General features: G+C 35.3%; 3 protein-coding genes across 3 annotated transcripts; 1 reads left to right on the top strand and 2 right to left on the bottom strand.

Moving 5' to 3' along the window:
* Positions 1-14,562: 14,562 nt before the first annotated feature.
* Positions 14,563-16,956, bottom strand: LOC110724301 (exocyst complex component EXO70B1-like). Its single transcript, XM_021903723.1, has one exon. It carries the CDS (start codon positions 16,803-16,805, stop codon positions 14,835-14,837), a length of 1,971 nt encoding a protein of 656 aa, XP_021759415.1. The 5' UTR covers positions 16,806-16,956; the 3' UTR covers positions 14,563-14,834.
* A 20,418-nt stretch (positions 16,957-37,374) lies between these two features.
* On the top strand, positions 37,375-38,278 carry LOC110724111. Its single transcript, XM_021903507.1, has 3 exons — positions 37,375-37,419; positions 37,508-37,930; positions 38,021-38,278. Exons 1-3 carry the CDS (start codon positions 37,375-37,377, stop codon positions 38,276-38,278), a joined length of 726 nt encoding a protein of 241 aa, XP_021759199.1.
* A 7,212-nt stretch (positions 38,279-45,490) lies between these two features.
* On the bottom strand, positions 45,491-45,883 carry LOC110724112. Its single transcript, XM_021903508.1, has one exon. The coding sequence runs from the start codon at positions 45,881-45,883 to the stop codon at positions 45,491-45,493; it is 393 nt and encodes a 130-aa protein (XP_021759200.1).
* Between the last annotated feature and the right edge of the window lie 26,206 nt (positions 45,884-72,089).

A 72,089-nucleotide genomic window follows, 5' to 3' on the forward strand; every position in this document is an offset into this window, starting at 1 on the left:
AGAGATGGTGTATATCACAGAAGTGTGAGGATATTAAAAGGAAAATCATGGAGGAGTGCCATAATACACCATATTCAGTTCACCCTGGGGGTGATAAGTTGTATAAGGATTTGAAGGAGTTCTATTGGTGGCCGAATATGAAGAGCAAAGTGGCTGAGTTTGTATCCAAATGTCTGATGTGCCAGAAAGTGAAGATAGACCACAAAAGACCCATGGGAAAGGTACAACCATTAGAAATACCAGGTTGGAAGTGGGATTCCATATCCATGGACTTTGTGACAGGCTTACCAAAGACTCGTACTGGAAATGACACGATTTGGGTGATTGTAGACAGACTTACTAAGTCAACGATGTTCATTCCTATCAAAGAAACCTGGAAAAAGAAGCAGCTAGCAAGCGTCTATGTGAAGAATGTAGTTCGGTTGCACGGAGTTCCCGAGGACATAGTGTTAGATAGAGACTCGTGGTTTCTATCAAAGTTTTGGAAAAAAGTGCAAGAGAACCTTGGGACAGCATTGAAGATGAATACTGCCTTTCACCCTGCAACAGATGGTCAGACTGAGAGAACAAACCAAACCATGGAGGACATGTTGCGAGCTTGTGCTTTAGATTTCCAAGGAAATTGGGAGGATCACCTACCTTTAATCGAATTCTCCTACAATAACAGTTACCATGCAAGCATCAAGATGGCACCTTTTGAAGCATTGTATTGGAAGGAAGTGCAGAAGCCCAGTTTGCTGGAATGATTACAGTGAACGGGTTACTTTGGGTACAGATTTCATTGAGGATATGGTGGGAAAGGTGAGACTAATCCAGTCGCGTATCAAGGCAGCACAAGATAGACAGAAGAGTTATGTGATAAGTGTCATTTATGTCGCTATTTTTAGGAGTTTTGTAGTTAGTTTTTCATAGTTTTTCTATCTTTTTACTTGGTTTTAATAGCGTTTTACTACATTTGTCATGTTTGTGTGTGAAATGTCGTTATTGCTTAAATTTTGGCTTTTCTTGCATATTTTGGTTGCTTATGGCATTAGATTAAACTTTATTGTTTTATTCTTATGTTTGGGAACACTTGGATAAGTTCATTGCTCAAGATTGAAGAAATATAAAACATAAAAGAACAAGTAATGAAGAAATGTGCACTTGATTTGCAATGATCGAACTTCAAACGCCTATATCTTTTGATCTACAAAACACTTTGGGGCAATTCCAATTGGAGATGAAAGCTTATCTTGAGAGCTTTCCAAAGACAGGTCATATGCCCAATTCCGTTGTAAAACGTGGGAGATATGCTCATTTGAAGCTGAGCGGTTTGCCCAGTCCGATAGGAGCGGGCGCGCATCCTATGAGGAGCGCCCGCTCCAAACTTTCTGGAACGATTCTGCCATATTTTGCTGCAGCTAGGAGCGCCCGTGCACGAAATTGGAGCGCCCGCTCCTCTGCGCGCTGCTCGACTTTTTGCGGAGCTTCCTAGGCAATTTAGTAAGGGCTATAAATAGATTTTTTTTTTGCTCATTTTAGAGTGTGAATTCATATTTTCAGTAGTTTTAGGTTAGTTTTAGGTTTTTAGAGAGAGAAACTCTCAAATTTTGGAGAGAGAAAGTGAGAGAAACAATGGTTTTCATGGATTTTGGATAATCAAAGGAGGAATTTGATGATTTGAAGATCTCCATTTTATATCAATGAGCATTTCTTAGTCTCCTCTCTTTATGCTTTATTAATTGCTTTGTTAATAATGTTTGAGTAGATTTCCTTCTACTAGGTGTTGAGTGAAGCTTTGTTATGGTTAATTGAGTTATTTGAGATAAATTTGATGATAATTGTGTGATTAAATTGATTGAATTGATGGTGGCATGTTGTTTGTTATAGATTGGATTGATCTCCCAAGATAGCAAACTTAATTGCATGTTAGTTCTAGTTTGACAAGGGATTGTGAATTAGAATTTATATATTTGATTGCATTTTGGGTAAATTTCTTCTATGCACCTAGTGAATGAGGGATCTAGACTAGGAATTTGAGAGATTGCTCTTAATGGTAATTAATTCCCATTTTAATTCTTTCTTTGCATGATTGATTATCAAATCGATTCCCATTAACTTGTTAATTGTTCAAAGCGGATTTTTGCCCCTAGTAGACTTTGTAATATCTTGATCTTTATATGTGTGTTAGTGTAGTTGTAGTGTCCACTATCCATAAACCGACTTCGGCGTAGCTTAAGCATTAGATCGAGAACAATCCAACATTACCGTTCCTTGTGGTTTGACTCCGAACTTACCACTAGACTTGTTTAGGGGTTAGTTTAGAATTATAATAAATTTTGTTTGGCCGTGAGGAGGTTAGTCAACGACATAATTTCCCCGCGCTCATTATGCTGACTTGAAGAGGAGAGATGATGAGTTTAATGTTGGAAACAAAGTATTTCTAAAGGTTTCTCCAACAAAAGGTGTGATGCGATTCGGCAAGAAAGGGAAGCTTAGTGCAAAATATGTGGGTCCATATGAAATTCTCCAACGTGTGGGGAAAGTGGCTTACAAATTGGTCTTGCCAATGGAGTTCGAGAAAATGCATGATGTATTCTACATTTCCCAACTGAAAAAGTATGTGCCTAGTGAAACCCATGTTTTGCAGCCGGAGACTATTCAACTAGATGAGTCTCTAACTTATGAAGAAAGACCAGTCAAGATACTAGATCACAAGGTGCGTAGTACTAGAAACAAAGATGTGAAGATAGTGAAAGTCCTTTAGTCAAACCAAGAGTACGAAGAGGCTACTTGGGAGGTCGAGGAAGAGATTAAAAACAAATATCCCGAGTTGTTTGACCAGGTGAGTTACGAGGGCGTAACTCTTTTCTTTTTAGGGGGGAATAATGCGATGTAATTTCGCGCTTTTACCTCAATTATACCATTTATTGCTTGATTTTGCACGTTTTTGCATGTTTTGGTTATCATTATGCATCATTATTGCGTTTACATACAATAAAAGTATGTAAACTTTGGCCAAATATGAGTTCATTGAGTATAAATCGTTAAGAAGCAAGCAATTTACAGCAATACAAAACGCATAAGTTTGAATACTTTTGAGGAACTATGGATTTTGGTTAAAGTTTCGAGGGCGAAACTTCTTTTAAGAGGGGTAGATTGTAATCCCCCATATTTTTAACTTAATTATAATTTATTTATATATTATTCTTACAAATATTTTTATGTCAGTTTCATTAAATAAATTATTTTTTATGAAAAGATTTAAGTAAACTAACATATTTTTACTAATTTACAAACTATTTTAACATTATAGCCCAAAACCCAAATATTACTCCTAATCTAATTAGGAAACCCAAAAGCCCAAATAAAACCCTCAAAAACCCTTACCCTTCTCCTCCTTCTCACGTAAAAAAAAAAAAAAAAAAAAAAAAAAAAAAAAAAAAAAAAGAGAACAGCTTTCATTCTTCTCCTCCTTTCCCCTGCTCTCACGTACAACACCACAAAAAAAAAAAAAAAAACCCGAAACTGCTGCTGCCGCCGCGCCCGTCTGACCGTCGCGCCGCCCAACACAGCCGACCACTGCAGTTCGCCTCTCCTCTCTTCTCCTTCCTCTTATTTCTCTTTTCTTTATTTCTTGTTATTTTGATTAAAGATTCAATTTTTATTTGATTTCAATTATAAAATTATTGTTATTAGGCTTTAATAGTATGTATAAATTACAAAATATTATAAATTATGGGTTTTGTATGTCTAAACTATTAAATAAAATTACAGATTTGGTATATGTATGAATTTAGGGTTTAAAGTATTGATTTTTCATGTTTTAGGGCTTGATAACGTGTTAATCAAGTCATCTAATCATACTATGTTTAAATTACATTAAAGTATAATTATCTTAATCATAAATAAATTTTCAGATTTATTAAAGTTTCAATTTTTATGAACAAGTAGTGTTAATTTCATGTTTTATGCTTCTAAACCTATAAAATAATTATTGTGAGTATTTTGTGATTGAAAAAGCTTTGAACTTTATATTCTAACTTAAAAAATAATTTTCAGATTTCATACCTTTTATTTTGAAGCCTCTAATTGCATTGAATTGTTATATTCTTGGGTTTTTAACACACTAACTTGCTATATAATGACTATTTCAAGTAATTATGATTATGGGGTTATTTTATATACTTAAAACAAATTTCCAGATTTATTTACTCACTTTAAAGTTGCTGTAATTTGATATAAAACACTATATTTTTATAATTCTAACATATAAACTTAAAGTTGGGATGTTATATTTATAACTTTGATCTTTGGGGACAATTTAAAGGCTTTATTTTGATGATTTAAGAGGTTTCAAAGTAGTTTAGTATTGCTGTAATTTTAATTGCTTTGGTATTGATTTATTTCTAATTGTTTGGTTTAGGAGAGGACTTTGTAGAAGGCGACTTCTAGTTTTAAAGTGGCCAACCGGATTGTTTACACAAGGTACGTACAAGTTACGAAACCTTGCTTGCAGGTGCATGTTTAAGGACGGATCGAGAACTTAGTATCATGTATAGGATTGACTGGGTTAAATTGTCTGGTTATACATTGTGAATTTCAAATGATGTGCACTAATTTATAATGCAAGTATTATTTGTGCTTTAATTATGCAAGGTGCGCTTAAAGGCAAAGGTATGTGATTGGTGTAAAGATCAAATTATTACTCGTTCATGATTATGTAAACAAGATGAGTAAAGGAGAAATTCAAGTCTTGTAAGACGAGGTTAAGGTTTTGGGGTGCCTTATGCACTCAAGGTGTTTATACACCGAGGTAGTATTGGAATAATTAATAAATGTTGTTTGTCACTAATAAATCAAGAATCTAAATTGAGAATTTTCCATGTTTGATTGAATTGCTTTTGTGATGTTTGTATTGATATGTATATGCGTCATCACCAAGTCTAAACCTGTAAATCACGTAAAGTGCAAGATGGATGAGCAATAAAACTCTGGAATGGTGCACATCTGGAGTAATGACAATCAGGGGTTGACAAGGGGTATTAGCCGTGTACTTTTATCGAGGCCGTCTGATCTACGAGTCTCCTATTTCAAATATTATTTTTCTAAAACTAGGAATTAGGTGAGATCTCATACTAACTACGGTCACGGAGTCGCGCCCGTGGTCGTTGGATATTTATTGATGTTTCCGAAAGGAGGCATGGGGTTTTTCTTTATTGATGTTCCAAATGGGACATGGGTTGGACAACCTTGTCTATTGCTAAATCCAATGAAATAAATAAATGAGTCAGTTAATATTAATTAGTGAGGTCTTAATAAATTTGATAATCGAGTCATGAATTGAGTCTGTATTTAATGATGCTTGTGCTTGATTATTAGTACCATGTTAGGTATTTTCTTAATTTATTTAGTAGTTTGTATGTACTCAGCTTTGCTGACTGCGTGCTTTTGTGTGTGTCTTTCTTTGGTCATGGCCTTCGCCTTTCAATGACCCTGTGACGATCCAATTTTTACACTTGTAATATTGGGGAGCAGAATAACCACAGGTTCTTACACATGCAGCATTCATCAGGGTTGTGGGATCTTGAGTAGAGAGTTGGTTGTTTGCATATTATTTCTTTTGCAAGTTTGAATTTATTTTAATTTGATTTTAGTTGACACTAATTCTTTTGGGTTTGAATTTATTTGAGCACTGAATTTAATCACTTACTACTTTTTTTTTGGGTTTTGAATAAGGGTCTTAATGGTTCCAACTTGTAATACTTATTTTGATTTAATTCCTTTGTTTTGAGGTTTATTCAAAACTGTTTTGGTTTTCCGCTGCTAATTTCTAAGATAGTCTTAACGTTTGAACACGTGTCGGTAGCACACCAGTAATTCTCTTGAAATTGTTCAAGTTATATACAGGTTTCTCACAGGTTTTTAAGAGAGAAATATTGGGGTGTTACATCTGTTACCCGTCCCAACTTTCCACGCAAAGCCTTTCCTGAAGCTCGAAGCTGCTTTGAGTAAGCCTCTTTTACCCCACGAAATAGCACCAGTGCCTAAAAGTCTTGGTTCGAATAAATTTGAAAAGTCTGTGCCTTATGCTTTGTAGATTTTTGCAAGTACCAGCTGCAGGTTTACTGAATTCTGATGGCTTGTTTAAAAAGTAGTGTGGTGTTTAGATCATCGGCTCCTTTAATTCCTAACCCCCCCTCTAAACGCGGTGCTTGAACAGTTGATCTCTTAACCCAGTGCATTCCTCTGTCTTCACCATTCCCTCACCAAAACCTTGTTATGATGGAGTCAATTTTGTTGGTGATAGAAATGGGGAGCTTAAGACATCTCATCACATGAGTTGCTATGCTCAGTAGAACAGTATTTATAAGCACAAGCTTTGCTCCTTGGGTCAGTTTCAAAGCATTCCAAGATTTTACTTTCTTACAGATAGTATACCTAGGTAAGAAAAAATCATACATTTCCTTCCCTGCATGTCTACGGGCACTCCCAAGTGCTTGTCAAAACTGTGTCCCCGAGACTGTTAAAATGTTCTTCACATTATCCGCAATATCGTTTCTTATATGCGGTGAGAGCTTGACAAAAGATTTTTGCAGATTTAACTGCTTGCCTGAGGCTTCTCCGAATCTCTCTAGTATGTCCTTGACTGACTTAGTTGAAAGTTCAGAGGCTTCAAAGAAAATCATTGCATCATCCGCAAAAAAGAGATGAGTGATTGAAGGTTCTCTTCTTGATACCTTAATGCCCTTAAGGCAGTTTATGTCTTGATTGAGCTAGAGTGAGCATACGAGAAAGGATATCCATACAAAAAAGAAAAAGGTAGGGAGATAAGGGATCTCCTTGCCTAAGGCCACAATGTGGGTTGAAAACCTCTGTTGTTTGTCCATTTACCAGAGCTTTATAAGAAACTGTGGTAACACACTGTGAGATCAACTGTAACCACTTTGCAGTAAAACCATATGCCTCAAGTACCTTTAAGAGAAAAGTCCAATCCACCCTGTCGTACGCCTTTGACATATCTATCTTTGGAGCTGCTAGCTTTGAAGTGTGTCTAGTATTGATGGTGTGTAAGAGCTCATGGTTGAGAAGGATATTGTCTTCCATATGCCTCCCCGGGATGAAAGCATTATGAAAATCCGAAATTAAGTTGGGAAGTAGGCCCTTCATTCTATTCACTAGACACTTCGAGATACACTTGTACATTGTGTTACACAAGCTTATAGGCCGGAATTGATTGGCATATTCTGGAGCTGCAGTCTTTGGGATCATGACTAACAAGGATTGGTTCCATTTTTTGTGTAGGAAGCCCAAGTTAAAGAAGTCCTTGGTGCTTCTTACCACTTCATCTCCCACCAGTTGCCAATTTACTTGAAAGAACTCTGCAATTATACCATCTGGTGATTTAGCTGCATGAAGGGAGAACATGGCTGACTTTATTTATTCAGAAGACAGTGGTGCGTCAAGCTCCTGTTTCTCAGTTGCTGACAAGGTGGGAAGTGCTAATTGGTTTAAAATAGCTTCTACCTTACTGCCCCTTAGCTCAGAGTGGGTAGGCTGCAAAATTTCTTTCAAAGAAAGAATAATTTGCTCAGAAACCTTTTCATGTCCCTCCACCCAAACATTTTCATTATTATTGATCATAGTTATCTCATTTTTCTTCTGCCTTTGTTTAACCTTGTTGTACATCAATTTAGTAGGGCAGTCACCAAATTTGATCCAATTTTGCTTCATTCGTTGTTGCCAATAGCCAAATTGTAGTTCACAATCCGTTATGGCTCCCTTTAGTCTATCCATGTAAACATTCCCATCTTCACTAGTAATCACAGACGCCCCTAAAACCTGCAGCTTGTTTGTGATTTTCTTCCAGTTTATTCCCCAAACTTTCTTGTGTAAAAGACACCATTTCTGCAGTCTTGTTCTTACCAGCCTTAGTTTATAAGAAAGGATGTAATTTGTAAAGCCTTGTATAGTTTGTTCCCAGCATTGTTCAATAATCTCAACTATTTCTGGAATTTGAAGGCACCATTTCTTGATTTGGTATGGTCTATTTGAGACTTTAAAATCTGCCATAGTGTTGTGAGTAATGGCAGCATGGTCAGAAATTGTTAATGGTTCATTTGTAACTCTTCCTTCTAGGAAGCTGTCAAACCATTACATATGCTCGATCCAATCTTTCCATTACTAGCTCATTGCCATCTCTTTTATTACTCCAAGTGACTCTGGGTCCGGAGAAGGGAACTTGTAACACATTTCCCTGTAATCTCCAATCCAAGAACTCATCAGCTCCTCTTATACAGGAGCTACCTCCCAACTTATCATCTAAGTTTTCTACTTGGTTATAATCACCAATAATCAAGTGATTTGGAAAACTAAGTTGTAAGTGGAGTAAAGTGTTCCAAACTTCTACTCTATTCTCAATTCTAGGCTCCCCGTAAAAGAAAAAGACATACTTCATATCATCATTTAATTCAACAATTTTACAAACAATGATATTTTTTCAGGAAAAGACACAGGTAACACTAGCACTAACCCAACGTAGCACTAGTAGGCCCCCTCTAGCCCCATCTGCATCTACTCCGCAACAAAAGGAGGGGTTACAAGATCTTAATTTAGAGAAAAGATCGTTCCTACACATCTTAGTTTCTGAAAGAAAAAGAAAAGAAGGAAATTTATTCTTAATTAACCACACTAGATAGGGGATTTTCGGGGCGTGTGGATCGTTTAAACCACGAGAATTCCAGGAAATAACTTCGTTTGGGTTTTGGGAGCTGATCTGGTTCATCTACCACATCTTTTTTTCCATCTGAGATTGAGTTTAGAATACCAGTTTGGACGTCCCAATCCATATCAACCATAGCTTCCAGCATTGCCGAGTTGATTTCCTCACTCTTAAGTCTTTTGTTGTCACGAGTTTCTGAGTTGGTCTGCTTCTCCTCTCGTTTTGATTATATCTTCACCCACACAAACACCCCAATTTCTTGCCATATCAACATCAGAGATTGCCTTCGACTTAAATCTTTTTGCTCCATTCTTATCTTTGTACCATAAGCTGAAACCCCCTTTCTCAGCCCAGCCATTCAAGGTCTTCAATCTTTTGCAGCCCATCCAAGTAGCGTCTGAACCTGTTTCTCTTATATTGCACTCGTTTTCAGAGCGTGTTTTCCTTCCAGTGCTACTTCTCTTCTTCTTATGCCCCCATTGTTGCACATTTGAGTTTGAAAAGTCTTGCAGGTCAATTGATCCCAACGGTGTGATTGGTGAATTTGGTAGTGCGCACTCAGTGAGTGCGAAATTTCTTAGTTCCAGATCGAATAGGTTTGGTACAAACCCTATTAAATCTGGTCTTCTTTGGGTATCCTGACTAGGATCACCTAGTGATGCTTTGAATTCCCTTAAGAGGGCAACAGATCTCACCATTCTTCTATGAGCTTCCATTGTATATCTGTCTGTAGGCTGCATATCACTATCCAAGCGATGCACACTTAGATCAGTTGTTGAAGAAAACAGAGCATCTCCCCTGTCTTGGTGTTTACCCCATAGATTAACTGCTTGATTGGTTACATCTTGCAACTGGCCAGACCCTACTTGATTCACATCCATTAGTTCTTGGAATGGTGTGGCTGCCCATTCAACAATACCTAGTGACTCAAATAGAGTAGTTGGTGTTTCTCTTGCTCCTCGAGAGGATTCACCAACTTCATAGGATGAGTTTTGTACAATGAGCCCCAGCGATATAGTAGTTCTATCAGTACTCATATGGGTGAAACGATGACTAGAGATAATGTTGCCTGTTTCTCTAGTCATTGTTCCTGTTCTAGCACCCAGCATGCAGCCAATAACCCCAAATCAATCCCTGCCAGCAGGATTAAAACTTAAATTATGCGGGTTTGGTTGCATACCTTGATTGTTTAATACAGCATTATTAACCCCCGAGATTGGATTTGTATTCATTGGTTGGGTTACTTCTTCCATCTCCTCATCCATTGGGCTTTTTGATCTTCTCCTTCTTGGTGGGTAAAACTCATCATATAGATCTCCTTGTAGTCCCAACCATCTTCCAGGAGACAGCCTGAGAACTGGAACATAATTGCTAATGTGGGTTTGTTCCTCACTCATTCCACTAACATCTTCATCCATGAGTTCCTCTGATCCTGAGACGAATTGCTCAGAGTCACTTTCACTCTCAAATGACATAACATAGCCTCTGTCTCTTTCCCACATCTGTCTCTGCTCCCACAGTGGTATGTCCTCCGGTTCTTCATCCTTAGATTCACTGCCGAGTTCATGTACCTATATCTGTCAGGTAGCCCTTCTATAAAGGCAAGCCAAAAACCCTAACCCACAGTCTTGTAGTATTAAAACAAATCTGGTAGGGAATGTACGACACATGGTATCTTCTAAAATTAATGATTTGGCCATTAAAGAAAGCAGTTTATTGAAGATATAGAAACCCCAATTGAAAAGAGAAGAATTTGAGGTACAAAAATAGAGGATTTGGTTAAATAGATCTTTAAAAGGCTAATTCAATTGACCAACCAGATAATAAAGGTAGTAGATGAAGCTGCTTCGTTTAAGCAAGAGTGTTCGGTGTTTCGGGGAGGGGCCGAGTGGGGAAAATCGGCGACACTGGCGGTGCTGGATGGGCAGCCAACTGGTGTTAAGGTGAGATGGTGGGGAAAGGGGAGGGGGGCGAGTGTTTTTATTTTTGGGTTTTGTTATTATTATTATTTTTTTTTTTTTTTGGATCAATCAGGTCTTAACACTTTTTAAATAACCTGATATAATAGGTCATTAACTTTTGGATAATTTGTCAATTACTACCGCAATTTAATACCACTTTGTAAATTACTACCGCAAATTAAAAAAGTTGTGAATTACTACCACAAAATTTTTTAAGATGTTGCGATTACTACCAAACTCTCATTAAACCCAGCTATGACGTCATTATATCCCTTTAACCCGTGTTTGACCATGGTTAAGGGCTTTAACCAGCCCCCCAAAAAAAAGAAAATGGGTTATGGATATAATGACGTCATGGTTAAGGGCTTTAACCAGCCCCCCAAAAAAAAGAAAATGGGTTATGGATATAATGACGTCATGGTTAAGGGCTTTAACCCATGTTTGACCATGGTTAAGAGTTTTAAACATGGGTTAAAGTGATATAATGGCGTCATAGTTGGGTTTAATGGGATTTTGGTAGTAATCGCAACATCTTAAAAAAATTTGCGGTATTAATTCAAAACTTTTTTAATTTGCGGTAGTAATTTACAAAGTAGTATTAACTTGTGGTAGTAATTGGCAAATTTTCCTTAACTTTTATTGATCGGTTTGGGATTGAAGAAAGTAAACAACTCTCAAAATTGAGATTATTAAAATAAATGGGGTAAAGTTGGGATTATAAATATCAATTTTTTCCATTAAATTAAAACTACCCGATTTAAATTCAACTCGACTTATTACTATATCACTATTTGTGATCGCGATTTAAATTCAATTCAACTAGACCAAAATTCAATTGTCTTGTCACTTACCCAACCATATTCAACTTAAGTCAAATTCAACCTAGACAACCTTGAGATATTGTGCAATCACATGCTCTTCTCTAAATTTTTTCTATGTAGTATTTAAAATAAATTTTACTGTTCTAATCTCCAAACAACATTACAAAGCCATAACAAATTTTACCATTACTAGATAGCTTAATAAGAATTGGAAATTTTGTGTAAAACTGCCCTGAAGATAGGCTAATTTATGCACAACTACCCGTTTTTTTTTTTTTTTTAATTTGATTAGAATTACCCGTAAGTTAACAAACGTTTGTATATCACTGCCCAATAATGTTTTCCATCCAATTAGATGTTAATGGGGCCCACCTTTTCTCTTTCCCACCCAATTAAGAATTATCCGTAAGTTAGCAACTTATTTCAGCGAGAGGAGGTGAATTTTCAGTCTCTAGAACAATTATGTAGTCTTCCATCAACTTAACACACGTGAATTCACCTCCTTCGATGAAATAATTGGCTAAAAATTTTCATTTAAGGCACGCGTCGCACCTAACACCATACTTGGTGGAGTTTTTTAGTTACAGCGTTTAATTTTTTATTTTTTTTTATTTTTTTTTTGAAAGAAAAATGATGCAAAATATTTTAAAAAATGATGCAAAATGTCGTGAAGATGATTTTAGCTTAGAAGGGTATTTATGGTATTTAGGAGGGGTGTATAGTAGTAACTAGAGGTTGCGTTTAGCAATCATGATTTTAAATAGCATGCATGCCCATATGAAAAAATATATACTACCTCTGTTACATTTTATGTGCAATGATTAGACATTGTCTCTCTGCTTTATGTCAAATCGTTACACATAACATGTAACCAAGGTAGTAATTATTGTTAAAATAACATATTTACATAATGATATAATAAGTCACATCAAAATAACATATGTACATAACCTGGAGTTATGGTACTCCATGAGTCCCAAAGAAATTGCGGACAAAGACATGACGCTAATAGCTACTCCGTAATTCTCTCATGATTTAAAGCAGCATCAATAGCTAGATGTGTACAGCATAAAACAATGCCAGCCTATGTCAGAAGTCAAAATGTAACACCTTAACTTATACCCAAGTGTTAAAGAAGGCAGGCTGTTTTTTATTAACCCCTCTTAAAGTATTGTTATTTATGATACTAGTCCGTACTTTACTAAATAAAGCAGCAAAGTCAATAAGCAGATTACACATCAGAAGAACCATCAAACTGGAGAGTGTAAGCAAGCCAACCCTACATCATCACAATACAAACGTACCAACACCTAAGCGGCTAAGCTGCGTCGACAGAGTTAATCTTACACACTAGGAGCTTCAAAAAGAAATATTACACCTGCGTCAAATCGTTACAGATAACATGTAACGGAGTTAATCTAGTAATATTACACCTACTTTACCGTGTAATCAAGCATATATCTAGATTCTAATGCTCCAAACGTTAACAACAAGCAACAGCCTCTGAGATTTGAATTCAGCATATACCACAGATAAGTTCCAGACTTCAGCAACATGATTTCTCTAGCCTGAAGAGTGAAGAATTTTTCCTAAAGCGATAGCTAAATTTAATTTACTCCAGCACTCTCCCTAGTCGAAGTGAAAGATTATGTCCCAAACAAAGATGGAACGGACTTCCAGTTGATTAGTTCAATTCCAGCAAACGCAGATCTAAAGCACAGAATTTTGTAATAATTAAATTACAGATAAGGTTATTTAAAACACGGGTAGATTGTTAGTTTATTACCAAAAAATCATGCATAAGTTTTCAAATATAGTAACGTGTTTACTAGACCAACAACACAAGGTTTTTGGGTGCCTATCATCACTGAATACATCGAAAATACACATCTTTAGATGAATAGCAACCAAAAATAGGGTTAATACAGAATGTCAAGAAAATCCAAACAGGTATCAATTACAGAAGTTCAATTCAGCTTTAATTCAGAAAAAGGGGCAAGCGAAATACAACCACAGAGAAGGGTTAGACATTCCCAGGAGTAAAACTTGGCTCAATTTAAAACATTTCTGAAGAAAATTGGCAAGAATTGTCCAGTGCAAGAAAAAAGTACTAAGCCAAACCAACAAGTAAATGGATTCCAAGGCATAAATTCCTCTCCCACATATATAAGAAAGCATGTTACTTATGATTGTTGACAATTTTCTCAACTAACCAGGCAAGAAACAAGGGTTCTAACCTAACACTGCATTGCAACGCGTTCCAAAACTTCAAAATCTCAGGAAAACAGTGACAATACATTAATCTCATACCAAGCTCTGTATTTTGGTCACTACCACTAATTCCACCATGTTTACACACACGTAATAAATCCTCAAAATCACAAGAAAATCACTTGTATTATAACCTTAGTGAACAGAACAAATCTAAATTTTGACTTGATTTCTAAAGACTTGAACACTTTGTTTGGATAGCAATCTTAGTGGGAAGGGAGGGGGAGGAAGGAAAGGGAAGGGGGAGGAAATGAAGGGTAGGAAAACGTGAGCTTGCAATTTCCTTCCAAATCGTTCAAATGTATTGGTAAGATTTGGTATATTAAAAGAAGAAAAGTGGATTCCTCAAGTCCATTCCTTTTCCCCTCCCCAAATCATATCCAAACAAGAAAGGATGCACCCCTCACTTTCTCTCCCTTCCCATTCCCTCCAAATAACTCTATCTAAGCTCACTAATAAAGTTAAAACCCGACAGATTCTCAGCACTTCAAATTCAAGTACATAGTCCAAGTTTCTGCAGCCACTAGGTATTGTTGTTTTGACAAAATAAGCAAGACAGTGTAAATACAGAGCCAAATAAGCACAGAATAATCAGCAAGACCAACAGCAAGAAACAATTACAGCTAAAAACTCAAAAGCTTTCTACCAAGAGCTTAGCAAAAACTACAAAAGAAACTAAATAACTTCTGATAAACAGCAGCTGCTATTCAAGTTACGCTACACATTTAGCCTAGGACAAGATATAAAATAACAGAACGCTAACCTTAAACTTAGGGTGTTTGAGCATTTTAGTGATGAAAACATGAAGTATGACAAAGCAAACATGAGAATTATATATGTAATTTACAATATGATTACATTATGTCGTGCAACAGCCATATTTCACTGGAAAAAACCTGTGATCATAGTTTTTTTTTTTTTTAACATTAACAGATACAGCAAAAAGGCAAAAAAAAGTAAAGAAAAAGAAAAGAAAAAAAAAAAAAGCATGGTATCAAGCCTGACCCAACAGGTACAAAGGGGATCGAACAAGCCCTTTTGTGAGAGAAAAGGGCATTACCTACTATACAGGTGAGAGCTCTATGAACTTTTGCGTCTCATATGGTTGAGAACACCAGGTGTTCCTTCAAACAAATCAGACAAATAGCCATCTAAATCCTCAGCTGTGTATTTAATGTACTTCCAAGCATGTCTTGTATTCTCTAATTGGGGACCAAACCTCCCCAAAAACGAACGGTATGCAGGTATAACCTTCTCGGAAATAGATATTCGAAGCTCAGTCCTAAGTTGGGGATCAGGGACCTTCCAAGCAGTCTGAGTCCTATATATATCTTCAAAACAAGCATTGAAGTTTTTAAACCTTTCCTTTAAAGCCATTTTGAAGGCACTGCTTGATCCACTCCCGATTCCTTCATCCCTCAAACAAGCCAAGACCTTGCTCCAAGAAGCTCTAAGGTAATTAGTAGCATATTTTCGAATGATCCCACGACGCCTCTTCACCCAATCGTCTCCTAAAAGCTTGCCAAGCTCAGAGTCTTTCACCTTCTGTAATATGTAGAGTTTATTATTCAAAAGAAATATATACTGCATCGCACTATCATCATAAAACTTTGCCTTCTCCTCAAGGTTCGATTCCAATGAACTTATCAACGATGTCAAACGATGCCCAAGAGGCGACATTTCCCTAACTTCATCCCCATCGGACCTATTCTGTGATTGACTTGCTTCTTCCTCATTTACATCATGTTCCAAAAGCTTATTCAAGGTAGCACTATAATCAACAAGCAATTTAACATAATTCATTACATATCGAGCAAGCGGATGAATCTCACCTCCCTGAACAAGCTTCCTCGAAACTTCACCCTTAACAGCACTCTCAAACTCAATAAACGTTCCCCTAGCTGCCTCACCCAACCCATCCAAAACCCCTCTAGCCTCGGCGCAAACAAACTCCCCGGATTCATCACAAAACAACGCCCTCAAGTAACGCAATGTATCATCCAAAGCTTCATACATATCGAGAATTCGAAACAACTTCTCAGGGGATCTCTTCCCAATCGCAACAGCCTCCCCAAAATTCAACAACTGCAACACACACCCTTTCGCAGTCTCAACAAAACAAACCTCCTTAATCAAATCCGAATCGGCCCCGTCGAATATCAACTCACAAAGATGCTTCTCCCCAGTAAGAAGAACCCTAACAAAGATCTTAACAGATTGAACCCATTTCTTCATCTTCTCATCCAAAGCACTCCACTCAATCCTCTGAACTTCTTCAATACTCAATCTCTCAACCCCTAAAACCCCTAAATGTTCTTCTAATGCATCCCTTCTTACACTGCTATAAACCTGATAACATTCCTTCTCATACCCTGCTCGAATCATACGATCAGCGATCTCACGAAGGTCCGAAATCACGTCTGGATGAATCAAATCGACCGAAACATCACCCGCCAAACTACCCCCTCTTTCATGAAAAGGGTGATTGAAATTACCAAATTCCTCGTCGATTATATCGCCGTCGTGCGAAGCGAACGACAGCGTAACCCGACGATGAATCGAACCGTATAGCCTATCAGCATCCAAAGGAACCGCGCTCCTCGATAGAACCCTCCGAAGCTCGTCTTCAAGCTTCGACATCGCCGATTGAACTGCCGATTCAGCGCGATCCATGAAATTAGGGTTTTCCTGAACCGTAAGATCTGCAAACAAATCCAATACTTCGTCAACAGCAGCGAGAAATTCGCAGCAATCATCTGGGGAATCGTTGAAGGGGTTTTCATGGCGAAGAATGACTTTTTCAGCGCAATCAAGGCGAGAGATCTCGGGTGAGATGGAATTGGAATTCACGGCTGAAGAACTTCCGGCGGCACCACCACCATCTCCGCAGCCGCCGCCGCCGATGAGGTCGGAGATGTTGGAGAGACGATTGTCGAAGGTGGAGAGGATGAGAAGCATATCGTCAGTGACATCTTTGGAGGTTCGAAGACTCTTGACTATGTGTTGAGCTGTTGCAAGAACCCTATCTTCTCCCTCAACCGTCGTCGCCATTGTTAGGGTTTTCAAATGAATTGGTGTTTTTGTTCAGACAAGGAGGAAAATTGGGGGAATTTTGGGGAGGAGAGAGAAAAAATGGGGATTTTTAAATGAGATGTTTTAGAGTAAAAGAGATGATGTAAGAAAATGGTAATAAGGGTTTGTTGGTTGTGTTCTTACATTGTTTTGTCCTATAGAGTGTGTATGATACTCAATTTGGTAATCAACAACTAAATTAAGTTGGATTATTTAGGTTTGAAAATTAGGGTGATTAATCAAAATTCACCCTTACATTTCAAAGTTTCAAATTCAACTTGGGACTATATTCACACCATTCCATCTATACTCCTTGTATATATTATTATAAAGGGTTGTTTAATGGGGTATTCACCAAATGTTGTTATATATATATATATATATATATATATATATATATATATATATATATATATATATATATATATATATATATACTAGTTGTTGGTGCGCGCGTTGCCCCCCCCCCCAACGTCATGCTATGAATGATGGTGCATGTGTCCGAATGTTGTTAACCTGCGGAGTGGTGATATCGATAAGGGTTGTGGAGAGAGCAATATATTGTAGTTTGGTGATATCTTTATGGAGTTCGAAGGAGGGCAAAGTAGCTACCATTTTGATTTTAAAAATGTAGTAGTATATCCTAGTCGTGTTGAACATAAGGGTTGTGGAGAGAGCAATATAATGTAGTTCGGTGATATCTTTATGGAGTCCGAAGGAGGGCAAAGTAGTTACCAATCAATTTGATTTTTTAAATGCAGTAGTATATCCTAGTCGTGTTGAACAGTTGTACCTATTTTAAAGTATAGTGATATGATTCATGTGTGTACAAGATTACATTGGGTATAGCAATCATCGACATGACATGATGATATAGAGATTATTCAATTTATAGATATGTTTCAGTTTGGAAGATTTCAAAGTATACAAGGATTACATTATTGGTAAGCGCAAAGATTCTACTGGGAATTGTCTTATATTACTCCAAATCAATGTTGAAGATGGATATTAATGTTATTTTATGTTGAAAAGTGGGGAAAAGAATCGTAAATATGTAACACATGTATTGTAATATGAGCCAGCTCTTACAGGATAGGTGTTAATGTGTGCGTTTACTATTGGGGGTGTACGGTTACTCATTTAATGCTATTATATACTTAGTCTTTTCGTATTTTATGGTGGATATATAACATGTTCATTGTGAATGCAATACGTTTTCTCCAAAACCATCGTATGCGTTTGTGGTTACCTGATCCGATATCTATTCAATTGTTATGGCTATGTCTGCATTAACATTTACCATCCGATTTAAAGACAAAAATAAGGATAAACTGGTAAGCCTTTTTAAAAAATTATTTGAAGCGTAGGATCATATTTTTCATTTGAATTTTAACTATTGCAATTTGTACTGCTTTGCAGATTCTTTATAATATAAGAAATTTTGACAATTTGAATTGGGTTGGTTTAAAAATGGTTTTATGTTCTGTTTCGATACAAGTTGGTATATAAAAGAGATTTCAGATGACTGTTATTGATCTCATTAAATATAGAATTGGCATAAACCGTGTTCTTACTGTTCCTTAGGGTATGTTATTTGGTGATGAGAATAGGATCTGATTGCTTTGTAAGAGGTTTGTTGGGATTTATTACAATGCATAGATTTCTAATGTTGTTGCATGTATATTTGTAATTTGTGCACTTGTTTTAATCTGAGACTGTTTATGTGTGTATATGTCACAGCGTGTCCCTGACCGTTTGGAAGAAGTGTTAGCAGATGGATTTCTAAATGTTGAATTGTTGCTAGATGGTAGTGATGATTCCTGGTTTGTTACTTTGCTGCATGAAGAATCTGACAGTGGTTGGAAGATGTGTCTTGATTTTGGGTGGTCAGATTTTGTGGATGATAATTCATTGAACATTGGTGATATTCTAATGTTTGGTTACAAAGGTTCTAATTTGTTCAATGTGAGGATTTTTTACTGCACTGGATGTCCACAGGGTATTGGATTAGGACAATTAAATCACGATAGAGAACTTGGCAAGAAGCGTGGTCGTAAGCCAATTCTTGAAGGCGGCTTAGATAAAATGGTTGTAAAAAATGCTATGCTTGATCAAATTGCAGATGCCTGTGGTAAGGCGTGTTTCAAGGCTCCTTTTACTAAGAAGTATTTTGATCAAGCGGTTATTGTAAGTATTGTGATCAACTACTTGCTGTTTTATTTATATTTTTTGTGATTTTATTTGTTGGAGCTATGTTGCTCATAATGCTTTGTTTATGTGTTTGGCAGAACGTTCCTTTGTCATTTGCAAAATAACACTTTGTGGGGTTTCCTCCAACAGATGTAATCCTGCAGTGTTTTAATTCACAGTTTCCTATTCAGTTGAAGATTGTGGCAAAGAAGAACATAATCATTCAATGTGCTTTGAAGAATGGAGCTAGGAAATTCATTGAACATTATAATGTTCAAGCTAAGTGGATGATGCTGGGCTTTTCAAGTATAGAGAAGGTCATCCTATAATATTTGATGTGAATTTAGTTTGATTGGGACATGTTTTTGAATAAATGTATTCAATTGAACTATGTCATTGCAAGGTTAATTATGTTTATCAGTCTTAGTAACTTAGTTTCTGAGTATGTACTGCTTCTACATTGTAATTGTAGTAGCTTTAAAAATGGGGTTTTGTTATGTGCTCGTAGCAGCAGTAGAGTAAAATACTATGTAGTTATGTGCTTTTGGAGCTCTTGATATGTAGATACCTAATTTATGCTAGTAGTACCTAATTGAAGTAGCAGTTTTTATGTGAAAGTAGCTATTTCCATTGTTCGTTCTAGTTATAAAAGAATAAAAGGGATTTTAAGATCAAATAATTAAGAATGATACTATACATATTAATCTAGAAAAAATATATTTTCAATTATTAAATTAAGTAAATATGTATTGCCTTATATAATTTGGTTGATCTAATAATACCAAAAAAGTAGTTAGATTTGCTAGGTAGTTTTATAAGTCTGCAAATTAGTAACTGGGAGAGTTTCAAAGGATTCTAAACAAACTTAAGAAAAGAATTACTAAAACTTAGTTATATTATATATAAAATAAATATCCTGATTTAAGGATACTGGTACATAGATTAGACTTACATCATAAGCAAAATACACAGGCATTACTTTTTACAATGCATGCTTACTAAAGTATGCTAAGTGCCTTCTTTGCTCCAAAATACTAATATTATCATTTAAGCCTAGCATAGTGTTCCTAGATACCTTATTGTACTTCTATTTACATTACTGGTGTTTATAGGGAATAGTTTCTGCTGCATCTGTTCCTTTTAAACACCCAAAAGATTTATGCCTTCTTATAACTAAGGCAGACTATGTTGTAGCATTCAAGTAACACTTGGTTTAATCTAAGTAACACCATTGGCATAAGCAAAAGAAGGTGACTACATATCATACTATCTAAATAGATTTATGTCTTGTCAAGTGGATTCATAGGGGAGTCAGATTCAGAAGTAGTTTCCTTCTCATGCATGTCTTGAAAAAGAGTTGTTTTCACCTTCTTCTTAGCAGGGGTGTCATTAGCAGTGTTGTCTGGTTGAATAGCAAACGCAATGGCTTCCTTGCTCTTTGGTGGGTTTCGTTTGCGAGAAAGCTGAAACCAAGTTGGAAGTGCTTCCTTTGGAGGAGTATGTAACTCAGGAAGCTTGAGAGGTTCCACAGGTGGCTCAGACATCAGAAACATGTCAGTGTCAAATCCTGGGAGGCTAACTCCATTTCATGCAATTGAGTTAGTTTAACCAATTTTGCATCATTGTTTGTTGCAGGAATTTTAGATTCAGCAGAGACTTTGTCAAACTCAATGACCAAAGGCTTCTTACCATGTGCTATTTTTTCAAGCATTAGCTCTTTTTGCATTTTCCTTTGTTGTTCAGATGAGTGAGGTTCTATTAGATCTGTAACCATTTCAGATGGCGATGATACGACAGTGGTCTATGGTGCTTCATCTTCAACCTCAACAGATTTCAGAGTCCATATGAGGACATTGTTCATTGACAACTCTTTTGTGGGTCCCACCTTGATCAAGAATGGCTTGGTGGAAAGTATCTCCTGTATAGCTGCAAATGCTTCAAGATTCACCTGGAACATATATACGATACATATTTAATATGAGTGTAAGACTGATTCAAACCACATTATGTACATATCATGGAAATTAATAATTAGAATTGTATAAAGAAGTTATTTGCATGTAATGTGCATTATAGCAGGTTTGGTAATGCTTACGATAACAAATTGTACATTACACTAACTTAAAGGATTGTAATGGAAGTTATTCAAAAAATAAATGAACATAAAAAGGGCATTTAGGCTAAGAATAAAGGTTGAAACAAGTAATATGCATCATGGGATGTTATACTTAGTTAATAATTTCTTACAGTATTATTATGTTACATATTTCATATGTATTAAGAATTGCATACATAATTTAAGTGCAAGTAATGATGTATTGTGATAGGGTTAGACATGCATACAATAACAGAATCTACTTTACATTAATTCAGAGGATTGAAATTGAAGCCATCTTAAAAATGAGTGAATATGAAAAGGGTGTTTCGAAACAGAACAAAGATCAAAACAAGCAATATTCACCATAGAATGTAACACTAAGTTAAGGATCTCTTACAGTATTCTTGATGCTACAGATCTCAGCTGCTGATTTTCTGAAAAGTTTCTCTGTGTCGTCATTGAATGTGGTAAATGACATAGTACCAGTGTTATCCACTACTTCGAACTTGAATGTGATTCTGTTAAACATGAATCCTATTTAATTATTACTGCTTGTAAGTATATATGTTTAAGACTATGGCTAGGTGTATGTGTGAATTACTTGTGAGCAGAGGTAGTGTCTCCATTTTTTGCAAGTTGTGCATCGAAAGCGAGCTCCCACAGGAAGTTTTGTGCGCTTTGAGCATTCAATGCAGCCAACATATGCATAAATCTTGCTTAGCTCGGCATTTGGTATTGTGACTTGTATCCATGCTATTTCTTCCTGTATGGTATTAGATGGCTAAATGTACACCAAAAGCATTGTATTAGTAATAATTGTAAGATAGCTAGATATTAAATGCTGAGCAAGACTCGTAGATATGTTATGCATGGCAATACCTTTTCGTTCCTAAGATCTGCAATTGTGTAGATCCTCTTTTCTTCAGTAGGGTATCTGACAGTAAGCAATCTTGCTTGTCGATCGAGTAAAACCTATGGGTATACCCTTGCCCTGTAATATTAATGTACTGATGGTTAGTTTACAGGTCAAGAGTGAATGTATATTGATAACTGGTTAGGAAGTGATTGTACCATTCACAGAGCACAACTGCTCTATCTCCTTGAGGATCATGAATGATTCGAGTGGACATGGTAGTACTTAGAATAAATCCTGTACATGCAACATATTATTAAAATTTAATATGTTCCTGGTTATTCATTATTGTATAGTATGTTTAGAAAGTGAGTAACCTCTTGCGGTACTCTGAGCTCTCAAAGCAGTAATGCCTACTACAATAAACCTATCAGCCCAGTTGCTGAGTGCATTACAGTCGTTCAGAGCAAGGTCATTCCATGCAGAAATGGTGATAGATTGGTCATGGCTATTACACATGTTTAAAACACATATAAGGATATTATTAGTTAAATGGTAAATGATCATCTTACAATAGCCGAATAGATATATGTTTATAAAGGAGAGTAACCTTGTGTCAGTCACAACTATATCACGAACTGGGCTCTCACGTCCATGTGAATTAGGAATCATGCGTGGCTGTTCTTCAACATACAAGACCACTTGTGGGGAATATTTTCAAGCGTTAACCCCCCTAGCTTAAACCCCACTGTGATCATACACTAAAGTACGGTGGCGTCCAAAAGGGAAGAAGATATAGCAAAAGAGTCGCCAACAAGTTTTAGGAACTTGTAAACCGTTCACAGGGTGAAGGTTACACCCCTTAACGACCCAAGAGATCGTCAACTCCATAAGGTCTTGAACCAAATAAGGGTTCGGGGATGAAGGTACAAATCCAACCTAAAAGAGATTGAACCTGCCCTAATAATAGGCCTCTACTTTATTCTGATCATATTCATGTACGCTTTCTGACTAACATGCAAGCAATAGGATTAACCCTAAACCTGTTTATCTATGTTGGTTGAGTTTAATGCACAAATAAATCTATTATTGGCGATCACTTGAATTATAATCAAATTAACCATAACAAGATTATTAATTATCTTATTAAGCGTGATTACAAGTACCAATTCCCTTTAAACATGCATAAAAGGTGTGATTAAGCAATAACAATAAATATCAAGCAACATAATAATTATAATAATAACAATTATAATCATAACGATCATAAAGTATAACCATCATAACAATAATTATAACAATTATAATCATAAATCATAAAGTATAATCATAATAATAACAATCATAATTAATAATAATCATGTTAAAGCATAGCAAGATCCTAGGCATGATACTAACAAGATTAATAACAAACCCTAGCATGTCACTAGGAAATAAAGATCAAATCTTTAACCCTAACATGATACTAACAATCATAAATATTAGGAAGAACATAGGAAGAATCATACTTTTAATCATATTTGATATTAAAGTTACCCTAGACATGATACTAGGAATCAAAATAACAATCTAAGCATGAACTCTATATCGCAACATCAATAAAAACCATTAAAGTACTTACTTTGATGCCTCGTACCTCTTTCTAATAATAAAATACACACGTTAGTAACTTCAAGGAAAATAATAAACAAACAATTAAATTAAATAATGGAAATAGAGATTTGGGACCAAACCCTCAGAAATTAAACCTTTCGCGTCTAGGGCGAAGGCAACTTCGAATATGGCTAGGTGTTTCTAGATCTAATGAATGCGGAATTTTGTATTTGAGAATAGCTAGTAAAAGAGAAAGAGAGAATAAATTGTAGATGAAAACTGGTTGTAGGTGAATCAACACGGAGTTTTTACGACGTTATTTATAAAGAAAATCAGCCAAAAAGATAAAATATCAAAAACAGAGTCTAGCGCACATGAAACAAGGTTGGCGCCAACGCTGGCTATTGGCGCCAGACGCTGACCCTGGCGCTAGGCGCTACAGCTGGCGTTTGGCGCTGACTTGGAAATTCACGCGTTTTCCTAAAATCAGATAAAAATTTCCGTACAGGAGGATAAAATCGTATTTCCCTCAAAATGCTCTTTGATTTTAATTAAAACTCTAAAAAGTCAGCAAAAGTCAATTTATCAATGCTAATTGAATTAGGAATGAAAAGAACCTTCTAGAAGAATCTAGAAGAATAAAACCATTCCTAATTCCATTAGGAATGATAAATCTATATTAGGCCCTCCCCTAGATCATTGGGCCGCATATAAGGCTCGAAACGGGTCCAGTTCGGTAAATTGACCATAACTTCCTCAATATTTATCGGAATTGGGCTTATAATATATCGTTGGAAATCTCTTGTCAAGCCCCATTCAACTACTTTACTGTTGGACCCATATCATGGATCAACCAAACTGGATTGACTATTTTTCTTAAAATAAGTTTTCAAAAACAGAGAGAAGAGAAAAGAATTAAAACTATCCGCAACACTAGACTTTCCACACTTTCACTTCATTCGATTATGATTTGACGTGAAAGGTACTCATCACTGGGCTTGGTTTTGGGGAGACACAAATGGTTGTCTACAGAAGCCTCCACTTTGACTAAGTTTGGAGAAACGCAACTTTTGAAAACAAAAGTCAAAGTATCGATAGGGACGGAGAATGATTCAGAACGTTTTGCGATTCTAAACCACTCTTGTAACGCCGATACCTGCAAACTAGCGTTAGTTAAACAGATAAGAGAGTTAAGAAACGCGTATCTTGCACCGTCGAGCACACGTCTCTGAAAGTAACCGATTTGCTGCCGCATTACAGTTATTTTGATGACCTCCTGCCAAGAGAATGCCACCCCGCTTGAAAACTGCTACGCTTGTAACTGCTTCCGATATAGAAGACTGCTTTGCTTGAAACGATCCTCTTCCGCATTGATAATATTCCACGTCCAAGGGAACACCATCAAAGATTGCTTCGCTTGAAACAATCCCCATCCGCATTGATAATATTCCACGTCCAAGGGAATACTATCGAAGATTGCCTCGCTTGAAACAATCTTCTTCCGCTTTATGACCATCTTCCACGTCTAAGGGAACATGATCGAAGACAACTTCGCTTGAAATCACCTTCAGTTGTTTGTGACAACTCTCCACAAGCCAGGGAATGCTGCCGAAGATATCCTCACTTGAAGCTATCTATATTTGTTGCGATAATTTTCCAAAGAAAATTACCGAAGATCTCCGCTTGTCGATCTCTCTTGAACTTTGCTTCCGCTATGCCTGTACGTCGGCGCTTTTGTTGCTTTTGAACCTGTATGTCAGTGCCTTTTGCTGTGATGACAATCCTTTTTTACTTGGGTATAGTTGCCAACACCACTCTTGTATGATGTATGACAATCCGATTTAGGGAAAGTTGTCTTGTAACAATCCATCATTGGAAATGTTGCCACGATGAAGCGACAATCCGTATCTCGAAAAATTTGCCAAAATCCAATTTTGGGAAAAGTTGCCAATGCTTCGTAACAATCTGTCATAAGAATTTTGCTACGATCGACAATCCACATCTTGGAATATAAATCTTGAAAGCAATCCACCTTGGAAATTTGCCAATGATATACGACAATCCTTTTAGGAAAATATTGCCACAATTGACAATCCGCGTCTTGGAATATTTGCAAAAAAGAGTCGACCGACAATCCACTTTGGGAAAATTTTCCACTTACTGAAATGAATGACAATCCACGTTGAGGAACCTTTGCCGAAATTTATGATGAGTAGAGACCTACGACAATCCTTTGGGAAACTTTGCCATAGGGAACTGGGTGTATGACAATCCAATCTCGGAAAACTTGTCAATGAGTCGATGAATGTATGACAATCCGAACTTGGAAAAACTTGCCAAACAAAGAAGGAGCATGAAAATCCACGGTTGGAAACTTTGCCAGGGATGACAATCCAATTTTTGGAAAAATTGTCTTTTAAGTGCTTGTTTTTAAACCGATTGTAATGAGCCAGTGTCTTAGGCGCTTAAGCTAAGTGAGACGATTTTTTTTTTTGACAGGTCAATCATTTACTACGATTGTAATCGAGCCGACTACTAATCATGTCAAATTTCTTATAGGGGCTAACTGGCGTACCAAGGAACCCGAAATTGCTGTATGAGGTTGAACCATTCTGAGAGGCTTTGAGCTCTGTCGCTGCTGAAGTATCTCTGGTGCTGGAGTAGGGCTCTGGCGCCAAGCGCTGAAGTAGGGTCTTCCCTATTCTGCTGCACCTATATTTATTTTTGACTATAGAAATTTGCTAATCTTTCCTTAGGGTTGACCTAAGACTTGGTGTTGCTTGACTCATTGACTTGAAATGACTCAAGGTATAAACTTGACTTGCTGTGATTGACTCGAGATTGGCTCGACTCAAAGTGTTTGATACATGTGTTAGACTCAAATCAAGGTGATATGACACGACATGACTCAATGTGTACATGACTCGTGTGTGCATTGTAATGTGATCGTGCGACTCGGAAATGCAAAAAAAAAAGCAAAAATTTTCCGTCATTTTTGTGGAGGGTACCGAATTTCTCCCAAAAAAGAAAGACGCAAAAAAGAAAGAAGTGAAGTGTTTGAAGGTGCATGTTGAATGAGCTTAGCCAAATGTCATTTGATACTATCTCTCAAGGTGCAAGGATTGATCCGTCCTAGGCTATCTCAATGGTTGACTCAATAATAATAGTATTTGGGTAACTTAGGCACGGAGGCTAAGCACTTCATACTTCGTGATGCAACGATGATTATGATTGATAAGCAATTTCGACATGACAATACATGCTTCAGCGTTAAGTTAAGATTTCATGACAAAGGGTTCCTAAGGGAAAGTATATTTGGTCATGTATCTGTGATGTGTGTGATAGTGATACTAAAGTTAGGACGCGAGGGCTAAGTGTGTGGAAAAAGATATATTGAGAAGAGTCAAATGATGGTGACTCTTTAGGCTAGGTAAGCTAATGATGTAGGGATCAAGCCCCCAAGTCTAGCTCTAAGTGAATAGGGATGAGCATAGGAGATCCCTTGATATGATCATGGTGCGAGTGTGTGAATGTGAATGCATTTTTATTACGGCCGCACCTCGATGTGAGGTTGCCTACGTATCCGTTAGGAATTAGGCCGAATGTAGCTCTAGCCAAACCTCGCACAAGTATGTGTATACCTCAAAAAGGGTTTTTTAAGGGTTGTAACGTGGTTAGGCTCGACGTTATAGAAGAAGGGGGTAAAGGCTCAAGACCCTCGATAAGCCCCCAAGGTGTGCAACCTTGCTTTTGAATCTTTATATTTTTATGCTTGAGTTTCTACTCTTTTTTAGCTCTTTATTTATTTTATTTTGATAAGTGTGGGCAATCCTGATCATGCGGTCTATCACTCACTTGGCATTCATGTTTCTCAGGCACGGTACCGAGCACTCGATAAGAGACGCAATCTGAGATGTGTTCTTATCAAAGACATGTTCATGTCAAAGACATTGGAACACTTACCCTTTTGTACACTTTTATTATCTTTTTTTTTTTGCTTATTTTTTGCCATTTTAATCTTTTGAAGTCACTCAAGCTTTTGAGATTGCATAAGTTACACACCATCCCATCCCAAGGTTAGGTAGATGTGGGTTGAAAAATGAACGGTCTATCGTTAGACGAGGCTCAAAGTGGTTTATCAAAAAAAGATTGCATATTTGAAGGGTAAAAGGTAATATGATGTGGCTACAAAGGGTGCCTTAAATCATTGGTATACCTTGTGCTTAGTTTGACATGGATAATTTTTATTTATTTATTTTATTTTATTTTATTTTTTTTGCAATATAATGAAATGATCATATGCAAGAAAATAAATGCTCATTTTATTACAGGGAAATAAATAAAGAATCTACAAAAATAATCTAAGGGAAAAGAAAGGTGCTTATGCTAAACTTATTGGGGAAAGGAAAAAATGAAAAAGAAATAGAAAAAAAAAGGTCACGAAATCTTGTCGTTGAAGCTCGCCTCTTGTCTTGTGTGATTCGCTTCATCATCACCCAGTCTTCTCGCTAGCTAGAGGCAATGGGATCTTGTTTGCTTCTGTGAGGTCTTGAATGAGATTTTGAAACCTGTAGCATTCATCAGTGGTATGATCGTTTCCTCGATGGTACTTGCAATAAGAGTTGGGATTCCATCTCGAAGATCGATTTTCTGGCGTTGGATCCTCGGTAGGGCCAATAGGTTTGATTAATCCTCGATCGTAGAGACGGTCGAAAGCAGCATCATAGGTCATTCCAATGGGTGTAAACTCACTCCTGGGTTTCCTTTTAGATCCTTGATTGTCCATGGCTAAGACACCATCATGGTCAAAGGTACTAACATTATTACTAGAGTGGGCATTTTCGAAAGAAGAAGGATTGTCGTTCTTCTTTCCTTTCCAGCCACTGTGGTTGCTATTGTAGTAGCTTTTTGTTTTGCGAGGTCATCTTCGATTTCAATTCCAATGTCATAAACAGCCTTGAAAGTATTCAGATTGTGTTGATACTTTAAATGTTTCAAATACTTCACTTGGAGATTCTTGATAAACATCCTCACAGATTCTTTTTTAGTGGGTGCCTCAATCATCTTAGCGGAAGTTTCCCTCCATTTATTAAAGAAAGAAGTAAAGCCTTCATTCTCTTTTTGTCTTAACATCTCAAGTTGTGTATAGTCGGTTTCAACTTGAATATTACACTTGTATCTATCAGTGAAAGCATTTACTATCGATTCCCAGGTAGAGGTTTTTTCTTTGTCAAGGGAGAAGAACCATTGTTGGCAAATGGTCTCAAGAGATAGTGAGAAAAGAGGGGAAAATCTTCTTATCGATACCCTTAATACTCATTATGGTTTCGAAAGCTCTTAGATGAAAGTAAGGGTTATCTGTTGCCTTGAATTTTGGGATGTCAGTGGCGTTGAACTTATGCGGAAGAAGTTCCTTGTCCAACGAGACCCCTTGTGAACTCATGCCCTGAAATTTATAGTCACTAGATAGCTTGCTCAAACTTTCTTGCATGAGGTTCATTTGTTGTTGCTTCACAGGGTCATCAATTTTGAGGGTTAAAGCCTTAAACACCCCAGTCACGTCATTCAACTGATTCCTAAGTTCATTAACTTCCTCTTGAGTTGCCATTATCTTTTTAGCCTTCCTCTTTTGACGAATTGGTATATCGAAAAGTGAGACTTGAATAAAGAGGTTGTCCTTGATTAATCGCCCTTCTCTCCTCGACCAAGTACTGTGGAAAAGGAAATTGGGGATATTTATTGTTAATTATTTGACTTAAACTTTATTCAACATGCAATGGATTGGAGGAAGTGAAGAAAGATTGGAATAGAATGTGAAGAAGAATGATATAGATGGAGGGATATGAAGAACTAAGAGTAGAATGTACCCCCAACTTAAATGACGGAAAAACCGGCTCATGCATGAACCTAAGACATGGTCATGGTGACATATACTCAAAGTGTGTGCTAAGACTAGTGAGTGTAGGTGACATGTTTGGACTCTTGTGTAAGACCATGTGGCTAGACTATGTGACTAGACTCAATTAATGACTTAACAAAGTACTATTGACAGCGAAAATTAACCAAATTAATTGGAAAAACTGGTTAATTATACACTAGGTGATGACTCGACCAATAATCCGAACTGTCGGCAAAATGACAGGACTGGCGTCGCACTGTGTAGTGTAGCGCCAGACGACAGAGCTGTCGCTAGGTGCCACACTCCACAGAGTGGCGCTACAGTCTAGACTTTGGCGCCAATACTGGAGCTTCAATCTGGGACTGTTTTCGGTGTTATTAATCAACAGGGGTATGCCTAAAGTCGTACTAGGTCAATTCTGATTAAAATATTAGACTTTATTGACTCAAATTAATTAATCAATTAATTAATTAGGCAAAGTTCTTTAAGTCATTAATTTACTTAATCTCAACACAAGTCAAACAAACGGTTAAGAAAACATAGAATATATACACAACAAATAATGCACAATTAGTCAAGTAGGCACAATATGATGCAATGAGTTCACAACCTAACCATGGCTCTAGTTCTCTAAAGTTCGGGATATGGTTTAGTCAATAGAGGGTCCATGGTTAATTGTCTGGATGCACCGCGCGGAAGCCTAACCGTGAAGGGTTGGCGCAAGTGGATGGGACACCGCGAGTTTTAGAAAAAACTCGCTTCCATGGTTTGGTGAATTCAACAATCTCAGATGTACCCTTTGTTGCTCGAAGCGTTCAATCAGGTAGATGGAGCATGAATTCCCAGAGGGTTATGTCCATATGTAAAACACATATGGGTTTCAGAAAAGTGAGAAAAACTCAATCAGGAAGTAGGATCGAGCAAACAATACGAAAAACTGGTCGAAATTAGAACGCATATTTCTGGCTCGGTATTGGAAAAATTTGGCGCCAGCAAACAGAGGTTGGTGCCAAATTTTAGCTGTAGCGCCTGACGCCAATGCTGACGTTTAACGCTACAGTTAAAATTCTGGCGCCAATGCTCTGGCCTCTGGCGCTAATTCCTACATGCCTCAGCAGCTTTCTGTGTTCGATAAAATTTTCCAGTTTTGCGCAGTGTTATTTCGGTCCTAGTTGTGAAAGATATTTCTCAAATTTCCTATGTGTAAAATCCTATGTTTTCAACTCATTACGGATGGTCTTTCCAATGAGATCTTTTTTATGCATATGACAATAATGTTAATCAAAATTACGCACATGATATACTTAGAACGTTTTGAGTCTCATCCACTCATTCTAAATCATTGCCGAAATAAATTTAAGGAATTAAAATAGAAATCCTCCCTTGTGGAGTCGCCAAAAAACTGTGGGGAATATTTTCAAGCGTTAACCCCCTAGCTTGAACCCCACTGTGATCATACACTAAAGTACGGTGGCGTCCAAAAGGGAAGAAGATATAGCAAAAGAGTCGCCAACAAGTTTTAGGAACTTGTAAACCGTTCATAGGGTGAAGGTTACACCCCTTAATGATCCAAGAGATCATCAAATCCATAAGGTCTTGAACCAAATAAGGGTTCAGGGATGAAAGTACAAATCCAACCTAAAAGAGATTGAACCTGCCCTAATAATAGGCCTCTACTTTATTCTGATCATATTCATGTACGCTTTCTGACTAACATGCAAGCAATAGGATTAACCCTAAACCTGTTTATCTATGTTGGTTGAGTTTAATGCACAAATAAATCTATTATTGGCGACCACTTGAATTATAATCAAATTAACCCTAACAAGATTATTAATTATCTTATTAAGCGTGATTACAAGTACCAATTCCCTTTAAACATGCATAAAAGGTGTGATCAAGCAATAACAATAAATATCAAGCAACATAATAATTATAATAATAACAATTATAATCATAACGATCATAAAGTATAACCATCATAGCAATAATTATAACAATTATAATCATAAATCATAAAGTATAATCATAATAATAACAATCATAATTAATAATAATCATGTTAAAGCATAGCAAGATCCTAGGCATGATACTAACAAGATTAATAACAAACCCTAGCATGTCACTAGAAAATAAAGATCAAATCTTTAACCCTAACATGATACTAACAATCATAAATATTAGGAAGAACATAGGAAGAATCATACTTTTAATCATATTTGATATTAAAGTTACCCTAGACATGATACTAGGAATCAAAATAACAATCTAAGCATGAACTCTATATCGCAACATCAATAAAAACCATTAAAGTACTTACTTTGATGCCTCGTACCTCTTTCTAATAATAAAATACACACGTTAGTAACTTCAAGGAAAATAATAAACAAACAATTAAATTAAATAATGGAAATAGAGATTTGGGACCAAACCCTCAGAAATTAAACCTTTCACGTCTTGGGCGAAGGCAACTTCGAATATGGCTAGGTGTTTCTAGATCTAATGAATGCGGAATTTTGTATTTGAGAATAGCTAGTAAAAGAGAAAGAGAGAATAAATTGTAGATGAAAACTGGTTGTAGGTGAATCAAAACGGAGTTTTTACGACGTTATTTATAAAGAAAATCAGCCAAAAAGATAAAATATCAAAAACAGAGTCTAGCGCACATGAAACAAGGTTGGCGCCAGACGCTGACCCTGGCGCCAGGCGCCAAGGCTAGCGCCAGGCGCTACAGCTGGCGTTTGGCGCTTACTTGGAAATTCACGTATTTTCCTAAAATCAGATAAAAATTGCCGTACAGGAGAATTGTATTTCCTTCAAAAATGCTCTTTGATTTTAATTAAAACTTTGAAAAGGCAACAAAAGTCAATTTATCAATGCTAATTGAATTAGGAATGAAAATAACCTTCTAGAAGACTAACACCATTCCTTATTGCATTAGGAATGATGAATCTATATTAGGCCCTCCCCTAGATCATTGGGCCGCATATAAGGCTCGAAACCGGCCCAGTTCGGTAAATTGACCATAACTTCCTCAATATTCATCGGAATTGGGCTTATAATATATCGTTGGAAAGCTTTTGTCAAGACCCATCCAACTACACTACTATTGGACCCATATCATGGACCAACCATACTGGATTGGCTTTTTTCTTAAAATAAGTTTTCAAAAACAAAGAGAAGAGAAAAGAATTAAAACTATCCGCAACACTAGACTTTCCACACTTTCACTTCATTCGATTATGATTCGACGTGAAAGGTACTCATCATTGGGCTTGGTTTTGGGGAGACACAAATGGGTGTCTACACCACTACAACCACATCCGAATTTAAAAGAACAATATAAGAGCATTAAATGATATAACAGGTTATAATATATCTTATTCAATAAGGTGTAATGACATTATACCAAATCTGTGGTCTGGTTCAGCTGTCCGTGGGATAGTTGATAGAGGCTGATAATTCGGAACAATTAGCCCTGCTTCTGGGTTTAAACTTTGAATAACAGTCTGCTGTCCAATAGTCATTTGATATGGAAGTTCCTCGATGTTGAATTTGTATTGCTCATCAACAATGCCTATAGGTGCTCTAGAAATCTCATATTTTCCAGTGGGCTTTAGAACATCGTCGTAGGCTCGGATTTTCTCTCCAAAATAGGCACATCACATTTTGTTTCTCTGTGTTATACACATTATTTCAAAGAGCAATTCGAAAATATGTGTCAAAGTTGGCATATTTTGGCATAAAAGAATGAGATGTGATTTAAATTAAGTATTAGCAAAAAATTAGCCATTTTTCATGATCAATTACTTTAGAAGTATTATCTAACAATTACACCTTATATAAGTTGGTTATGCAGATGTTAAATTCATACACGAGTAATATAAAGTGGTCTGTGACATCTCCTTTGAGAAGCTAAATTTTCACAATTTCATCTTCTTTTGCCCTTTTCTTTTTTTTCACCATTTATAAGCTTTTCACAGCAATTAAGGGGATTTATTAATACAGCATGCATGAACAACTGATAAGGATCAAAGTCTGTGGTAAAAATTCACTAACCTTTTCATCCTGTATAATGAGAGTCTGATACAACAATCCAGGTTTTTTGGGAGACTCTCATGGGCGACCCTTTTCAGCAACCGTGACTTTTACCTTGTAATCTTTACTTTTTGTATTAAGTTCGTCTAAGTATACTGGTTCAAGCTTCATATTGCAGATTATTTGTAGCCTATGAAGAGTACATACAATAATTCAAGTCATATATCCATAAGCATAACTAATTTATTTGTAAGAAAGGAATTTAAGACATAGTAGTACTCATAAAAGAGCCAAATAACAGAACAAATATAATAAATCTTCATCTATATGTTTATGGGGACTAACTACACATGCCTACATATGTAAATAGTTTATATAAGCAGCTATTTCAATGTTAAAAAGGCATGATATTGCTAATCAAATAAGTTTGGGAGCGCTATAAATAACACGAAATGTTGCTAGTGAAAGATTTGTGTTGGATTCAAGAATATTAATACATGTATCACTTTACATATATCACACTCGGTCTTAAATATCATGCAAGCTACCATAACAGAATTCAGATTGCATAATTAATTCATAGGGAATCTTACAAAAGGAATTTCTACTATATAATAAATAAGCAACAAATATAATTTGAGAGTAAATGCTATTCATTATATGCAATATGTAATGTCATAGTATAATAGTAGAGAATATTCGGAGACGTGAACTGGATTTATATTACAATCATTCATTAAATTCTATTTCATACACTAATATAATATGCAGTGAGTTTGAATTATATTATACACATATATGAAGATGAATATGTATTTAACATTATCATGTAAACAATAGGCTTGCATAAAATTCATTATATTATGAATGAAAGGCTATAAAAATAGAAGTACCTTAATCGAGTTGTATAGTTGCAGAGCTAAAACTGGTGATTTAGTTGTTGAAGGAATTGTGCTATTTATAGTAAAAATTGAGAGACAACAATTTAGCAAGTAGTCAAGTAAAGTATACAGAAAATCTGATAACAACAGTAAGCATCCCATACCCAGTATTGGCTTCTAAAGTGTTGCAGTACAATTGAGCATTTTACAAATATAATAATATAAGTAAGTTGAAATCTTTCTTTGGGTCAATATTTTTTCTAGTAATGTTTTTTGGAGAAAGAATTTAAAACCAAAAATCACTTCTACAAACATTTTACTGTCAATCAAGTAATGATTTGTATAGTGTGGAGAAATTGTGTTTGCTAATATTTAGGGAAGAATAGGGAAAATAAGCAAATAAGCACTTTTTAAAATATTTATCTTTTATTAGCTCTCCTTTTTTTTTTTCCTTCTGTTGTCCTTTTTTCTTTTTCTTTTGCAAAATTTTGTATTTTTTATTTTAACAAAAAAAGGGGAAAAATTTTAAAACCAAAATCTTGTCGTGTTTTTTAAGGGAAGAATAATAAAAAAAAAAACAAAAAATCACTTTTAGAGACATTTTGATATCAATCAAGCAGTAATATGTATAATAAGAAAAGAACTTGTTCTTTGAAGTTTAAGGAAGAATTAATATACTAAGAAAGTGAAAAATAATTATCTCTCTTTGCTATGCTTTTTTTTTCCCCTCTTTTTTTGACTATTTTCATTTATGGGTAAGTATTATCCTGGTTGGTGGATTCCAAGTTCTAGATCTTACTTGTTTATTTATGTTCATGTTTAGATTTTTTTTTTTCTATTTTTTTGCTTTTTCTGGGTTGCCTTTTTTTCTGTATTTTAAATCTTAATTTTTTTCGTGAATCTCAATGATTTGAACAAGTACAACCATTTACCTTAATAGTAGTATTGACCAACTGTTCTATTTTTCTTGTATTGACCAGCTGTACAATTTTTTTTTTTTTTTTAAAAAAGGTATTAACTAAGACAGCTTTTTTGTTATCTTAAACAAATGTTACTTATGTAAATTCAATATATGGATTGGGCCTATATTGATGATTAGAAACAGCTACAACTTTATAGAGTCTAGCCCAATAAGTGTTGGTTATAAACCAATAATTTTGGCATTGGATTTATTGTCCAAATTAAATTATTTCTGTTATTATTTAATTTCCACTTAGGTGATAGACAATGTTAATACTAATCAGGTAATGCATAAGGTTGTTAATTTGCGTAATAATAATGAGGTTATACTTTTTTTTTTGGTTATTTTTTCCCCTTATTTTAAAAAAATTAAAATAAACCGTTGTTTAGGAATACACATTAGATACTATCTTAGAAATTCAATATATACTTTTATAACTTATTTGTACAAGATTTTGTCTTTCGTGTTCTACGAATATCGTTGTCTAGGGGTAGATGTCTTTCTTGTTCAACGTTTGACGGAATTAAACCGTAGAAACATAAAACAATTGTAAAAACTTAAGAATTAGCAATAAAAGATAATGTGGATATTTTTATCAGAGTAATGACATAGTAATAATTTTTTTTGCTTTCTTAATAGATCTGTCCTTTCTAAAATCCTAATACATGAAATCTTTTCTAAACAAGTTACCATAACAGTAAGTCAGACCTGTTGTACTTTATGCTTGTATATTAAGCAAAGTATTATTTTAAAAACTGAGAAGAATGACTAAATTATCTAAGCTTACTTGTGTGAATTCAAATATGGACTGGGCTCGTGTTATTATAAAGAATTACTATAACTTTATAAAGTGTAGCCCAATAAGTAATATCCATAATCTGAAAATATTTGTATGTTTGTTACATGCTATATAACGGGATAAACATGATTACTTTTTCAATCATAGTATACTGTAATTTATTAAACCGCAAAATCAATTTGCTTGACCATAACTCCTTTACTTTTTTGTTTTTGTTTACTCTAAAACATGTTTGTTTGTTGTTTTTTCCTAGTTTTTCCTGTGTTATTTTTTTTTGTGCGTGTGGTTTTTTTTTAATTATTACAAAAAAAGGTGATATATCAAGTCTATTTGAATTGTTTGGTTTAAAATTTTAAAATATCCATATATTAAGAACAATTGTTATAAAAGAATTACTTACTCTAAGGATGGGTATTGACAGCATTGGACTTAATGTGGCAAAATTGCAAAGCGTCGAAAAACCTTTGGACACGTGATCGAAACCTATAGTTGCATTGAAGACGGGACTTTACTGTACTAAGTTTTACCAACCGGCAATTCAATCTAGCAAATTTGCTACGTGAACTTTAAATTTAAAAATTAAACTATAAATGCAAAGTTCAAAATTTTCCTTATTTAGAAGTTTTGAATTTAGAAGCAATGTAAGTGTGACGTACATGTCAGACTACATGTATAAGTTTTTTTGATTTGCATTTGTCACTTTAATTATGTATCTTTATACTTGGTCATTATTAATAATCCGCTTGTACAGATAATTACTTTCAAAGATGTATTGATTGGCCAATAACCATAACTTGTGTATGGTAATTAGATAGCACATTAATTAGTAACATTTTTGCTAGTGTTCTCTTTCCTCTTTGTCTACTTACTAAGCATATTCATTGTTTTACTGTCAATGAATGGTAGCTTTTTATATTGTAACCAGTGTAAGATATGTTTTTTTAAAAAAGGTTCACATGCCTATAGTTAATATGGAGATTCTATACAAGGACATAAAGTGCTTCCTGACTTTAAAGTCTTAATCCCTGGCATGTATTATATAATGAAATGGAAATATGCTTGGAAATCCATAAGTTCTTAAATCCTTAGTAGCCATCTTGTTCTAAAAAAGATGATATGCACAGTTTATATTTAATATGCTAATTTGATCTCTTATATGTGCATACAAAAGCATTGCTATTTATGTCTTACTTACCCCTCCATCTTTTGTACTGTTAGGTTGAAAATAATAGTCTAATGAAATGGACACTAAGAATAGAAGAAGAGCATAAAGATATTGCAGTATGTATTTATTTTTATAGTTTTAAATGTGTTGTGCCACATATATGCATTCCTTTTGTTAATTTCCTGTTCGTTTGTTACGTTTCAGGAAATTCCTGTTTCTTTTTATCATATTCTGTCTACACAATGTGGAGCTGCACAAATTTTCAAAGGCTGCGGTGGACCAGCATGGGATATTGTTATCAGAAGAACAAAAGTTGGGAATATGATTAGAGGAATGTATATCGAAGGAGGCTGGAAAGAATTTATTTTGGATAATGATATTGAAGTTGGAGATACTCTAGTAATGTATTACAAAGGTAGAGGTATATTCCACACTCAAATATTCTCCTATCATGGTCATGATAAGACTTATGTAGATATACCAGTAACTCAAACCATAGTTACTCGAAGGAGGCTTCCACTAAATGCTGCAGAATTGGAACTCCATTTAAGGCAAATGCAAGCAGAACGTCCTGAGCCTTCATTTACCTATATCTTTGATGTTCGTTGTATTCATCAAGGGAGTATTGTAGGTTTTCTGTTTAGTAGTTTATGTGTATCATGGTTATATATGATAGAGCTATTTGTAAAAAGTTGATGGATGATCTGTGTTTTTCAGGTTGTACCTGTGCCATTTTCTAGGATGCATTTTTCTGAAGCAGGTCAATGCACAGTCGTTCTCCTTCGCCATAGAAGTAAGCAATGGTGTGCTGAGCTACAAATTGTTCGAGAACAGAACATGATCACATCATGCAAACTTAGTAATGGTGTGAACATGTTCTATGAACATGCATGTGTTGTTGCTGGTCTAGGTGCCTTAGTCATATATCGACAAGGATATCCTCTACTATTTGAGCTGTTGCTTGGCTCAGCTTAATTATTCCTGGAACTTGCTTTAAAGCCTATCTGTATACCTTTTGCGGTAGTATCTAAGCGTAGTAGTTTAATAGGTTAATGTGTCGTTAGTAAGTGCACTATATACTAATCAATATCAGGGATGTAGGCTTAGTTAAGTAATGTTAGTTCCTTATGCTTGGTAATCAGTTTGCTATTATATTTGTGTAATCAAAGTATAATGTAAGATTTTAATTTGTGTACGAAGTAGAAATGAAATTCAAAATTTGGCTGTGAATTCCATTGAATTGCTCTGTAATATTAAATTTAAAACATCAAAAATGCACTAACCAAGTCTATAATATATTTTGTCCACTTTAGATATCATATCAATTAATTCATATAATAAAAGCATTTACTTATTGTGAAGGCTATTGTAATAGTTTGACAACCCAAGTTAATTGCAATAGCTACATGTAGAAAGCACAATAGGTTATATAACTGGAAGGATCACAAGAGCAAGTACGTCTTTTGAAGGATCAAGTATTGAAATACAAAACAATATAATTAATATTGAAGTGATTGTTTGAACCAATACATTAAAAAGGAACAAAAGGAGTAATAATGTCATTTGCAAATCAGAGCTGTTTTTTTTTTTCCTATGTTAATTTGCTGGAATTATCAATTAAGTAGAATATCGTATAAGCATTTTCTAAATATTAGGCAGTTAAATACTATACATAGCATTTTAGTCAAATACATATCAATTGTGGTAATTATCATGTAAAGGGATAATAATCCTGGTCAATTAGAAGGTTAAGAGATACAGAGTAATGGTGAACTTCTTATAATTTATTATAATGGCAATCGAATCTTTTATGTACAAATATTCTCCAACTCAATGGTTGAAAGGCTAGGCTCTCTTGAATCTATGCAGAGCAGTGTCTCAAGTAGCAGAATTGATACTTTTAGTTTTGATTTAAATGAGTGTTTTGGCATTGGAGACAAGTCTTGGTTCCCTTGGGTGATTACATTGGCATGCTTTCAAAGAGATTACTTGGTTTGTACTTTTTTTGCTATGCTTAAATCATTAAAACCATAGGCTCAACTATCTTTATCACAATTTGATTTTTCGGAAATTTCACCATATACCACTGAGTTTAAGCTTAATTCACCGTATACCACCAAAAACTTTCTAATACACCAAATACCACTCAATTATTATACATTAACATGAAATGCCTTTTTGGCTAACTGTCGTTAGTGAGCCGTTTGGGGTAATTTACCATTTCACCATGTACCATTTTATGTAAAAAACGTTTTCACCATATACCATGTTTTAAAAGTTATTTCACCATTTACCCATTTTTTGGAAACGGTATTATTTTCAAAAAACTAGCAGTTGAACACTAATAACGGCTAGTTTGTTTGATATATAAATGGAGTGTTTGAGGGATTCACGTAGTACTTAACACTTCCAAAATCATTTCTAAAAGATGTCCACACACTCGAGATCATCATCTTCCTCTTTCGATTTTTCGTATGTAAAAGTATCTAACAAAGCTTGTTGTTGTGGTAGGAAGTTTGCAATAAGGAGCTCAGATTCGGCAAGAAATCCACAACGGTTGTACTATAAGTGTGATGTATGTGAGACATTCAGATGGTGCAAGAGTTATGTGGAGTAAAATGTCGTATCGGGTTACGATAATCAAAATAGGGGAGGGATAAACACGCAATTGTATGGAGGTGAGAGCTTGTTGAAGCAAGAATTGAAGAACCTCAAGAGAAGAGTAGCAAGACAACAAAAGATAGTATACATAGCAATTAAAATAGGAGTACTTATGTTTTTTGTTATTCTATTTGTAGCGTTAAAATGATCATTGTAAACAAAGTATCATTGCTAAAAGTAATATGCATTAGCATTCTTAGCTCTATTTTGGTAAAAGAGCACTTTTACATACGAAAAATCGAAAGAGGAAGATGATGATCTCGATTGTGTGGACATATTTTAGAAATGCTTTTGGAAGTGTGAAGTACTATGTGAATCCCTCAAACACTCCATTTATATAATAAACAAACTAGTCGTTATTAGTGTTCAACGGCTAGTTTTTTTGAAAATATTACCATTTCCAAAAAATGGGTAAATGGTGAAATAACTTTTAAAACATGATATATGGTGAAAAAACTTTTACATAAAATGGTATATGGTGAAATGGTAAATTACCCCAAACGGATCATTAACGGCAGTTACCCAAAAAGGCATTTCATGTTAATGTACAATAATTAAGTGGAATTTGGTGTATTAGAAAGTTTTTGGTGGTATACGGTGAATTAAGCTCAAACTCAGTGGTATATGGTGAAATTTCCGTTGATTTTTTTGTTCCATTACCGGGTGACTATTTCATCATAATAAGCATTTTATATGAACACCTTGAATATACCATTCTTTATTAAAAACAATGTATAAATTTGGTTTCTTCAGGTTTTGAATGACCATAAGTAACCTAAGGAGACCCATCACCAAGCATAATGGTTTGCTAACTACATGAATTATAACACAGACAGTTACAGTGGTTAATCTTGCAATAACTCATAAAATAATTGCTGTATTAGCTTCATTATTGTCTGAAGATTCTAGAATAATTTCATTTTTCTTAGTTTTTACTTGTACTTTTTTTATAAAATTTGGTATAAAAGGTAAAGTATACAAACTGGTCATTTGTTCAATAATTGATATTGTTGTCTGTGTGTTGTATGCTATTTGGAATCTTTACAATATTAAAGAATCTTTCATAACACATGAAGCTTTGCAGTCTGTATACAGTTATAGTCAAAATTCAATCAGTAGGGTTATCACTTTGGTAAGTGCATATCTCTAACTTGATGCAAGTTCTATGAGCATGCTGATATAACAAGACATATTGTGCTTGTATATAGACCTGTTTCACGCATGCATAACTGTCAGGACTATCTCAATGAGAAAGGAACCTATAGATCTTGTCATGAAAGGAGTCCCCACAAAATGAAAAAAGCATACAGTATCAATCTATAGGATTCATTTATAAGAAATGGAAGTGGCAGTTATATTTTTCATATAGAGCTGAATATATCAATAGCTAACATTGAATTTTAAGAATAGAGCCTGATACACAGCTTTTCTGAGAAGTGCAAAATGAGTAGAAACCCTCCAAGTTATATTATGCAATTCCATAACTGCCATAGAAATGCCATGGTATGTTAAATTCACTTCAATGAAGCTCGACATTAGGAGCTAGATTTTTTACCTATTTATTCACTATAGTATGATTGATTTGTATATATAACTTTCTCATTAAAGTATTCATATAAACATTCATCTTTCAAAGTATACACATCTATATTTATATTCTGTGTTTGCAAGTGTATGAGTGACTGTGTGCATATATGATACCACCATATTTTTTGATATATGTCCTTTCCTTTTGTATGTAGCCTCTCCCAGGTAGCTGGAAGTCTTTCCTGTCGACATTTACAGGTCCTGTATGTCTACAACGTGACACCGGAGGGCCAGTATGGCACGTTGAATTGTTGGGTGCTAATATCAATGAAAGTCATCGTATGTTCCTGTACACCGGATGGGAGAATTTTGTCACTGATAATCAAGTAGAAGAAGGTGATATTCTGAGTGTACGCTATGTAGGTCATGGGACATTCTCTATTCAAGTGGCAACTATCGCAGATGACGATCATAACAATTGAAATTCTAGTTATCCAAGCTAATGCTAGTCATTTTAGCTGCACAAATAAGCTAGCCCATGTGTTTCTCTATTTAAGCTTCACTTGTGTACTGTAAGCTAGTTAGATTAGTAAGCAAGATTGTGTCGTTTTTAAAACCAGTGAGTATGACTTTGCTTACTGAGTTAATGTAAGTGTAATCTCTGTATTATCATCAGTTGGTCATTATTATAATAACAACATCTAAACCATACACCTAAATATCTTGAATGATCCACTTAGCCATTATCTACCTTGAAATCAGAGTGTTTGATAACTGATAATTGAGAATGCTAACCCCTTATAGAATTTCAATTATCAGTTTCATGGGGGCCATATCACTTTGTCCATATGATAACTTGTGTAAAAAGTCGATAACAAAAAATATGTCATATAGTCTTACAACACAATCGAGTTACATACAAAAGTGATAGAACAACAGTGAACTCGTGTAACTAATAAGATTATGATTATATGATTCAGCAATACTACAATTGAATCACATTGAGCAGTCTAATTTCTTAATGACCATGAATAAGTAAATTCAAATATAACAGAAGCACACAAAACAGGAATTATTTAAATTGTCCCAAACAACACACAACATATTATGCTAAACTGCAAAAAAATTGAGAACATACCTTTCATCCATATTGTGGTTACATAACAGACTCAGTTATGTTGCTCCATACCTGTCTTAATAATTCCTGCTAATTTTAGAACTTCATATGCCACTACATTTTTCACAGAGTTCCATGGAAACTGATCTGGTGGCTTAGCGTAGTAGACAGTTACATCCTTTGCTTTTTTAGCCCGAGACAGAGCAACATATAATTGTCCATGAGAAAAACATGGGCGCGGAAGATGAATAGCCACCTGGTTAAGTGTTTGTCCTTGAGATTTATTAATCGTCATAGCAAAGCTTAACTTGATAGGGAACTGTTTCCTTTCAAAGTGGAAAGGATAGTTTACAGATCCAGATGGGCGTAAGTTGATCCTGTGTATGAAGACATGATCTCCTTTGTATTTCCCTGTAGCAATCACACATTGAATAACATTTGGGAAGAAACGTTTACAAGTAAGGCAAGTGCCATTGCATAAACCAGATGAAGGTAAGAGATTCCTTAGCAAGATAACAGGACAATTTTCTTTGAGCACAAGCTCATGAGGGCTCATTCCACCAGGACATAGGCTATTTATGAACTATGTAGGGTATACATTACATGAATCGTTTAGTATGGCATCAAAGCTTCTGTATGTAACAGATTCTACTCTAAATTGTTCTATCATGAATGCATTAATAGAATCCACTTCATCATTTAATGGTGTCAAAATTGCCTGATTGATAAAAGTGTCAGTACATAGATTACCTTGAATCATTTCAGGGAATGTCATTCTCATTAGATCATACACTAAATCTTCTTCACTTTCACTAAACTATGCAATATTAACTGGCAACTTAACATAAGAAGACTCTGATTCTTGCAGCTCACCATTACCCAAAGCAAGTAAGAATTTAGAATACGGTAAATCATCTCGTGCTCTAATATTCTCTATTAATCTGAATTTTATAAATTTCTGCCATAAATATGAAGTAACAATACTGCTGTCCACAGATTCTTTCATTGATTTATGAGGAACAACTGGCAGAACCTGCCTGAAATCACCTCCGAACACAACGATTTTACCTCAAAACATTATTTTGTTTCCGCGTACATCCTGCAGAAGTAGATCTATTGATTCAATATTCTGTTTCTTAGCCATTGAAGCTTCATCCCAGATTATTAATGTAGTCTCCCTAAGTAGTGCCACCAAGCTACCTTGTTTAGGCACATCACAAGCCAAAGAAGCATCACTATCAAGTGGGATCTTAAACCTTGAATAGGCTATGCGACCTGAAGGTATATTTGATGCAGCAATGCCTGATGTAGCTGTAGGATATACAATCTTGTTCATAAGTCGTATCTCTGCATACAAAGCATTATACAAATATGTTTTTCCAGTCCCTCCTGGGCCATTTATAAAAAAAGGCGCCTGGTTTCCCTTCCATAACATATTGCATAATACATGAGAAAGCAATATTTTGTTCATTGTTAAGCCTAGAACGACATGTAAGACATTCCTCTGGTATAGGAGCATCAAGAGCGTCCACAATATCTTTCGTCCATTTCAGTTCAACAGCAACTTGAGCATTTAAATGCTCTAAACTAAATGATGAAAGCGATTTTCCCATAGCTTCTAGATCCCTCTCAATAGACCGCACAGTAAGCTGATGAATCCTATGGGCATTGTTACCATACTTGTAGTTGAAATCTTCAGACAGAAAAGGGTAAAACTTTAGCCATAGAGAATAAGGATCTGATGACTGACAAAACATTAATACTGCTGCAAATAAGCGTCGAAAAGCAGCAGACATTTGGACTTCAGAAGCTTCGGACAATGTCAAGTCTGTAGCATCATCACGTTCTACTAATCCTAGCTTCAAAGCTGCATCCTGGAAAGTTGAATATACATGCCCGTTCACAATTCAAAGGTCTTCAAACGAAGTTGGGCTTCTTACATGGAGCAACAATAATCTTAAGAAAAAGCGTTCTCCTTCCATAGGATATACAAATGCCAAACGCCCAACACAAAATTTATCTTGAACCCTTTCTTTCCATTCTTTTTTACTTGCTTCCCATGTGTAATGCTCACAAAATTCACGATATAGGTGCCCTATTCCACCTTCAACCGCTGCATTAATTGCAAAGAATTATGTCAACTGAGTGCGAGTACGTTTAGAATTAGAAACAACAACACGCAATCTCTCATGAGGATGCAGATTGAACAGTCTGTGCATTAGGAAGATGAACTTGCAGAGGGAGTACTAAAGGATACATTTCAAATAAATCAAAACTGAAGATTCTCCACGCAGCGTCACAAGGAGAAACCCACCTACCTGACTGGAATTGCTTAATTTCATCAAGTGTGTTTTGATTACCAGGTACTATATTAAATGAAACCCTATCATGACCCATGTACACATACTTATACAAATACTTTACTGCTTTTATAGTTGAACAAACCTCAACATTCAGATGGCAATCAAACAATGAAGAAAGATAAGGATTGTAAGGAATAACCCACTGATTATCAAGATATGTATTACGTATTTTCACCCTTTCACCAGTATCACGTCTTTTGTAGATAGGATAACCATCTTTATTGTTAGTTGTTTCATCTGCAAATTGTTTAGGATACTTGTTTTTATAGGTTTGAACACCATGTCTTGTACGCATACATGGACATTCTGGGTTCAAACTACCACAAGGAACATGCATCATATGTGCAAGCACAGTTTTACGCAACTTACTATTGGCAACAGGTGGTATTTCAGCACACACAAATTTGTCATAATCAGCAGGACACTTCATTTTCCATTCTGATTTCAAAATAATTAGGAAATGAGCATGGGGGTAATCCTCTTTTCTGGAACTCTACGACATACACCATAGCAGCTACCTCACCGAATATATTTTTTTTCCATTATCTCTTTCTTCAATACAAGTAATTTGGCTCTAAAAATCCTGGCCACTAAATCAGGCCTATCTTGTGCTGTCTCACCGAGTAATAACTCAACCTTTATCCCAGGCCAGTTAGCATTGCAAGTTATAGTAACAAACAAATCAGGTTTTCTGTATCGTTGAACCAAAGCCATAGCATTGAGATAACGTCTCTTCTTATCTCGAGGTCCTCCAATAAATGTTGGAGGTAAAATCACCCTACGCCCTACATCCGAAGCAACAGTTTCTCCAGAGTGTAGTGAATCCAGAATACCTTGATATAGTTCAGCCCGTTTACCCTCCTGATTATTGCGAAAGTAATCAAGGCGAGTGTTCTCAATTTTAACATACATGTCGACTATGTACTGCTGGAAAATCCTGCCAGCTCGCAACAACCAATTTTCAGGCCGGTTTGCAGCTTATAAGCATAATATTCCCTAGGAGAGATAAACTTATCTGCTCTAGTGTGCTTCTTACATGCTCCTGCATAGCAAGAACAACAATAGTTATTTACAGAACATTTATCTGATAGCAAAGAACAGTTTGCTACACTCATTACAACCTAGCAAGTTCTGGAAACATACGTTTGTCTTCTTCATTAAGCAAGTCTTCAGAACTGTGCACAGCACAAGAAACAATAGGATCTGGCAACGAAACAGCTTGTATTGTACCACCATGAGACTCCTTCTTTAATCCTTGTGTCCACCCACATTCCCCATGAGGAAATAATAACGGATACTGCAATGGATCATAACAACCATAGTTATGATAAATTTTATGAGGCTCATCAGATTTACCAGTAACTATGATGTGAGGGCTCAAACTCTGACTGGACGAAGCATTTTCTGGCCATATAACAACAAAATCATCCACAGCAGGTGCATTATAAACACGCTGATCTAACACTGTACTCAAATTGAGGACAATTTTTGTGTCTACACTAACTCTTCTTTCTCTCAGGGATCGAAATAACACTGCATATGGATTCTGCTGTGATATGCGCATTAGAATTTCAATCACATCTTGCCTAACCTCTGGAAAACACCCAAGTCTATTACGAGCTTCATGCTGCCCGTCATAGAAATACAACTGCAAATACTTTGGACCACCTTTATCAGGCAATAAATCTGGAACAAAATGGTACATGTGCCTGTGCATCTTAAAAACATATATGCCCTTGTATGTACTTGCATCAAAATTCCCTCCTATAGAACTGAAAGCAAATATGTTACTGTAAAACCTAGCATAAGTTTGAAAGTGTTCTGCATCTTCATCCGTAGAAGTAACAGACGCTTAAGCTCAAAAGGATACTCATTTTTTGCAATTCTTATTTCCCCGTCACCACAACAAAACTCCAAAGTCTCAAATGCAAACTTTCTAGCATCACATTTCATACAACATGTAGGGGAAGGTAGCTTCTGCCGCTCTGCCGGCAATGGCTGACCTATTACAACAGCAGGAATAACTGGTATAGTTACAGATGTATTAATAAAACCATCTATGTATCATAACAAACAAGTCTTAACACTCACATTAACATTAACTACTTTAAAACGTACATAATGGGTTAGGCATTGGACGAGTCTTCCTTTTCTTGTGTTTTATCTTACTGCATATATGAACAATATCATTATTACCTGTTTTCTATAAATAAGCTGCAAATTTGATAAATAGACCATGTACCTCTTTGCCTGTGGCTGAGCTATTCTATCAATACAACGCTCTTTCTTAGATATACGTGTACGACATTTTTTTTTACTTGCAAGATGATCATTAAGTACACCAAATAATATCAAACAAACAAAACACAACCAATGTCAATCGCATGAATTACATACATAACACAAACATATCTACACTACATTCAGCACATGTTACCTTTGGGAAGCCTGACTGGTACCAGTGTCACATGTAAAAGGTGCACACGGTGTTTCAGCTCTGCAAATACACATACACACATTACAGAATGTGTAAACTGCATACAAGGAAATTCTTAACAACAAACATGTATACCTATTAACATGCACCTCAGCCATTTCATTAACACAACGCCTTCTTTTTGACACTCGGACTTGAGAAAGCTGCCCACCTACTTGTTCCCTATTAATTGCCAACAAATCAATGCATATAAATTGCCAAAAACCCAGTTCCAGTTCAAAGGGCAGTTCAACCATTCAACTAAACCTATATGTATATATACTCAATCAACTACACCCTATCACTTACATGTGGTAAACTATTTGGGATAAGCGTTGATTGGCTCGAGAAATTCTGCTACAACTCTTGCGTGACAGCCGAGGAATTCCATATTGACAGTCTAACCAATTGTAAAATAGTAGTTCTCAGTAACAAGTACGTATTAGCCGTCAAATGAATGGAGCTTAACCACATTACAAAGGGCATATAAAACAATTAGATGATTTCAAGAGCAAGAGTACCCATAAATGTAGCTACAGGCAGTTGTTGTTAAATGTCGTATATAACAACAGAACACTTGCACTTTGTACTGCAATAATTATACTACGAGTCTGCATTCCAAAGAAAACACGAAACACTAAATGTTATAGATCCAAAAATGTGCAATACATACAGAGCCCTAGCAATCCCATAGTGTTTAACTTTATAGATACATAACGATGCTAATTAGATCCTAACAATAATAAGCTTTTACAAACAAAACACATAACTCAAACGAATAGCAGAGTAAGTAAACCTCCAATAATTCACTACAAGAAGCCAGATTTTTCATAGATATTGATAACAAAAGTATCTTTACACCAAAAGAAGTAGCAGTATTACACAAGCCACTTACATTACCCTAAGGTAAAGAGATAAGTACATATTCTATTTCTTTTCTACCCCACCAACAGATCAGCACGTGCATTCAAACCAAACACTACTTTCTTACATATCTAACAAAAGTACATCAAAATAAAACAGCAGTCAACCCAACAGCAGAACAACACTTTCTGCATACAATATCATACAATCCAAAAGTAACCGTCAATTGCTTGTAGCCCTACATAATGCAACCAAAAAGAAACCCATACATCTGCTACTGGTGACATACAATAACTAATTAGGCTTAGAACTATCAAACATGCGCCCCAGTTCCAGCAACCCAGATACAGCCTGGTCTGAGCTCCCTACATCTAGATCCTTTTCATAGGCTAACTACAAGAGCTTTTTACACTTTGCCGGAACAGCAGGCAAGCTGCAACTGTTAGGAACTTCTGACCCTTCACCAGCTGAAACCACATTATCCTCACAAACTCCAGGGTTCATGGCAGCAGGCTCCTGAGAAGTTTTCTCTAAGTGTTCCAAATGCCCCTTTAAAAGTAAGTACTTTTCCCTTAACAGGAAACACTCTCTACTCATCTTTGCTGTAGCCCCATAGTTAACATCAACAATTTCCAGATTGTACTTACAAGCCAGGTAAAAGACAGCCTTCTTTGCAACCCTCTGTTCAGCAACACTTGCCGTATTACAAGGATCGCTGAAAATACATTCCATCCCATTACTACTACGCGGGCTAGTAATCATAACCCAAGAGATAAAGCCATGACCTTCAACCCAAGTAGTTTCAATAACTGTTACAGATGCACCAGTTTTCCGCACAACAATGACTAATACTTGTGCATAGTCAATAGACACATGAACACCTTCAGCAGTAAAGCTACTCACAGAACTATTCCCTGTAGGTGGCTTATAGTTTCTGTTTTTCTCTTGCAGAAGCTCAGCACATTTGTTCCTAAATAGCTTCATGCACAGTTCATGCAGCCTAACCTGATCATAAGTAAAATCATCCACCTTAACACCATACAAGAATATTAGTTTTTTTACAGCCTTCTGAGCTGCCCTCTCACGAGATTCCTGGACCGTGCTTGCATCGCCACCAAAGAACAATAGGCGTGCTCGACTGTTTGGTTGAAAAATTTGCACCCAGACATTATTACGAGTGCTGTCCATGAACCCATAAACTGGAGCTGGGAATTGCAAGCAAGCTGTGATCTTGTGCAAAAGGGGCTCAAAAGGAATGAATACTTTGTTAGATTTTGCAGCCATAACCTGTAATGGTAACAACCACATCAACACTTAAATTCCTAACTAAAAGATAAGAGCTGTCATTCCCCCACATAGATTGACACTTTCCTCAGACTTAAATTTCTGACGAAAACAAAACACTTGCCATTCTCCCAAGCAACTCGACACCATACCCAAAGGGTTATAACAGACAGTATAAAATACACAAGAACTAACTATTAGCAGCTAGCAGACACATAGAAACACCAATAACTCAAAGAACGAAATACCGTGCAAAGAACACCACACTAACCAAATAATGTGACAGAATCAAGAAATGTCAGTATTCCTTCCTTTTTTATACAAATACTGCTCCTTTCCTTCCACTCAAAAACACATATAATCACCCATCACCTCAAACAAATAAGTATACAACCAAATTATACCAGTTAAGGAAATCATAATACCCTCCAATCAACAAGTAAAAGCATAAAGCAGCTGAAACAAAACACTTGAAACAAACATAACGCACCATTTATAAACCATAATAAAACTCGGCAAAACATAACTCACTGATTTAAATAGAAATCTAACACCATTACCATATAAGATCAGGACAATTCGAAAGTAACTTCCAAGCAGCAATATTAAAAGTACCCTCAACTCTTCTACCATACCTGTATTCATCCATGGAGGAAATAAAAAAGGGAAAAAAAAAAAAACAAAACAAACAGTATAAGCATTGCGCTGATGAACTGGCAATAACAATTTGAACCATCAGCCAAACAGAAAAACAAACAGGCAGTAAAACATTGTCACAAAAAGCTATACAGCAAAACAATTACAGGATCAATTTCATTCACAATGATCATGACAATAAACATATAATGGTATCATTCAAAAGCATTGAGACCACCAAAAAACAATTAAAATTAAAATTAAAATTAAAATGAATCGTTAAAAAAAAAGAATCAACAACAATCAGACACCAAAATAACAGACATGCAATAGAACAAGACCACAAGAATAATATGCTATGATGCTAATGCTTTAAACAAGCAACTAAGAACACCATAAGCAATTACAAGATCAATTTCCCAAAATTTAATTTTAAATAGCAACAATAATTATATATATATATATATATAAAAACAGCCAGGCCTTTTTTTTTTAAAAAAAAAAAAAATCCCCAAAATTTTTTTTTAAAAAACAAACCCAAAATTAAATGCACTTACAAATTAAAGAGACGATTACAACCCACAGTAACACAGAAAGGATCCACAAACACCATAAATGGATGGGTATGTGTGTGTGTGTGTGTGTGTGTATATATATATTGTAGGCGTCGCTCGAAGTGCGCCTACGTTAAAAGCATGTGTGAATATGCTTGGCACTCATAGGAAGTGGGAATTGACATTACGATTAGGGACAAATAAAGTAGGGCGCCGCCAACAAGTTTTTTAGGAACTTGTAAACCGTTCACGGATCATAAAAGGCAACCACGATAAAGGGACAACGAAGGCAACAACGATTGACCCGTGAAGGTTACACCCCATTCATAATCCATTAGATTACTAACTCCATATGGTTCGGAACCACGAAAGGAGGATCGGGGATGATGGTACGAAGTGAGTCATGGAGTCACATTCGCCCGTATTGGCCTCTACTCGATTCTTATATGGAAAACCATTCATGTGATCTCAAAGGCATACAAACAATAATTCAATTCGCTCCAAACTATTATTTAACTAAATTGGTTTAAGATTAATGCACACATAATTCTAAAAAATTGGTGATCACTTGAATTAACAATAAGATTAAAAGGGAACCTAAACCGGTTGTCCAAATTATCTCATTAGTCGTGATTTTCAATTACATATTCCCTTAAACATGCAATATGGTGATCAAAATAAATAATAGAATAAACATTAATATTAATACCAATTTAATCATAATTCCAACAACATAAAAAAAAATCGTTAGAAAAATAATAATAATAAAAAGAGCATGATCCTTACTTTGAATCTGTTTGTTTGCAACTACAAAATAATAAACGAGTTAGTAACTTCAAGGAAATAATAAAAAAATAACTAAATTAAATAAAATAAAATAAAGTTGATTTTGGGGCCAAACCCTCAAACGATTCTACCTTTCACGCCTTGGCTTAAGGACAGAACTTGAGTAAAATATGGACTCCTTTGAGTGCTTGAAGAAGGAATTTTGAAGTGAAAAGGGTAGGCTAGTGTTTAGGTTAATATCATAGAAGAGAGAAAATAAGAATCATAGAATTCTGGTTGCCCCGTACATCAGAAATGAGGGGGTATTTATAGGGAAATGTGCTGAGGGAGCACACGGAACCCTAAAATGATAAAAACCCTAAAAAGTATCCCGTGACACGGTCAGACTTTACCGTGACACGGTCAGACTGTATCGTCAAACGGTATACTTTCCCGTGACACGGTACAGCTTTGGAGTGACGCGGGAAATTTTAAGAAAACGGAATGAAAAATGCGTTAAGGGTTTACGCGGAAACGACACGGAACATCCCGTGTCACGGCAGACCTCCCGTGTCACGGGAAGTCCCACCGTCAGACGGGAAGGGTTCCCGTGACACGGTCAGGCTGTACCGTGACACGGTCGGTTCCAGTCCATTTTTCCGTCTAAATTCATTTTTAACCCTAATTTCTTTCGGCTTTTTAAGTGCCGATAATTTCGGGATTTTTTCTGACTTTTATTATTCGGGCTAAAATAAGAAAATAATAAAATAAAAATAAATAAATGTTTGGGCCAAAAATAAATAATAAAATAATAAAATAAAAAGGTTTGGGCTTAAAATTAATTAATAAGCTTGGGCTAAAATTAAAACTATGCTTTTACCAAACATCAAGACTAATCCATGGACCTTTTAAAAGTATAAATACGATTTTTTAAGCACTCTCGGGATTAAATACTAAACCCGACCAATAGAGGCGGTGAAAGGTTATTTATCATCGGGTTTGGTTTTGGGGAGACATTTTAGGTGTCTACATATATATATATATATATATATATATATATATATATATATATATATATATATATATATATATATATATATATATATATATATATATATATATCACCGACCTAACAACTATAGGCAGTTGAACAGTACCAGCACGTACATCCACACTCAAATTAGCATAATCAGATTACTATTTGGACAGTTTTGAGAATAACAACACACAAAGGTTAACCAAAATCATTGTACATCCACACTCAAATTAGCATAATCAGATTACTATTTGGACAGTTTTGAGAACAACAATACACAAAGGTTAACCAAAATCACTGAAACCAAATTACTATACTTCAATTAAGAAGCTAAACCCAAAACAGAGCAATTAACAGCAACTACACTCACATTATTACGCAATTAGATACCATAATTCTGGCAAATTACAACCTCTTCTTCTCTCACTGACACAGTTGGTTAAATACCCTCATTACACCTCTTCTTTTAATAATTATTATAACCCATGAAGTACGAAGTCATACAACTGGACCCTTGGTCAACTTAGTGGCCCACACATGCCAATAGAAACCCACGAATGCAAGAAAAAGCAACCAGCTTAAGGAAGCAATATAATATTGAGGGAAAACTACTCCTGCAAGTAAACTCAGTTAATGCAGAAAGGGTAGTTTTGGCCATACATTAATGTTGAGGGTGGAAGTGTAAACACACCAGAAATTACTGTTCCTAAGGGGCACTGTTGTTAAGCAACAATGATCCCCAACTTCCTACTTTTATAAGGGTTACTGATATATAGGTATATAATTTCTTTTTTATCTTTTCATTCTCATTTCTCTCTTTATTCTCTCAAACCTTTCGAAATTGATTCCCCACCCCCTAGGTATTTTTATTCACATTCCTTCGCCACCACTACACTACCATACTACTACACCACCATTCCTATTTCCATTCCAAACTCGGAGTTTTTCTATTTTGGATTCGAATCGAACTTTTTCCTAAGGATCGAATCTGGATTAAATTATCATCCTTATACCTACCCAAATCACCGAAAACTCGCACCACTTCACCACGGCTTGCCACGTCACCTCTCGTCTCCTCTCCCCCTCCCCCCACCTCTCACCACACCTTTCCTTCCCGTGCCGACCATCCGCACTTCCGAATCCTTTCCCATCCTCGTAAAAACCTAAAAAAAACCTTTCTCCCTCAGTGTAAAACGATCAGTCAACGGATTTCGCGAGGAGTGAGACTAGTTTATAGGGTTTTCAGGGGCGAGGGAGGTTTTTCGAGGGAGGGGAGAGGTTCGCGGGGGACGACAAGGGACGGGGAGGGCCGGAGAAGGGCGGCGAATGGTGGGGAGGTGCGGAGAGTGGTTTGGTGGTTGGGTGGTGGCCGGAAAAGGTGGAAAGTGATGGAATTAGGGTGTTGTGTGGTAGTGGTGGGATTAGTGAGATTGATTCCCTTTATTTCTAAAGAAAAAAACAGAAAATATTAGGAATTTTCATTCCATTCTTTTCTTTTTCCATTTGTTCATTCCATTTCATTTACCCCGTGTGAACCAAATATCCCATAACTTTGATTATCACGAACTAGTTGCATCGATTTGACCAACGTGAGATTTTTGGCAAGATAATTGACTTTAATATTGTGTGACTTGGACTCATCGTGAGTCACCTAACATAATAAGAATCAGGGGCAAGAATATCCTTACTCTTCATGAAAATTAGATCGTCGCACCTTCATCAACTTTGCCAAGGTTGTATTATTGTTGAACCTTTCTAATCATGTATCAATATATCACATTTTCACCTCCACCATCCCATTCCTCAGGAGTCGCAATCTTGCCCATTTGAAGAACCATGGTACTCAAATACCATCGATAGTGAGTTGGTTGTAAATGTTGTCATGTCGCGGGTAACATCAGTGACAACGAGCGAGCGAGAAATATATGGCTTTCCTATAGGAAATATATGATATATATATATCGCTCCAAAATCCAATACCATAGTTCTAAAAATGTTAGACATATATAAATTGTTTAATTATCAATATAAGATATTGAACAATTGATACTCCAAATAAGGGTTTTTTTTTTTTTTTTAATATGATAGCCTAATAAATAGTTATTATAAGTAATTAAATTGTCACTAATACTTAATTGACGAAAAAAATGTCTTTAAACAGAATTTTCTTTGTCTAAATAATAGGACATATATGAAGTAAATTAAAATTTTAAAAACACAAACTACCTTTTTGCGGCTTCCAAAAATAACGACCTTTTGATTATTGCGCAATAAAACGACCTTTGACATGCATCTTCTATATAAATAGAATGTAACTGGTTGGTGACTTATTTAATAGGTAATTGGGACACGTGTCTTCATGTGATCGTTCAATTTTTTTTACAAGTTTTTTTTTTTAGAAAAACATTTTCTTTTTAATAAACAAATAGTCATCCCCAACCCATCATTTCCAGCCACCACCAACCAGAACCTCCCTCCCCACCAACAAGCCCAGCCAAAACCCCATCCCTCATCGACCACCCCCCACCATCTTCACCAAAATCCAACACCAGCCCCCACACCCCCGACAGCCCAAGTGAATCCCACCCTTGCGTCCACCATCCCGGCCGAATTGATGCAAGCAAGTACTTGTTTCTCAGTGAAAGCAGATTCACTTGCAAAAGAAAAAAGTTCGATTTCGGAGTAGATGATCAAATAAGGGTCAAATTAATGTATCTAATCATGTTTTTTAAAGAAGTATCTAATCATATTAATTGTTGCATATTAATTGGTAAACTATTTTCACCAGCTTTTATTAATTGGTTATAATGGAAATTGTAAATGGCAGTAGAAATTGGCTCACAATAGACATTTCAAAGTAAATTTGGTTTACAGTAATACACTTATACCAGATTACATTTAGGGTGTCCATTCGTTTTTCAGTTTTGATTTAGCCCAAATCCAATCCGATCCAAAATAAATTTCGGTTTTTAATTTTTAAATCCAATCCGATTCAAATTACTTACCAAATCCAATCCGAATTATAATTCAGTTATTTAGATCCAATCCGAAAATACGAAGTAAAATACGTTGCTAATTTTTTTGGGTCTAATGCGACTATAAAAATATAATTGCAATAATAAAATTTCAATTCTTGAAAGTATAGTAGTACATGATTTATATAAGTATTGAAAACATAGTTTGCATGATTAATATTATTATAATCATAAACATAGTTTAACATGATTAATATTAACAATATTTTTTTGTAAAATAACAGTTTCATAATTCGGTTATTTCGGTTTTTTGGATCCGAACAAGGTCAATCCGAGCCAATTTGAAAATCCGAAATTTAAAAAAAATACAATCCGAATTATCCGATTTAAACTTTGGATCCGATATGAATTGATAATTCGGTTTAGATTAGATTAGATTTTGGTTTTTATCCGAATAATATACACCCCTAATTACATTGCCTTAAATGAGGAAGGTCCAGAACAAAATTGGTGAAGGAAAACTTTTGACCATGGGTTAAGACCTTACGACTTTACAAAGATAGAAAATTCAGGCAAAGCGTGAGGGTTTGGGGCGCTACGGGATGCGAAAAGAGGAGGGGGATGTGTGGCGTTGCCAGGAAGAGAAGGGGAGGGGATCGATGCCGGTGGCGTTGCATGAAGGAGTAGAGGGAGGCAGTTGAAATTGGGGAAGGGGTTGAGCGGAATTGACGGTTTTTGGCATAAAGGGGGTTTTTTTTGTTAAATTAATTTTTTTAATTAAAACATTTAACTTAAAAGAAAATTTGAAAAATTAAAATAATAAATCCTAAGCAATCACTATGTGACACGTGTCTTGGTTAACCTTTAAAGTAGGTAACCTTTTTTTTTATATCCTATTTATAGAAGACGCATGTCAAAGGTCATTTTATTCCAGAATACTTAAAAGGTCATTTTATTTTTTGAAAACCGTTAAAAGGTCATTTTATTATTCTTGACAATTTTTCCTAAGTAAAATGCATACTTCATATGTAAACAATAGAAATTGTGGATACATAAATGAACATATACATAAACATATATACTAACTACAACAAATTGACCTTTGTGCCATGTGAAAAAACTTAGCACAAGTTTAAAATTCCTATGGCAATGCAAATTTGCCACGGGAATTTAAAACTTTCTCTAGTGGACAAGAAGGCGTGGCTAGAAATTTGCCACGAGAAAATTAATGTTGTGACAAATTTTGAGATTTATGCCACGAGCATTTACATGGGAGAAAAAAAAACACTTGCCATGAATATTAACATGGCTAAAAAATTATTTGCCACATATTTTATTATGGCTAATTAACTTTGTTGCCACGAACATTACCGTGGCCACTATGCTTCTTTGCCAGAAATTCTATCGTGTTTGCCGCCATAAATCTTACCATGGCTACCGAATTCATTAGGCATACGCTTTGTTGAAGCATATAAAGTATACGAGTGACTATATATTCAAGATGACTTTTTTTTTTTTTTAAAAAAAAAAAAATACATCACATTTGTGGTTGTTCAAATAGTTATATAACACAAACAAAAAAAATCAAATTGATGTCTAATATCCCATACATACAACTATATTGGAAATTAGTATCTATAGACTCCCAAATATGTCTCCCCAAAACTAAATCCGGTGATAAATATCTTTCACGTCATTTGATTATCGAACGAAGTGAAAGTGTGAAAGTCTAGTGATGCGGTTGTTTTTATTAAAATATATCTCTTTCTATTTTTGAAAATATTTCTTTTTATACTCTATAAATAACCATTTCAATTTAGTTTGGTCCATAATAAGGGTCCAATAATAGTGTAGTTAGACTGGATTCGAAAAGAGATTTTCAACAATATATTATAAGCCCAATTCCGATGAATAATGAGGAAGTTATGACTAAAATACTAAATTGGGCCCGAAATGAATTTTATATGTGGTCCAATGATCTAGAGGAGGGCCTATTAATTATTATTCCTAAAGTTATTAGGATTGATTTTAATCTTCTAAAATAATCTAGAAAGTTTTTTTTTTTAAATTCTAATAGAATTAGGATTAATAATTATTATTTTAAAGATTCATTATAACAAATCATCACTTGTGCCACAAATTATGCTACGGGAATTAAATATTCGTGGCATAATTTCATGTAGCCACGGGAAAAACAAAATAAGATACAAAACCTAAATAAGCAGAATTATTTATGCCACGGGTACTAATTTTCCCGTGGCAAACATACCACTTGTGCCATGAGTAGCACTTTTTCCCGTGGCAAAGTTTACATTTATGCCACGAATAGCTCTTTTCCCGTGGAAAACTTTACAATTGTGTGACGAGTAGTATTTTCATGTGACAAACAATACAGTAGTGCAATAGGTAATAATTTTCCAGTGACAAATATACATTTATGCCACGGGATTTGCTATCCAAAAAAAATTTTGTATCCGGATTTGCTCATGTAACAGAAAAGGAGTAAATTATAGCATATTATAACTTTTCTAATTATATATATACATTTTTTTGAGGGGAATTATATATATACATGCATGACAATTAAATTAGATACCATTAATTAGCCATGTTTCTTCCGTTTTCGTTACTTTTAAACTTGATTTTTTTTTAACAAAAAAAAAAAAAAAAAAAAAAAAAAAAAGATATTTGAAATACCATAAGCACTAATTGATACAACGTAGAATATTAAATATAATACAAATTAGAGGTTGAATCGAATATATTTATATACATAAAATATTTTTAATACATGCTTAAAATTTCTTTATAGATATGCTTTGTTTTTTTCCCTACGTACTAAGTTACTATCGCAAACAAGTGTATGTATAACACTAGTCAGCAATTGAAAATTTCAAAACACACATTTTAATAATAATTCAGATTAGTTTGCTTTCACAAAATTTGATCGCTCTTTGTGAATTATACTGATACAGTAGTTTTTATATCTTGTCCAATTTCTTTTTATAACTGGTAAACACAAAATCCATTAACAGCTCCCCATTTGCATAAATATCTGTTTTGTTGTGGCTCAAGTAGTTACTTGTTAGAAAGGCATCAATAAAAGATTTATTAGAGACTTGCCTGTTGAAGGAGAGCAGTAAACATTTTTTTTTTGAGGAAAAATGAGTTAGTAGGCTTATTATTGCAAATCAAGTTCCGTCAAAGTTATAAGGCTTTGAGGTAAACAATTCATACGTACTAGTTCGGAGCTACCATTGGTATCCCATCGTGCTACTAGATGAGCTACCGAGTTGCCTACTCGTTTGACATGAGAGATAACAAATACATTGAAATCATTAGCAAGCATCCTAATATCATCATAAATAAGCCAAGTTGGAGAGAAACACGTAGAGTGATTATCCACCTTAATGACCACAGTCGCAACATCACTTTCCATCCATACATTCCTGTAATTGAATCTGCGAGCCACATTCATCCCGAACCTCACAGCTGCTGCTTCAGCCATTTCCACCTCCCATTCCCCATCATACCTTCGAACAGCAGCAAGTAAGATCCTTCCAGCCTCGTCCCTTGCAACTACACCCAGACTAATATACAAGCTTTCTACAATATGAGCGTTAACATTGAATTTTATTAACCCAGCAGGGGGGCAGCTCCAATTCGATGCTGAAATAAATTTTTGGACTCCTCGTAGGCCTGCTAAATACTTTCTTAGCGTAACAGCCATACTCCTGAACAAGTTTCAAGAAGCCCGCAGCTGTAAACACAGCATTGAGTGTAACATTCTCACGTACAAGCTTGTTCCTGCAAAACCATATAGCCCACGCCAATGCAAGGAAATGATTGAGCTGTTGCTGGTCGATTTTCTGTGCCACCCACAGCAATCTTGTAGCAAAGGATGCAGTAGGGGCATCCTCAATTAATTGGGTGAACCCACTATGTTCCCACACTTCTTTTGCAATATCACAATCAAACAAAACATGTATAATAAATTCAAAATTAACACCACAGCAGCAACATACCTCATCACTTGCAATATGCCTACGAAATAATTCTGCCTTCACCGCCATACTACCCTTACATGCCTGCCAAACGAAGTGTCGAAGCTTGGGTGGGCCACTCAAATTCTAGACTAATTTCCACAACTCCCTGTCACCATCAGAGAAATTATTTTCGAATCCCTTGACATGCCCCATTCTACCAAACCAGTACCCAGATTTCACTATGTACTCTCCATCCTTCGATGGCCACCAGAATAGAGCATCTTCTGGCAGTCCATATGAAATCGGAAGTTGTAAAATAGCATTACAGTCTTGCTCAAAAAATAGAGACTGCAACACCTCCGCCCTCCATTCTTTACACTCAGCATTAATTAGCTCAGACACTCTCAACTCCTGATCAAAATGAGTGTCATGCGTTGGGACAGCAGCAGATGGTTTTCCAGGAAGCCACGAATCAAGCCACACACGAATATTTGTTCCATTTCCAACATGCCACTTGAGACCATCTAGAAGCAGCGATTTTGACCCCCAAAGGCTTCTCCACGAATAACTAGGGTCATAACCACGATAAGCTTCTAACACCGAGCTATTCTTAAAGTATTTACTATTTAGCCTTAAGAATAGCATGAGTGAGCGTATTATGTCTAGAATAGAGCCTCCAAATCTGTTTTGCTAAAAGGGCTTGATGGAAGACTTTTAAGTCTCTAAATTCCATGCCCCCAAGAGACTTCGGCAAACAAAGATTTTCCCAACTATGACAGTGCATTTTCCTCTTGGAATCCATCGAACCCCACCAAAATCGAGCAAGTAAAGAATGAATTTCATCTATTAAGTTTTCCGGAATCTTGAAAATACTCATCATATATGTCGGGATTGCCTGGGCTACTGCTTTGATCATAATCTCCTTTCTGGGTCAAGATAACAGTTTCTCTTTCCACCCTTGCAATTTTCTCCAAATGCTCTCCTTCAAACTTGCAAAAATCACCTTCTTTGATCTACCAATGATTGTAGGAAGACCTAGATACTTCTCATGTCGTTCCACCTCGTTCATTCCCAAAATGTTCACAATTTTCTGTTTTCTCTCTGCATTCACACTTTTGTTAAAGTCAAAATCAATTTTATCAAGATTGACACTTTGCCCGGATGCTCTTTCATATTTGCTGATTATTTCAGCTATCTTTGAGCATTCTCTCACTGTAGCCTTAGCAGATAAAATGCTATCATCAACAAAGAATAGGTGTGAAATCCTAGGAGCACCATTGCACACCTTCACCCCATGAATAAGCTTCTCATTTGCAGCTTTTGAGATCAAAGTAGAGAAAGCGTCAGCAACAATGAGAAATAAATAGGGAGAAATAGGGTCGCCTTGTCTCAATCCTCTGAAAGGAATAACCGAGCCAGAAATTCTTCCATTTATCTTAAAAGAAAAATTCACACTTGACAAGCACTCCATAACCCTACGGACCCAGCTATCACCAAACATTAGTAGTTTGGTACTCTATACAAAACACATCTTTTAGACCAAAAAAAAAAAAAACTCTTAAGAAAAGGTTCCGTTTTTAATAAAAGGTAATGTTATATGCAGCTCTTAGGGCTGTATATAAGCAATTAATAGATCATCCGTGATCACCCTTAAAGGCGACGAGTCCCCTTCCTTCATCACTCCTCCTTTATCCTTCTGGCCACAAGTCAGGGGGTAGGCCACTGCTCCAAGGGTTTGCTCCTCCTTTGAGGGTTTGGGCGACTAGCGTCACTGTCTCACTGAAGGGAATTTCGGCCCTCATTCACGGTTATTATATCTTCCACTTTCTCTCTGATTTTTATACAATTTTAAAAAAAATATATTTATTTAATTTTTATTAATATTGATGACGATTATTGTGGAGCAAGGAAGAAGAGGCTTTCTTTTTTACTCTACTTTGATTGTTGTTGTTATTGTAGTTTAACTGAAATGGTTTTTTGACTCAAATTAGGTAGTGGTGTAAAATTAGGTTTAAATTCTAATTGTTGTTATTATAGTAGTTATCTTGCTAGATTTAGGATTTTTTATTTAAATTAGACAATTGGGCAATATTAAGTTGAAATTTGTTGCAGCACTTTTGTCAATTACTTGGAATCAACTTTGTTATAGTGGGCTGATTCAAAAATTCAAAAGCTTTCGTCTAAAATTTGATAACATGAATCGATTGCAAAAGGAAAAGCAGAGAATGTAAAATCTAGTTATTAATAATGAATTGAAATAGGACAGAATCCTCATCATCTTAGAACAAACAAGATCTATGCTACAGCTCTCTGAAGTCATATTTTGTACTTACCCTGGCTATTGGTTGCATTGTGTAATTTACTTGTATGTATTTTGGTCATTGCCTTTATATGTGCTTATGTAGTTGGTTTGCTGAAATTTCAGATATGTAGCTGCTGGTGAGAAGTACTTAAAAGCATTAGTTATCCTTGAGTCATGATCAGGTCTACTTTATTGAACATCAACTTATAATTTTATTATTCAATTGTTTGCCGAGAGTGCAGTCCATATCTAAATGATGTTCTGCTTCTCTATTTAAAGATATCTAAATGATACGGCCTCACAATCTCACAATAAACTTATGAAGCTTTTTCTGTTTAGGGATGATATTATGATTCTATTATTTTGAGAATTAGAAGCTTAGGTGCCATACTTACTACTTCCTATGAGTATCTTAAAGTTTGATCAAATCTATTATATATGAAAATTCCTTCTTCCTATGAGTATCTTAAATAATTATTCTATTGAATGTGGGAGTTTAATCAAATGTCATTAATTATATTATTTATGATTGATAGGTTGTATAATACTAAGTTATTAACTGATTTTAGCAGTTTATACAAAAGCCATTTGATCAAAATCGGGAGATGCCCATTGTAGACAATCATATACATCTATGCATGGTCAACCTTTTGTCATTTTGTTTTTGTACCTATTGAAATATTTGAATTTCTCCAAATAAGATATGTGAGATTGTGAGGCCTAATCATATCTAAATGGTGTTCTGCTTCTCTATTTAAAGTTTTATTTACTAATATTAATTCTGCTACTGGTTTTTTTTTTTTTTTTTTTTTTTTTTGGGGGGGGGGGGGGGGATCTAATTTCTTCTTAGACAAACTAGCTTTGAGTCCATCTCACTTGCTGAGTGAATTTTCTGAACACTATCAACGGAGAGTAAGCTCGGAAGCTGTAGCTCCAGATCCACATTTGTTTCATTATTATCTAGAAGTTTTGAAGCTTTAACTCTCAAGAGTATTGCATATGAGCTGTTAGTATGATTGTCTTTATTAATTTCTACTCCCCTCTAGGTTTCTAAGTGTATTTTACCTCCACACTACAGGGCCGAAATACAAATTGATTGTAGCAGGCCTTACAAGTGTTGAAATCATAGGTATCATCAAAGAAGTTGTGAATCTGATAATGTTTAACTGGACCTACAACGTTACTCTTTTTGTATTCCATCTCCATCATATCTTTTCTCACTAGAGTAGCTCCTAGTTTCTCATATAATATATTTTCATTAATCTTTTGACTATCTTGAGTTGCTTGTACAATTAGGAAGCTTGCATGCTGAATCTGTTCTTCTTTGGTTCTCAGATTTAAAATTACAAACTGGGCATAGACTAGTGAACCACCTAATACAAAACCGCTTACGTGGTATCCCTCATTCCATGTATGCTAGTCTTGTTATCATAAAAAGTTACATGCTTTCATCCTCATAGCTTGAAAAGTTACATGCTTACTAGCTTTACCTTTTGTTGTGTTTTTGCTGTTAATTTTTTCTTATGTTTCGATAAATTTGTGAGTTTTGGTGTAATTTTTCTGGGTTAATATATGTGTGTATATTGTATGTAGTTTTGAGCTGAAATTAGGTGGTTTTTTGTTAAATTTTCAGGGTTTTAATGTTTTTAGGGCTGCTTTTTTCTTAGCATTTTCTTGGTGTTTTTCTCTGAAATATCCTGTACTGCAACATAATTGTGCTCGGTTTCAAAGTGCTCGGTTTCAAATTGCTCAATATACTCTAATGTTCTATCTGTTTTTAATAACAAAATTTTAGGGATACAGATTAAAATGCATGATTTGTGTATTTTTTTTCAAAATGTAGCATTAGTTTTGGCTCTTATAATTGTGTAGTCAATGCTAGTTCGACCAATCTACTTTGGACTTTCTCACATTGGCTCATACTTATTTTCGTATATGCAAATTTCCTTCTAAAATTTTATTAAGCTAAATTTTAGACTCATAACGACATATTCTCAAAAAGAAGAAAGCGGTTGCTGGCTGAAATTGAAGAAGTTTGTGCTATGTAGTGTGTTGGTCGGAGAAAGCCTAGTGTTTTAGACGCTCCAGAGCTTGACACTCTTGTAGTTAGACGCTGTTCCAGCTACCGCTTTGCTGATTGTTGGTGTTCCAATTATAGTATACTCCAATGGACTAATTGTATTTTTTTGGGATGAAAACTTGAAAAGTGTAAAATTACAGGTTATTAATGAAAATATCTAAGTTTTATGTATATATATGTTTTGTATCTGTGAATTAAATTCCGTGAAAAAAATTGCAAATTACAATATATTAGCCACTATAGTATTTGTGACAAATAAGCTTATTAGCAACCGTAATATTTGTGGAAAACAAGCTTATTAGCCACAAAAAATTGTGTGTCAATAATGACTATTAGCCACGGCTGAATTTGTGGTAAATAATTTGTTAGCCACATTAATACTCGTGGCAAGTGAATTTGTTTGCCACGTTGATTCCCGTGGCACAAAAATTAAAATTTTCCACGACATCAATTTTTCCATGGCAAATTTCTAGCCACGGCCTCTTGTGCCACGGGAATTAAATTTAAAATTCCCGTGGCTTAATTACATAGCAATAGGAATTTTAAACTTATGCCATGATTTTACTCGTGGCACAAAGGATTTAAAATAAGTGTTGTAGTGATTTTTATTTGGAATAAAATAAGTGTTTTATGATAAATCTGATCTTAAAATTGTTTAACGCGGATTCCAATTACTTAATTATTTAGGAAAAGGATTTCGTACAAAGCGCGTTTGTAGACACCCATTTGTGTCCCCCCAAAATCCCCCCTAAACCAAACCCGTTGATGAGTACCTTTCACGTCGAATCATAATCGAATGAAGTGAAAGTGTGGAAAGTCTAGTGTTGGGGATAGTTTTTAATTCTTTTCTTTCTCTTTGTTTTTGAAAACCTATTTTAAGAAAACAGCCAGTCGAGTTTAGTTTGGTCCATGACAAGGGTCCAATAATGGTGTAGTTGGATGGGGCTTGAAAAGAGCTTTCCAACGATATATTATAAGCCCAATTTCGATGAATAATAAGGAAGTTATGGCCAAATTACTAAACTAGGCTCGGTTTGATCTATATATGTGGCCCAATGATCTAGAGGAGGGCCTAATATTGATTTATCATTCCTAGTGCAATTAGAATTTATTTTAGTCTTTTAGATTCTTCTAGAAGGTTCTTTTCATTCCTAATTCAATTACCATTGATAAATTGACTTTGGTTGACTTTTTAGAGTTTTAATCAGAATAAAAGAAGTGTTTTTAAGGAAAATACCATTTTGCCCCTCTGTACAGCTAAATTTTATTAAAACTAAGAAAACGTGTGAAATTAATGACTAGCGCCTAACGACAGGGATTAGCGCCTGGCGCTAATGTCCAGCGTCTGGCACTAATCGTGTTTTATTCTCTTCGAAACTCTGATTTGTTTTTCTATCCGTCTGACTGATTTTCTCTATAAATAGCCTCTTGAAACCTCCGTTTTGAATCATCAACAACAATTATTTTTCTTATTCTCTCTAGTTTTCAAGATTTCTTCTCTCTCTAGCCTTTTGCATACAAAATTCCGCAATCACAAGACCAAGAAACACCTGGCCAAGTTTGAAGTTGTCTTAGCCCAAGACGTGAAAGGTTTTAATTTCTGAGAGTTTGGTCCCAAATCTCTATTTCAATTATTTAATTTAATTGTTTGATTTTATATTTTCCTTAAAGTTACTAACGCGTGTATTTTTTTTATTAAAAAGAGGTACGAGGCATCCAAGTAAGTGCTTTAATTGTTTTATTGATATTATGATATATAAATCATGCTAGGTTGTTATTATGATTCCTAGTGTCATGTTAGGATGTTTTGATCTTCCTAGTATCATGTTTAGGGTAATAACTATAATTTCTAATATCAAATATGACAATTATGATTTCTATGATGCTTCCTATTTTCTTTCCTAATATTCATGTTAGCATCATGTTAGGTTAAAGCTTTGATTTTTATTGTTTAGTGACATGCTAGGGTTAGTTATTAATCTTGTTAGTATCATGCCTAGGATCTTGCTATTATTATGCTTTAACATGGATTATGATTATTATTATTATGATTGTTATCATGATTATTATGTTGCTTGGTTATATTTATATTTATTGCTTGATCACGCCTTTTATGCATGTTTAAAGGGAATTTGTACTTGTAATCACGCTTAATAAGATAATTAATAATCTTGTTTAGGGTTAATGTGATAGTTATTCAAGTGATCGCCAATAATAGTTTATTTGTGCATTAATATTCAACCAACATAAATTAAACAGGTTTTGGGTTAATCCTATTGATTGCATGTTATTCAGAAAGCGCACATGAATACGATCAGAATAAAGTAGAGGCCTATTATTAGGCCAGGTTCAATCTCTTTTAGGTTGAATTTGTACTTTCATCCCCGAACTACCCGTCATGGTTCCAGACCTATTGGAGTTGACGATCTCTTGGGTCGTTAAGGGGTGTAACCTTCACCTCGTGAACGGTTTACAAGTTCCTAAAACTTGTTGACGACTCTTTTGCTCTATCTTCTTTCCCTTTGGACACCACCGTACTTTAGTGTATGATCACAGTGGGGTTCAAACTAGGGATAATGCTTGAAATATTCCCTACAACGTTTTATCTTTTAATTAGCGCCAAACGACAGAGTTTGTTGCCTGGCGCTGGTGCCTATCGCCTGGCGCTAATACCTGTCGCCTGACGCTAATACCTGTCGTCTAACGCTAACTCATGTTGTCTAGCGCTAATACATGTTGTCTGGCGCTAACTCTGTTGTTCGCAACATGATGTCTTTTATTCAGAATGGAACTCGATATTTTTTCTTTCGATTTTCGGACTATTTTTTTCTATAAATAGGGTCCTTGGCCTCTGTTTTCAAATCACCAACAATCAATAATCTCTAATTTTCTCTCTCTAAAAGCTAGAAGGTTATTCTCTCTCTATTCTTTTTCTAAACCTTCCCTCTTACAAAATTCCACATTCACAAGCTCTAGACACACCTAGCCAAGTCCGAAGTTGTCTTCGCCCTAGACGTGAAAGGTTGATAATTTATGAGGGTTTGGTCCCAAATCCTTATTTCAATTATTTAATTTAATTGTTTGATTTAATATTTTCCTTGAAGTTACTAACGTGTGTATTTTGTTATTAGAAAGAGATACAAAGCATCCAAGTAAGTAATTACTTTAATTATTATGTTGATATAGAAATCATGCTTTGATTATTTTAATTTCTAGTATCATGTTAGGATGTTTTATTAATTCATAGTATCATGTTTAGGGTAATAACTAATATTTCTAGTATCATGCATGTTTCTATGATGCTTGCTATTCTTTCTTATATCATGTTAGTATCATGTTAGGAATAAAGATTTGATCTTTATTGTTTAGTGACATGCTAGGATTTGTTATTAATCTTGTTAATATCATGCATAAGATCTTGCTAATATTATCATGCTTCATTGAATATTATGATGATAACTTTTTATGTTGCTTGATATTATATTATTGTTGTTATTGCTTGATCACGCCCTCTCTTGCAGGATTAAAGGAAATTTGTACTTGTAATCACGCTTAACAAGATAATAATAATCTTGTTTAGGCTAATATGATTATAATTCAAATGATCGTTAATAATAGATTTGTTTGTGCATTAATATTCAAAAAACATAGATAAACATGTTTAGGGTTAATATATTGATCGTATGTTTTTCGCAAAGCGCACATGAATATGAGAAAAATAAAGTAGAGGCTTATTTTTAGGGCAGGTTCAATCTCTTTTAGGTTGGATTTGTACCTTTGTCCCTGAATATCTAGTCATGGTTCCATACCACTATGGAGTTAACGATCTCATGGGTTGTGAAGGGGTGTAACCTTCACCCCGTGAACAGTTTACAAGTTCCTAAAACTTGTTGACGACACTTTTACTCTAGCTTCCTTCCCTTTGGACGCCACCTTAAGTGTATGATCACAGTGGGGCTCAAGTGTGGGATGCTTGAAATATTCCCTACATTATCCTTACATACAAACGTACTAAAAACAAGTTGTCTAATTGTCTCATCACTTGCTTACTTTAAAAAATTAAAAAAAGTATAAAAAAAAAACTCAAATCCTTTTGCTAAATAACTATTAAAGAACGTGATAATATGTTTGTGCTCCATGCCTTTTTACCTACAATGTATTTTTTTTTTTTTAAAAAAATCAAGTCAATATATAAGATTGTAAAACGAAAATTTCAAATTGACACAAAATATATGCAATTTATGTTAAGCTCATATATTATTAGAACTTTCAAATCAAATTGACATACAACATCTTTTCTTGTAAAAAAAATAATATAAAAAAATAAAAATAAAGAAAAAAGACATTCAATATTTTCATGGCAAAAGTAGCCTCAATAGCACCAATTATAGGTTGGGTGCAGAGAATAACACAATTTAATCGAGTGCACTCTAAATCATAAACTATTAAGTTTGGTGCAGAGAATGTCAAAAATGATATTAGAGATAAGAAATTCTACCCCTTGATTTAAATTGAGTGCACTCCAAATTCACCCTTTTTAAAAAAATTTCTCTCCATGATATAATTAATTTACTATGCTAAGAACATGCCCCCTTGATTATAATTCACCCATTTCACCCCCATTCAGTAAAAATTAACACTACTCCTTGAATAACACCAAGGTAAATGAGGAAGAAGATGAAGCCCAATCCTAAAATCCTCGACAATCAAATGGCACAAGACATTCTTTAGATTGTACTTTGGTAAATTATATATGAAACTCAATTTCTACCTCTATGTGAATACATGCATTTGGTTAATTATCTTTTTATTCATAATTTTTTAAAAAATAGGGTATTCTTTGGTGTTATGAAGATTTGTTGAAATTGTATGTTGTTTTGATGAATTTGTATAATTTGTGTCGTGAGAATTCAATTTATGACACTAGAAAACATTATTATGTTGCCAAACATAATTCATTTGTTTCAAATCTTGCAATTCATCATAAATTACAAAATAAGTTAAAGAAAAGTATTTAGGGACCACGTGCTTGTGTAGACACTGTAGGGAATATTTCAAGACATCCTACACTTGAGCCCCATTGTGACCATACACTTAAGCATAGTGGTATCCAAAGGGAAGGACGCTAGAGCAAAAGAATCGCTAACAAGTTTTAGGAACTTGTAAACCGTTCACAGGGTGAAGGTTACACCCCTTAACGAGGTCTAGTTACCATGAGATCGTCAACTCCAATAGGTCTGGAACTATGACTGGTGTTCGGGGATGAGGGTACGAATCCAATCTAAAAGAGAAAGAACTCGCCCTATAAAATAGGCCTCTACTTTATTCTACTCGTATTCATGTGAGCTTTCTGACTAACATGCAATCATTAGGTTAACCCTAAACCTGTTTATCTATGTTGGTTGAATATTAATGCACAAATAAACCTATTATTGGAGATCACTTGAATTATAATCAAATTAGCCCTAAACAAGATTATTAATTATCTTATTAAGCGTGATTACAAGTACAAATTCCCTTTAAACATGCATAAAAGGCGTGATAAAGCAATAACAATAATAACAATCAAGAAACATAACCATAAGCATAATCACCATAACAATCAACATCATAATAATATCATCCTTAAAGCTTTATAATAATAGTAAGATCCTAGGCATGATACTAACAAGATTAATAATAAATCCTAGCATGTCACTAAACATCAAAGATCAAAGCTTTAGCTCTAACATGATATTAGAAAGCATAAAAGGCACCCTAAACATGATTCTAGAAAGCAATAATAACATCCTAACATGATGCTAGGAATTAAACAAATCTAAACATGCTTTCTACAAGAATAGAGCAATAAGATTACATACTTTGATGCCTCGTGCCTCTTTCTAATAAAAAAATACACGCGTTAGTAAACTTCAATAAAATATAAAATTAAAGAATTAAATTAAATAATTGAAAGAAAGAGTTAAAAAGTTTAGGCTGGACTTGGGACCAAACCCTCAGAAGATATCAACTTTCACGTCTAGGGCGAAGGCAATTTCAAACTTGGCTAGGTGTGTCTAGTTCTAATGAGTGCGGAATTGTGTTTGTAAAAGGTTAGGCTAGAAAGAGGAAGAGAGAATAAACTTTAGAGAGAGGAAAAAATTAGAGAATTCTGGTTATTGAAAATGGAGGTCCAAAGACCCTATTTATAAGAAAATAGTCTGGAATTGATAGAAAAGAGTTAGAGTTCGAAAAGGAATAAAACAACATAATGTCGCCAATGACAAAGCTCGTCGCCAGGTGACGAACTTGGCGCCAGGCGCTGCACTGCAACGCCAGGCGACGAACCTGTCGTCAGGCGATGCAAGAGATTTTCAACACGTTTTCCACACGGAATCCATTTCCCAATATAATTAAGTTGTAAAATCCATGTTAGGGGTAAATTGTATTTTTGTAAAAACACTTATTCTGTTCCAAGTAAAACTCTAAAACATAATTATCAATCCTAATTCCTTTAGGATTTAAGAAAACCTTCTAGAAAATTCTAGAAGACTATAATCAATCCTAATATCTTTAAGAATAATAATTAATAATAGACCCTTCTTTAGATCATTGGGCTGCATATAAGAACCAAACCGGGCCCAGTTTAGTATTTTGGCCATAACTTCCTCATTACTCATCATAATTGGGCTTATAATATATCGTTGGAAAGCTCTTTTCGAGTCCCATTCAACTTCACCATTATTGGAACTTTGTCATGGACCAAACTAAACTGGACTGGCTATTTTCTTAAAATAGATCAGGTTTTCGAAAACATAAAGAAAGATTTTTTAAAAAAACTAACTGCAACACTAGACTTTTCACACTTTCACTTCATTCGATTATGATTCGACGCGAAAGGTATTCTTCAATGGGTTTGGTTTTGGGGAGACACAAATGGGTGTCTACAGACACCTAATTGTGTCTCCCAAAAAACCAAACCCAGTGATGAATACCTTTCACGTCATTTGATTATCGAACGAAGTAAAAGTGTTAAAAGTCTTGTGATGCGGTTGTTTTAATAAAAATACCCCCTCCGTTTCTTATTTCTTGCAACATTTGCCATTTTGGGGTGGTTCACATTTCTTGCAACAAACTTATTTTTTCCTTATTTGGAAACTTTTTTCTGTCAAAATGACCAATATACCCTTACTTATATTTTTAACACATAATGTTACACATAATTACAACCCATTATAACCTTAATCTAAATTAATTATCTATGAAATCACACCCAAATAATCAAACCCATTATCTTTCTCTCTCGTCCTTCATCTATCATTTCATCATCTTTATCTCTCATAATCAAATTCCAAACCACCCTTTTAGTGGGCTTCAGATCTGGTTGTTGGTGAGTTTGGTGGTTCATCAGTGATTTTGGTGGTGTCGTGGGTGGTTCTGGTGAGTCGTCGGTAGGTTTTTGTGGTTTCGATGGTAAAGGTGGGTTTTGTGGTTTCTGGTTTCGCAGGAGTGGAGGAGAGGTGTAAGGTTGGTGGCGTGGGTCTGGTGGTTTCAGGGGTCTTGAACTAGTCGTTTTTGGTGGTGTTGGTGGGTCTAGATATGGTAGTGTTGGTGGTTTTGTAGGGGTGGAGGAGGGGTTTTGGTGGGTTCGTGGATTTGGTGAGGTAGGTCGGGGTGGCGTGGGTTCTAGATCTAGGTGGTTTTAGGTAGATGTGGTTTCGTTGGGTGATTTTGGGTGGTTTCGGGTGGTTTTTAGGTGGTTCTGGGTGGTTTCGTTGGTGGTTCTAGGTGGTAGCTTTTCGTTGCTGGTGGTTTTGGGTGGCGTACCTGTTCATTGACAGTGGTGCTAAAATTTTAGTTGTCTAATTAATTATTCACCCTCCCTCCTTAATTACATTATTTACACGCCCTTACTTTTTAATAATTATGCTTAAAAACTTTTGACTTGGGAATCGTGTAACCCCCCTTTGTTGCAAGAAATAAGAAACGGAGGGAGTACTTTCTTTCTATTTTCGAAAATGTACTCTATTTATGAAAATATCCAGTCCAATTTAGTTTGGTCCATGATAAGGGTCCAATAATGGTGTAGTTGGATTGGGCTCGAAAAGAGATTTCCAACGATATTATAAGCCCAATTATGATGAATAATGAGGTAGTTATGGCCAAAATACTAAATTAGGC

Source organism: Chenopodium quinoa, unplaced genomic scaffold, assembly GCF_001683475.1.
Source record: "Chenopodium quinoa cultivar QQ74 unplaced genomic scaffold, ASM168347v1, whole genome shotgun sequence".
NCBI lineage: Eukaryota > Viridiplantae > Streptophyta > Magnoliopsida > Caryophyllales > Amaranthaceae > Chenopodium > Chenopodium quinoa.

What these genes read in the sequence shown, in the direction of transcription:
- LOC110724301 (XM_021903723.1), bottom strand. Translation starts at nt 16,805, where the DNA reads ATGGCGACGACGGTTGAGGGAGAAGATAGGGTTCTTGCAACAGCTCAA.
- LOC110724111 (XM_021903507.1), top strand. Translation starts at nt 37,375, where the DNA reads ATGAAATGGACACTAAGAATAGAAGAAGAGCATAAAGATATTGCA. An exon ending in AAGAGCATAAAGATATTGCA is followed by an intron (nt 37,420 to 37,507) that starts GTATGTATTTAT and finishes GTTACGTTTCAG; the next exon opens with GAAATTCCTGTTTCTTTTTA. An exon ending in GTATTCATCAAGGGAGTATT is followed by an intron (nt 37,931 to 38,020) that starts GTAGGTTTTCTG and finishes TGTGTTTTTCAG; the next exon opens with GTTGTACCTGTGCCATTTTC.
- LOC110724112 (XM_021903508.1), bottom strand. Translation starts at nt 45,883, where the DNA reads ATGTATGTTAAAATTGAGAACACTCGCCTTGATTACTTTCGCAATAAT.